General features: G+C 40.8%; 2 protein-coding genes, 1 long non-coding RNA gene and 1 gene segment (V, D, J or C); 3 read left to right on the forward strand and 1 right to left on the reverse strand.

Annotated features, from left to right (window-relative positions):
• Positions 1–34,533: 34,533 nt before the first annotated feature.
• Positions 34,534–40,655, reverse strand: LOC308685114 (uncharacterized protein). The gene is made up of 8 exons (XM_081356649.1): positions 40,556–40,655; positions 40,156–40,458; positions 39,153–39,263; positions 38,378–38,675; positions 35,634–35,739; positions 35,452–35,530; positions 35,218–35,279; positions 34,534–35,057 (listed from the first exon to the last, which is right to left on the reverse strand). Exons 3-8 carry the CDS (start codon positions 39,187–39,189, stop codon positions 34,929–34,931), a joined length of 711 nt encoding a protein of 236 aa, XP_081212775.1. The 5' UTR covers positions 39,190–39,263; positions 40,156–40,458; positions 40,556–40,655; the 3' UTR covers positions 34,534–34,928.
• On the forward strand, positions 38,502–43,361 carry LOC308685115. The gene is made up of 3 exons (XR_014029428.1): positions 38,502–41,177; positions 41,451–41,619; positions 42,020–43,361. It is a non-coding gene; the product is annotated as an uncharacterized lncRNA (long non-coding RNA).
• Positions 43,362–47,802: 4,441 nt separating this feature from the next.
• On the forward strand, positions 47,803–50,538 carry LOC308685116 (uncharacterized protein). The gene is made up of 4 exons (XM_081356650.1): positions 47,803–48,302; positions 48,405–48,591; positions 49,213–49,340; positions 49,434–50,538. Exons 1-4 carry the CDS (start codon positions 48,039–48,041, stop codon positions 49,461–49,463), a joined length of 609 nt encoding a protein of 202 aa, XP_081212776.1. The 5' UTR covers positions 47,803–48,038; the 3' UTR covers positions 49,464–50,538.
• Positions 50,539–68,536: 17,998 nt separating this feature from the next.
• Positions 68,537–70,194, forward strand: LOC308684645 (immunoglobulin lambda constant 7-like). The segment is given in 2 exons: positions 68,537–68,651; positions 69,878–70,194.
• Positions 70,195–72,089: the final 1,895 nt, after the last annotated feature.

A 72,089-nucleotide genomic window follows, 5' to 3' on the forward strand; every position in this document is an offset into this window, starting at 1 on the left:
GTTATTTGCACGGCTTCAAAGTAGTTACATTTTTTGACCGTATTGTATCAATTTGCATTATTGTTCTGTCATAGCAACCAGTCATGCAGAACTAATGAATGAACTAGTAACAGTTTGCTCTGTAACTTTACAAACTTGTAATGAAATACCTCATTTTGTAAAAATTTTCTTCTGTCGTAACATAAATTTAGCAACAGTAGAATAAGCAGGATAATAGACTTCACGCCATTAGACTATCCAAAGTTAACACACTCCGCTGGGCGTTGTGGCTGCATTACAAACATAGAATGTGTGTTAACTTTGGATGTTATAATGGCATGTTGTCCAATGTCCATTATCCCTTTTTGTTGTACCTGTTTTGTCATTCCTGTTCACCAAATGTTTTTAAATAAATAACTATTAACAATTTTCTTATTGTCTCCAGTTGATTGCAATATAGAATATGGATGATTTCTTTTAATGATGGCTAATATTAAATCAGTGATACAGTATTTAAATTGTACAGTGAGAAACTGAATTTACAGTGATTAACTGTTATCTCCTGACCGCATTCAGACGTATTTATTTTTTTCTTCTACAGTAAAACAATCAATACTGTAAATACAATTTAAATCACAGTGTTTAATTGTTTTTTTATTTTACAGTGAATACACAAAATACTGTAAATGGAAGTACAGTACCCTTACTGTAAAACGTATTCACAGAAACTTACTGGCAACAATTAGCCAGTAAGTTACTATAAAAACAACTAAAATCACAGTATTTAATTGTTTTTGATTTCACAGTGTATACATAAAATACTATAAATGGAAGTACAGTACCCTTACTGTAAAAAGTATTCACAGTAACTTACTGGCTAATTGTTGCCAGTGAGTTACTGTAAATTTTACAGTAATTTTTTTACAGTGTAATCTAGCATCTGACTACTATTTACACTTAGTGCTTAGAATTATTTTCATCTAATGCTATTTTTACTGAATGAAAATAGACACTACCATATTTCTATTAGGGTTAAATGCCCTTTCTGAAGTTGTCTTTAAATGTGTGAAGGTGTTGTGCTGTTTTTTCTTTCCTCCTGCCACATTTAAGCAGTGTCACATGATCAAGAGTGCCGTTATACTGAATATCAGCACGCCTGTGATTCTACCATAGATATGAAGAGCAGCACGACTGTGAATGTGATATTACTTTATACAACAGTTCTATAAGCAATAACTTTCTAACTTTCCTTTCATACCAAATCTGATTAGTTAGTATGTATATTATTTCCACGACCACTGATGAAAGAAACCACTGAGATCAATCCTGGAGTGAGAGAAAACACATTAAAAACAGCTGATGTTTCTGCTTCACTCCGCATCGCTCTCATACTGTGATCTGAAACACTGACAATAAAACATCCCAGTGCCATAATCAATATCAGCTCTAACTCTTATTTCATATCATATATATTACTACTGATAAATGTATATTTTTAAAGTCTTTAGAAACTTTGCATAAACACTGATATTGTGTAGTTTGTGATCCTCCATCAGCAGCTGCAGTTTCTCTCAGCTGTATCAGTGCAGTCACTGTGACGTCTGACTGACAGAGGTTCTCTTACGAGAGGTTCTCTCGTATTTGCGTAAGCTAGCTTACGCTGCGGGAAAAGTCATCTTTTCTCGAGATACTGAAGCCAAAAAATTATCCTTAATTTTTCATAATTTGTCAACGCAGTGCAGCAGGCGGCACAGCAGAGCTAGAGCAGGCAATACTGCGTGCTCATTGGCTGCCGCGCGGCAACTGCTTAAGCCTACCAGTGAGCCCCGCGTGACGTCACGCCCAATCAGGGCGCGCGCCACAGCCCGCCAGAAGGGGCGGCGTCAGAGTGTATATAAACAGGGCTCGGAGGCTTAATTCTCTGATTTCTGTCTCTTCAGCGTAGCGCTCGCATCGCTGATCTCTGAGAGAAGCCGCCGCCGTCGAGAAAGCACCGAGCCAGCTTAGGACAGCGTCTGAGGAAGCCGGTCGATCTCTCGCCGCCTTCAGCCTGCCGTGCCAGCTCAGCTATCCGGCGACATATATCCTTTCTCTGCTATGTGTGTTGTGTGTGTGTGTGTTCTTTCTCGCGACACTACTAAAAGAGCAGAGGCGTTTGTTGCAAAATGCCTCACAATTCCTTGTGCGCTCTCACCTCACCTCAGCGACAGAGACCGCCTGTGTTCTGTGCTCTCTGCCTGGGTCGTGACCGCGCAGCCGTCGCCCTTACTTCGGGCGGCGGCGAACTCTGCGAAGAACTGCCGAGGTTGACCCCGCGGGCTCAACTCGCCACGTTCGACGCTTCCGCTGTCTCTCCGTCCCGGATGCAGCAGCTGAGCGCTCGCCGGAGCCACTCCCGCGAGCCTCGCTATCTCCTTTTCCCCCACCTCCGACGCGCAGCGGCCGGCTTAGCCCGCACTGCCGTCGCCTCAGGGGATGAAGCAGACAGCGCTGCTTCATAGACAGCTGCTCACTCCCCGCTGTTCGAGCCGCGCATACGCGTCGCTCACAAGGGATGTCAAATGGACGGTCTCGGGCTATAGCTTCCTTTACGTTACAAGAAAGCTACCCCCGCGGTTGACGCACGCCCCTGCTTGCGCTCTCCCCCTCTGTTCGAGCCGTGCATACGTGCCGCTCACAAGGGATGTCACAAATGGACGGTCTCGGGCTATAGCTTCCTTTACGTTACAAGAAAGCTACCCCCCGCGGATGACGCACGCCCCTTCCTGCGCTCTCCCCCTCTGTTCGAGCCGCGCAAACGCGCCGCTCACAAGGGATGTCAGAAGTAGGCAGTCACATGCTGGTTTCCTTTACGTTATAAGAGAGCCTCCCCGCGTCTCGGTCGCGCGCGTCACTCTCCGGCCACCTCCGTTCTCACACATTTCTCAGTCCCCTCCTAGCAGGCGACTAGAAATATCTATATTGCAGTAAACGAGCCTGTTTTTATACACGCACGCCTGCAAACAAACGATGTCTCTGCATGATGACATCTTCCCGCTCTTTCTCTCTCTGTTCGAGCCGCGCAACTGCGCCGTTCTCAAGAGATATCAGAGCGGACGTTACGGGCACCGGCGAAAGAGGAAGAGTGAGTGTTGTCGTCCCGCCTGGGCCAGACTACCTCCAATTCTCGCATATTTCTCAGTCCCCTCTAAGTTCAGGCGGCTGGAAATACTAATACTGCAGTAAACGTGCCTGTTTTAATACATGCGCGCCTGCAAACAGACGCCCTAAGGAAACACGACGCTCAGTCATATGCTCGCACTAACTGAAAGTTATGTGTGCTCCTGTGGCTCAGCGGCAGAACATTAGGCTTCCACACGGTAGACCCGTGTTCGAATCCGGCTCTGGCTGCAGATAAATATTTTTTTCTGCTGGCTTCTCCGAGCTCGCGGCCAGCTTTCTTTCAACAGAAAGCGAACCTGCATCTCGCAATATCGGTTTCCTATAATGCCAATGGTGTTATAAGTGTAGAAAATGTGCCCACTCCCACGTGCTCACTGCTACACACAAACACAGTCTCCCCGGTAACGCTCACAGAGCGCACTCTCATAAAGTGGACAAACGCCGCTTGAGTACTAAGTGTAGTAAATGTGCCCACAATTCTGTGCTCACACCTACCCATTGCTCGCTCTGCCACTCAGCTACCCCGGGTTGCAGATCCTCTAAAGCTCACAAACAGCAAAAGGAGCTCAATGTCTGGCTCACGCCGGCAGTGTTATGAGTGTAGTGAATATGCCCACGTCCCAGTGTTCATGTCTACACACAAGCACGATCTCCCCTGTGTGTCCCACAGAGCACACTCACATAAAGCGTGCAGCCGCCGCTCGAGTGTTAAGTGTAGGAAATGTGCCCACGCCAATGTGTTCACCCCTACACACTGCCCGCTCTGTCTCACAAACTCAGGGTTCAGATCTCAAAAAGCCCGCTGCCATCGGCGGTGTTATAGCAAAGAATCATGTGCCCGCTCCTCAGCGCCCACACTCGCCTGTAAACACCCCCACGTTAGAGACCGTGGCTGTGAGCACCGCTCAGCCGGTCATCGCTATCAGCGAGCCCCCGCTCCCCCACACCGACAGCGCGCTCGCGCTGCAGCCGCTTCAGGTTTCCCGCCCCGCACAGAGCGACGGGCGGGACCCAGTGGCCATTCGACCCCTAGCTATGAGTGCGGATGCATGGTTAGCTATCCCGGGCGTGTCGAATTGGGTGTTGAGCACTGTAATATGGGGCTACTCGCTTTCTCGCCGTCCTCCGCGCTTCCAAGCACGCGTCGAGACGAAGGTGAATGCAGAAGCAGCCCATTTGCTTCACGCAGAGATAGCGAATCTGTTATAGAAAGGGGCAATAGAGAGAGTCCACCCTTCTTTAACCGAGGCGGGCTTTTACAGCCGTTATTTCCTCGTTCCCAAGAAGGACGGAGCGCTCAGACCTATATTAGATCTGAGATATTTGAACAAGGCTCTCATGAGCCGGCCGTTCAAGATGCTCACGACCAGACAAATCCTCGCGCATATTCGCCCGGGGGACTGGTTTATCTCTCTCGATCTGAAAGACGCATATTTTCAGATCCAGATTATACCCCGTCACAGGCCATTCTTGAGATTCGCCTTCGACGGCCAGGTATATCAATACACCGTCCTTCCGTTCGGCTTATCCCTGGCACCCCGTACATTTACGAAGTGCATGGACGCCGCGCTCGCTCCCCTGAGGTCTCAGGGGATGCGAATTTTAAATTATCTGGACGATTGGCTCATTCTAGCGCAATCGGAGGACGAGCTCGCCTCCCACAAGAAGTCGCTTCTCAGTCATCTAGAAAGCCTGGGTCTTTCGGTGAACTGGGCCAAGAGCATGCTAACCCCCAGCCAGTCAACATCCTTTCTGGGATTGGAACTGGACTCGGTGGCTATGACGGCCAGGCTGTCGACACAGCGCGCGCGCTGTATTCAACGCCTCGCCGCATCTTTTCAGAAAGGCAGGTTTTTCCCCCTGAAAACCTTTCAGAGAATGTTGGGCCATATGGCATCGGCTGCAGCAGTTCTGCAGCTCGTTTTGCTACGTATGCGCCCGCTCCAATGCTGGCTGAATTCGAGAGTGCCCCGCAGAGCGTGGGTCTCAGGCTGCGCCCGAATCAGAGTGACTCAGGGCTGCGTTGCAGCCCTGCAGCCCTGGTTGACAGCCGATTGGTACCAACGGGGAGTTACGTTGGGAGCCATCTCACACCGCAAGCTAGTCTCGACAGACGCGGCCAACATGGGTTGGGGAGCGCTTCACGAGGGCAGCCCGGTCTACCGCCATTGGTCAGACCAGGAGAAAAGCCTTCATATAAACTGTCTGGAGATGTTAGCGGTCAAGAAAGCGCTCAAACACTTCCTCCCATATCTGCACGGACACCATGTGTTAGTTCGCTCGGACAACACGTCAGTAGAGTCTTTTGTGAACCGTCAGGGCGGAACCAGATCCAGAACGCTACGCGCTCTGACAGAGCGTCTTCTGATCTGGGCTCAGGGCTCATTGCGCTCGCTGAGAGCCGCGCATGTGCCCGGTCGCCTGAACGACGGACCAGACAGGCTGTCCAGAGACAATGTTCCCCCCGGGGAATGGGCTCTATACGGCCAGACAGTGCAGATGCTATGGCGCCGCTTTGGCAGAGCAGAAGTCGACCTTTTTGCCACGAGCGAGAACGCTCAGTGCCAGAGGTTCTTCTCGAAAAGCGAGGACGCGATGGCCCAGGTTTGGCCCAGTGCCCCGCTGTATGCCTTTCCCCCGATCTCTATGCTGCCGCAGGTGATAGCGAAGATCAGGGAGACGCGCTGCGCGGTGCTCCTCATAGCCCCACGCTGGGAGAATCAGTTTTGGTTCCCAGAGCTGACAGCGCTGTCAGAAACAGCCCCGTGGCCGATCCCGGTGAGGAGAGACCTTCTCTCTCAAGCCAGAGGTTCGATTCTACATCCCCATCCAGAGCACTGGTCTCTGCATGCGTGGATAATCAACGGTTATCCGTTGGCCTGCCAGAAAGGGTAGTTAACACGATCACGCAGTCCAGAGCACCCTCGACGAGGCGGCTCTACGCGTCAAAATGGTCAGTGTTTAACACATGGTGTGCGGGTAAGAGTTTGAATGCTCAATCCTGTGACGTTCCACAGGTCCTGAACTTCCTCCAAGAGCTGCTGGACGCGGGCAGGTCCCCCTCCACGCTCAAGGTCTATGTTGCAGCGATCGCCGCGTTCGCCGACTCGGCGCGCGGCCGCGCATTTGGAAAAAATGAGCTCATTACCTGTTTTCTCCGAGGAGCCAGGAGGTTGAATCCTCCACGGCCGCCTTCGGTACCCATTTGGGATTTGTCTTTGGTCCTAGAGGCCCTGAAAGCTCATCCCTTTGAACCCCTGGACTCAGCGGAGCTGAAACACCTGACGTTCAAAACCGTTTTTCTGTTAGCCCTGGCTTCAGTTAAACGCGTGGGCGACTTACACGCGCTCTCCGTGAGTGCTACGTGTCTTGAGTTTGGACCTAATGACTCCTTAGTCATTCTCACTCCGAAGCACGGTTATGTCCCCAAGGTGTTGGGAACTCTGTTTAGAGCGCAAGTTATTTCCCTTTCGGCTATGCCGTCAGGCAGTGGGGATGACAGCAGCCTCCTTTGCCCTGTTAGGGCTCTAAGGCATTACGTCACATGCTCCGCCACCTTCAGGCTTTCGGAGCAGCTTTTTGTTTCATTTGGTGGGCGCACCAAGGGCTTCGCCGCCTCGAAACAGACTCTATCCAGATGGATAGTGGACGCTATTGCTACGGCTTATGCGTCCAAAGACCTGCAGTGCCCCCTGGGCATACGGGCTCATTCCACCAGAGGCATGGCCTCGTCGTGGGCATGGTCCAGAGGAATTTCTATTCATGACATTTGTATGGTGGCAGGCTGGGCCTCCCCCTCTACATTTGTTAGGTTTTATAACCTGGAAGTTCCTGCCCTGCAGGCTAAACTTTTATCAGTCTAGTCGGGTTATGTCCTGTCCAAGCATGCACAGGCTAATCACTCGATTTAGCTCTTCTGGTTGAGCTGCACTGGGGAATTGAGATATGTGTATATCAGACCGGCTGTGCCGCTCTTTTTTCCCTACGGGTGCTTATGAACGTGTGCTGGCCCGCTCTGCTGGCCACCTATTCTTCCCACTGCTGCTTCCCGAACCTCCGGGAATGTGATGTGGATGTAAGGCGCGCACGGCGTTGACAAGGTGGTTCCCGCAGCGTAAGCTAGCTTACGCAAATACGAGAGAACCTCTCGTAAGAGAACGATACTTGGTTACCTGCGTAACCTCGGTTCTCTCTAGAAGAGGGAACGAGTATTTGCGTTCCCTGCCGTGCTCTCGCCTCGAGCTCATGTCGCTTCATTCAACAGAAACCAGAGAATTAAGCCTCCGAGCCCTGTTTATATACACTCTGACGCCGCCCCTTCTGGCGGGCTGTGACGCGTGAGGGCGCGCGCGCCCTGATTGGGCGTGACGTCACGCGGGGCTCACTGGTAGGCTTAAGCAGTTGCCGCGCGGCAGCCAATGAGCACGCAGTATTGCCTGCTCTAGCTCTGCTGTGCCCGCCTGCTGCACTGCGTTGACAAATTATGAAAAATTAAGGATAATTTTTTGGCTTCAGTATCTCGAGAAAAGATGACTTTTCCCGCAGCGTAAGCTAGCTTACGCAAATACTCGTTCCCTCTTCTAGAGAGAACCGAGGTTACGCAAGTAACCAAGTATCGTTTTTGTACGACTCTTTATCACTGTGTGAACACATAGCTACCACTGATATAGTGTTCACTCTGACAGTAATAATCTCCTGTATCTTTAGTCTGGACTCCACTGATGGTCAGAGTAAAATCACTGCCAGATCCACTGCCACTGAATCTAGATGGAGTTCCAGTATAACGGGTTGTTGCATAATATACATATTCAAGATGGCCTACCTTTTCTACCTTTCATCCAAGATGGCAGCATGTCCGCGTTTGTGTGCAGCATGTCTCAGTTTGTCTTAATTTTATGTCAAAGATAATTTTATTTGTTTTATGTTTATCGACTTTTACCTATGGAGTTCGCCGTCTTATGTTAAGACAAGCCGGGGATTGTTTACTGACCGTGTGTGGTATTTTATCTCCACCAACGGAAGAGAAGAGCCGACCCACTGGATTAATGTATTAGGCTCTATTTCGCTAAGGAAAGTGCTTATTTCATTAACGCTTGTGGCCTTGTCCACAAACTAGCGTTTTTGAGAAATCGGTCGCTGTTTGTTGATCTGGCACTGATCCTTTTCTGTTTGTTTTGTTTTTGATTTTCTCTCGGTGCGGGACGCGGTTTGATGTTGTGTGGATCCCTCTTTCTGCTTCGTGGTGTCGGGCAGCGCTCTGTGAAAAGAGTTGGAGTACCACAAGTCTACACGTCAGCAAAGAAACCTTCATATTTTATTTTGGTTGTCGGCTCAGCTGGACTTTGAAAGGACTATGCGGTTTGTTTCATCTAATTGCGCAGCTCTGGTGGCATTTCTGGTTGTGATACTCTACCAGGGAAACATCGGCTACAGGTATGACTCAGACTTTTCGTTACATAACGATACATTCTCAACTTTAAAATGGACAAATTTGACGGGGATTGGTATATGTACAAACTTCAACGTTCTCTCGGACTGCCGTTTGAAGTCACTACTTTCAAACTTTGTGTACGAGGATTCCATAGTTTTTGCTCAAACAAATAAGGAGCCCAGCATCAACTGTTCCATTTGTTTGAATCTTTCTGTTGGAAATGTAAGTGAAACAGTAAGGCGTCGGAGTTTTATAATTCTTATGTTACTGATATCAGGAAATGTATTACCAAATCCTGGTCCTTTTAATGACACTTCCCTAACGTTCAAAGTTCCTGCTGATTTTAAATCTAGATCAGGACTAGGTTTTATTCATTTGAATGTGAGAAGCCTGCTTCCTAAGTTGGACTTGGTGCGTATCTGGGCAAAAAATACCAGTGCTGATGTTATAGTAATATCTGAAACATGGCTTAAAAAAACAGTTTCAGATAATGCCATAGACATTGATGGTTATACCGTTTATAGGACTGATAGACCAAAAAGGGGAGGGGGGGTAGCAATTTATGTTAAGGACAGTTTTGAAGTTTCTGTGTTGCTCTCTGAGTCAGTAGTTAATAAGTATGAATTATTAGCTTTAAATCTTATCGTTTCCAAGACTTTACATCTTACTGTTGTTGGTTGCTACAGACCCCCATCAGCTAGTACTGATGCCATTTCCTCTCTGATGCACTCGGTGACTTCTTTGAATTATAAGGAGCTTGTTCTCCTCGGTGATTTTAATGTAAACTGGCTACAGTCAGTATCTGATTGTTTCAAAGCAATTTGTGACTCTTTAAATCTCTTTCAGCTAGTTGAGACACCTACTAGACCCAATTCGAAGGATCACAAAAAGTCCACATTAATTGATCTTATTTTCAGTAATTTGCCTCATAAGTACTCTTTGGCCTCTGTATTTGCTAATGATGTTAGCGATCACTGCGTCGTTGCTGTAGTCAGAGATACCAAATTACCCAAGCACAAACCACGTATTATCACTAGACGATGTACACGGCACTTTAATGAACAAGCCTTTCTTTTTGATGTAGCACGCTATGATTGGGACAGGATTTTTCTTATTCCCGATGTTGAGTCTGCCTGGAATTACTTTTATAATGGATTCTTATCAATTATCAACAGGCATGCACCTTTTAAAAAATTCCGTGTTAAAGGTAGGGATAATCCCTGGTTTTCTGAAGCCCTTTCTGTTCAAATTCGTGAGCGGGATGTGGCTTGGGCAAAAGCTAGACAATCTGATGTTGGCTCCGATTGGATCCGTTTTAGGCAGCTCCGGAATAAATGTACAGTCGCTATTAGAAAAGCAAAGGCTGATTATTTTATTGAAAAAAACACTATTAATTCAAATAATCCCAAGAAATTCTGGCAGAATATAAAACTGATATCAGGTAGTAAAAACAAGTCTAGCTTCCCATCATGTATAAAAATGAATTCCACTAGCATATCAGATAAAGAACATATGCTCAATTGCTTTAATAAGCATTTTGTTGCCTCTGGGTTTCTATTTCAACCACTAAATCTTATAGGCTCTGATTCTGATTTTATTAATGCAGAAAGTCATCTAGAAAAGGAAGAGTTTAGATTTAAACAAATTAAGAGCACTGACGTTTATAAAGCACTCTGTCTGCTTGACATAAACAAATCTTCAGGTCCTGATTGTGTGGAGCCTGTGTATTTGAAACTGGCAGCAGATTATATTATACCTGCTTTAACTTATATCTTTAATCTTTCTTTAAATACTGGTGTTATTCCAGAAATTTGGAAATCAGCATTTGTTGTTCCTTTATTAAAAGGGGGGGATCCCACTATAATGAATAACTACAGACCAATCTCAAAGCTCTGCGTTTTATCAAAGATATTAGAAAGCCTTATTAGTGAACAGTTGACATGCTATTTGAACGCAAACAAAGTGTTGTCTAGTAATCAATCAGGGTTTCGCAAAAAACATAGTACTACAACGGCTATTTTGAAAGTTTTAAATGATATTGTAGGGTCAATGGATAATGGTAAATTTTGTGCCTCGCTTTTTATTGATTTATCAAAGGCCTTCGATACAGTGGATCACGGAATCTTGCTGCACAGATTGAAGGTGGTTGGTTTATCAAGTCACGTTATTCCTTGGTTTAAAAATTATCTGAGTGGAAGAACCCAGTGTGTTCAAGCCGAAGGTAAACAATCTGATTTATTAGAGATTTCCAAAGGTGTTCCCCAAGGGTCGGTGCTGGGGCCCCTTTTATTTACCATTTATATAAATAGCCTTGATTATGACATTCAGGATGCCAACTTTCATTTTTATGCCGATGATTCTGTTGTGTATAGCAGCGCTTCCTCCGGACAGCAAGCCTTGTCTAAGCTTCAGTCAGCCTTTGATATTATTCAGTTAAGGTTTCACAGTTTAAAACTTGTTCTGAATACTGATAAAACCAAGTATATGTTATTTACCAAATCAAAAAAACTTGAAAATAATTTAGTATCTCTTCAGACCTTTCAAGGTACAGTGATTGAATCAGTAAAAGAGTACAAATATCTAGGCATCATAGTTGATGATGCCCTATCTTTTAGTTCTCATATCACTCAACTGAAGAATAAGTTGAAAATCAAGCTTGGGTTTTATTTCAGGAACAAGTTTTGCTTCTCTTTTAATGTAAAAAAGAAATTAGTCTCTGCTACTTTTCTCCCTGTTCTCGATTATGGTGATGTTGTATATCAATTTGCACCTTATTATCTTCTTTCTTCCTTAGATGCCGTTTATCATGGCGCTCTAAGGTTTATATCAAATTGTAAATCTTCAACTCATCATTGCACCTTGTACCATAGAGTAGGTTGGCCTTCTTTGTCTACCAGAAGAAAAACGCACTGGTACTTAATTATTTATAAAGCCATCTTGGGGTTGTTGCCTTCTTATCTCTGTTGTTTTGTGCAGCAGAAAATTATCAAGAACTATTCTCTTCGTTCGCAAAACTTTTATACTCTTTCTGTTCCTTTTTACTCGAACTGAGTTAGGTAAGAAGTCTTTTATGTATGCAGCGCCGTTTGATTGGAATCTCCTCCAATCTAAATTAAAATTAGAAAATCTGTTGACTCTGGACCGTTTCAAATCAGTTATCCGGCAAATGGAAGTTGATCTAACATTATGCAACTGCTTTTAAGTGTTTTTTTTTTTTTTTTTCTTTTTTTTTTTTTTAATCTGTTTGTGTGATGTTTATCTGTGATGGAACTGATTGTATTGCTGCACATTTTGGCCAGGACACTCCTGTGAAAGAGATTTTTAATCTCAGAGAGCTCTTTTCTGGTTAAATAAAGGTTAAATAAAATAAAAAAATAATATATCAGGAGTTTAGGAGCTTCTCCAGGTTTCTGTGAGTACCAGTGTAACTCATCACCACCATTCACTCTACTGCTGGTTTTACAGTTTATTCTGACTTCTTCTCCTGGTTGAACTGCTGGTATTGATGGACTCTGAGTTACAGTGATCTGTCCTCTACACTCTGAAAGAAAACACAAACAAAAATGAAAATGATGTATATTTCACATTTTAAGAAAATTAATAATCATTATAAAAACTGTATTACACAAACCTTGAATAAACAGTGCAATGGTCCAGATGAAGATGTTGATTGTAATCATTGCTGTAGTTTAGTCTTGTGTGATGATGAAGAATGTGTTGTGTTCTGCTCTCAGTCATGAAGTGTTAAACTCACAGCACTATAAACACTCTCAGAGCACTGAAGCATGTGCTGACAATGCAAAGAAGTGGGCAGGATTTACAACAGCTTGTGCTGAGAACAAACTAATAAACTTTCTATAGAAGATTTTACTTTCAGAATAATGTTATTGAACCAATTAGTGATTAATTGCACATATTTATTAATTGTGAAATATTTTTGTTTATGTTTGTCAGGCTGATAAGACACTAGGTTTTGTCTGGAGAATCATGAATGTAGATCATTTTAAACATATGTCATACGCAGCAGTTTCTCTGAGTTCAGTTCTGTGCTACACCTTTACAAGCATGTTAACAATGAGAAATCAATAACTAAATAAATCAGTTTTACTATATTTAGAGTCATAATAAACAAAGTCCATTATGGTCTTTGGAATCAATGTTGACATGTTGCTATCTGGGAAATATTTTCATGATGTCTATTTTTCCCACATTTTCCACATGCATGAAGTTCATCAGGACTCATAATCAGGTCATTATATATTAAACAATGTGCATCTGAAATGTTCAGAATTATTGATTCATTTATTTGAAGCTGCAGGTTTTTAGGAAGGTTTTTAGGTGTTGAGGAAACGTCTTGGGTTACTGGATGTAACCCTGGTTCCCCGAGAGAGGGGAACGAGACGCTGCGTCGAATACAACGCTACGGGGATGCCTTCGGCATGCGCTATCTGAAGCCACTATACAACTATCCCAATCTGGATTGGTGCGCGTCATCGTGCGTCATGACGTTGCATGTGACGGTGACCCGGACGCTATATAAGGGTCACAGGAACAAGGAAATGACAGCTTCGACAAGGTTCAAAGCAGCTGTTCTCAGGGCGCCCCGAAAGTGGGGAGAAGGGACGCAGCGTCTCGTTCCCCTCTCTCGGGGAACCAGGGTTACATCCAGTAACCCGAGACGTTCCCCTTCGTTACGGGGAACTCCCGCTGCGTCGAATACAACGCTACGGGGAACGAGTACCAGCTAGCCCCCACCGAGAACAGGCGCCCCTGGTGTGAAACATCTGGCACACTCAGAGGCGCTACGCTAGGAGTTGACAGATCCCTCTAGACCAAGAATCATAATCCTTATTTGGTGTGGTAAGGGAAAGATGCCTCAGCAGCCTCAAAATTGAAATATAACCTGTATAATATAAACAGGCCCTTTTCAACTCCTAACCTGTCTAGAGGAAAACTCCCTTCTTCGGAAGCCCAAAATCAGGCTCCCTTGCACCGTCCATGCAACAGAGGATAAATACCTGAAGAATTAAAAAGCCTCCGGTCCTATATAGACCGGGGATGAGATAGAAGCTTATAATCCTCAAAACACCCTGCAGCGCTGACAGGAGTCAGGGGTAACCTGTCAGCCTGCAACGACAGGATTTATCCAAAAAGCTACAGGATTCAATGGAGGTTATGGGACGGTCCCACTTGCCCACCCTCAGAGCATACGGAGGCAGAATGCGCCATAGAGGCTCTGAACATGGATGAGAGGTCCCGGAAGGGAGTAGAAATTCCCGTACTGAAGCCAATGGGCAGTAAAGACTGGGTTCCCCTCCCTTAAACTATCCTGCATAGCCAAGAGTTCCAGAATAAATTAGAACCTAAAGGGATCTGGACCCCCTCAAGGGCCAGACCCAAAGATTCCAATCTTCAGGGCGAGGGTGAAATAAAGAGCCCGCCGCCTGAGTCAACAGATCTCCCCTAAATGGTAACTGCCATGGGGAGTCTGCCAGGAGACTGACCAGGTCAGAAAACCAAATCCGAGTCGGCCAGAACGGAGCCACAAGAATAATATCCACTCCATACCTCCTTACTCTTTCCAGAACTCCAGGGAGCAAAGACACCGGGGGAAAGGCATACAGACGTCGCCTCGGCCACGTCTGTACCATAGCATCCAAACCCAAAGGTGCAGGATGTGAAAGAGAGAACCAGAGCGGGCAATGAGAATTCTCATGAGAAGCGAATAAGTCCACCTCCACCTGGCCAAATCTCTCCCAAATAAGCTTCACCACCTCAGGGTGGAGCCTCCATTCCCCGGGCCTCGGCCCCTGCCTCGACAGGGTGTCCGCTCCCACGTTTTCAACCCCAGGTATATACATGGATCTCACAGAGAGAAATTTGTCCTTGGACCACAGTAATATATGATGGGCTAGTTTACACAGAGGTCGAGACCTCAAGCCCCCCTGATGGTTGATATAAGAGACCACTGATACATTATCAGTCCTAACCAGGACATGATGGCCTCTGAGGTCTGGGAGAAAATGCCTAAAGGCGAAAAACACTGCCATCATCTCGAGGAAATTAATATGTCGAGAAAGATGGCGGTCTTCCCAGACCCCCCGGGTGAAACGGCCCTCCATAACCGCACCCCAGCCTGTGCGGGAAGCATCTGTGGTCAGAATCTTTCTCTGACCCGAAGTCCCCAGCACCTGGCCTTGAGACAGGAACCGAACATCTTTCCAGCTGACTAGAGCACGAAGGCATCTGGACGTAACTCTAATCGTACGGAAGGGGTTACCCCTCTGGGAAAACCCCCTGGTCCTGAGCCACCACTGTAGGGCCCTCATATGGAGCAAACCGAAGGGAATTACCACTGAAGCGGCTGCCATAAGGCCCAAAACTCTTTGAAAGCGTTTTACAGTGATAGCCTGGCCTAGCCTAATCATCTTGACCTCAGTTAAGATACTCTCGATACGAGTTTGAGTCAATTGGACCCGCATGGCTTGCGAATCCCACTCTGTCCCCAGAAATGTTGTTCTTTGCTGGGGAGACAAGGAACTCTTCTTAACATTGAGCCTTAATCCCAAGCACTGAAGATGATGCAAAACAACACCTCGATGTTGAATTGCTAGGCTTTCTGATTCTGCCAGAATTAGCCAATCATCTATATAATTAAGAATGCGAATCCCCTGAAGTCTCAATGGAGCAAGGGCTGCATCCATGCATTTTGTGAATGTGCGAGGAGATAAGGCTAGGTCGAAAGGAAGAACCCTATATTGATAAGCTTTTCCCCCAAAAGCGAATCTAAGGAACTTCCTATGATAACGAATGATGGAAATATGAAAATAAGCATCCTTAAGATCTATCGTCATAAACCAGTCCTCAGATCTAATTTGTTGAACGATATTGGGTATAGTAAGCATCTTGAACTTAAATCTCCTCAGAGATCTGCGGGGACGACCTCAATCGCTTCCTTTGCTAAAAGGGAAATAATTTCATCTTCCATCACCTGGCTTTGATCAGCAGGAACCAACGTGTGCAACACCCCTTGAAAATGAGGTGGTTGAAATTTAAATTGGATCCTATAACCCTTCTTAACTATACCCAGAACCCATTTCGATATATTCGGAAGGCCTTTCCAGGCGTCTAAATAATCTGAAAGTGGAATTAATCTTTCTGGGCTAGTCTCAGGTGATAAAGTAGATTTCATAGTGACCTGAAGCAGTTTACTGGCAGGGAGCAACCGAATCTTTCTCTTTTCAGCAGACCTCGAGAGGGTCGAATGAGACAGGGTTTTTGGTAATGCCGTGATGATAGCTAAATTGTAGTCTAGCCTCAGCACTTCATCGCTGTGTGCCGTTATGTACCATGTCGTCACGTTATAACAGAGAAGTCAGCTTTCATGCATTCCCCGCTGACGCTGCGGTACGGGCTGAGTGGATACAGAAGATCCGGAGGCATGACTTCAACCCGACCAAATTTTTAAATGCATATCATTTTCAGTGTATTTCACCTGTGCGTTTCTATGCTTTCTATTACTGCATTTATTTTGTGCAAGTGAGATGAGTAAAGATTAATACGTACGTACATGACGTACGTAGTCAGATTAATGAATGAAATACAACTGTTCACGTCACGAACAGAAGATTGTATGACTACTGTTCACGAACAGAAGATTGTATTTGACTCATGCATACGCAATAACAATTATGCCTACTGTAAATAGAGTTATAACGTTAAAAGTTGTTTGCATAAAATGCACCGTGAACATTCACGTTTGCCCTGTGATAGGCTGCCTACAATTTATCTCCATAAATACTATTTTCTCTGCGCATATATTTTTTACTTACTTACATCAATTGCTCGATCAATATTATTATCACATTTTACATTTACATTTTTAACTATAGGTACCACAAACAATTTAATATGGGTAAGTTTGTGTATATTTTACACGTAATACAATACTGTATGTGCTACATAAACACCAGACAGACAATGATTTATTAAACAGATGGTCTTTACTCATCTCACTTGCACAAAATAAAAGCAGAAATAAAAAGCCATAGGTCAATTAGCATACATGTGCAGGGAAAAATAAATGTAGAAATGTGGAAATACAGAAATAAATAAATGTAGAAATGTGGAAATACAGAAATAAATAAATGTAGAAATGTGGAAATACAGAAATAAATAAATGTAGGAATAAATAAATGTAGAAATAAATACATATATAAATATATAAATAAATAAATATATAAATACATAAATATATAAATAAATGTATGAATGTATGAATACATAAATAAATACATATAGAAATGCATAAATAAATAAGTAAATACATGTAAAAATACAGAAATAGCTATTTATATTACCAAAATGTATTTATTTTCACTATTATTTCGGCATTTATTTATTTATTTCTACTTTTATTTATTTATTTATTTATTTTTCGTTCTGTCATTTTTAGTCCTTCATAAAGGGAAGGTTGGGCCTCTGAAAAAGCTGCAGAGTAATCCAAAGTACCATGCAGCCTTCAAGTGAGTATTTTTAATCAGATATCCTGTAGCATGTAATGGCAATTAATGCTTAACATAGGTATTGATACATTGTGACTTTGCAATACTATAATTATTTATGTCCTCAGAAAACTTGGAGATCAGTGGTCTGTGGAGCCAGATGTGGTGGAGGACATTGAGGCATTTACATGTGTAATGTATGGCCAGGCCCACAAAAAATCTGTGAACAACGTGCGCAGCATCATGCTGAAAAAAAAATATTGGAGAGGATGAGACTGTTGTGTATAAAAAAGGACGCTGGACAAGATATTTATGCATGCAACTCTCTTTACTTTTCGGACAATCTGGAACCAAACATTTCAGACCAAAACAGCCAAAACAGCTGCAACCTAAACATGCAGCGAGGTGTTACCAAACAAACACAGATTAATTCGTCCTGAGCGGACATAACATTTTCCCCTCTCTGGGGGGTTCAACTATGAAAAGTAGACACAAAGTCCTTCAGGTAATCGGGCCGTGCCCTGGCGCGCACTGGCCGTGGAGAACACACAGCTGAAGGTGAGGCGAACAGTGGTAGGGAGGCTGGGGAAAGGGGCAGCGACAATGATGATGGGGGCACTGGGTGTGACAACGAGGGAGTATCTTCAGGCTGTGCGGCTGCTTGTGGTATGGAGTCCTCCTGCTCCGCTCTGGGTGGCATTATGTCCCCACTGTTCTGAGTTAACATTGCAGGAGGTGCTGGCACCTTCTGAAAGCAGATGGCGTGCCAGCGGGTGCCATCAAGGAGGTATGTGGCTGGTCCCAGTCGGCGGACCACTTGCTGTGGAGTGGACCAAAATGATGCCATCTTGTTTTCCCTGTGCGGTTGGCGAGCTCTCACCCAGTCTGCCACAGCGATATCTGGGATCCTGAACTTCTTTTTCTTGTCAAATCACTGTTTCATCCGCTTCTGACAGCGGGTGACTGAGGCTTTGACTGGTGTGAATGTGTTCTGGACTGCGGTGGGGTGGAGCCTGTCCAGTGGTAGGTGTAACTCCCTACCCAGCATGAGCAAGGCTGGGGAAACCTCTGTGGTTGAATGCTGGGTAGCAGAGATGGGGGACTCGAGTCATATGACTTGACTCGAGTCAGACTTAAGTCGCAAATTTTAGGACTTGAGACTTGCTTGACAAATATTAATAAAAGACTTGATATGACTTTGACTTGATATTTATGACTTGAGACTTGACTCGGACTTGAGGTAAATGACTCGAAATAACTTGTCTTTTTAAAAATAAATATCTGTATTTGAACGCACCGCAACAATCACGTGACGCAGCAGGAACGCGCGCTGTGTGGACAAAAGCCGTAATATGCCGTGTCGAAGTGATGACGCTGAAGCGCAGGATCGTTCGCCTGCTGTGAAACGGTACGTAATGCGCAAGTTTATGATCGAATCAGAGAGAAAAAAATGCACAAGCATGGTCGCAGCTCATAAGCAAACTTAAGACGCTGCTAAGACATTACATGTCTTTACGGGTTGTGTGTGAACAATTTCTGATTCCGGGAAATCACTGGCACTGCCAGACTGGCAGTGTGAATGAACCTAAATCAAACAAACCCGGGTCAAATCTCGGGTCACTTTGTCCGTGTATTTTCCGGAATCTCTGTGTGAAAGGGGTTTTGGTCACACACCCTGACAAAGGCTCATTAGCCACAACGCATAGTTGTGCAAGTATTTGTCACCTGATTTTAAAATATTAAAGCCATGATAAAATAAAGGCTTTCTATATATTTTTAGTAATATTCGAGTGCCTTGGATTAATGATTTTTTTTATGATCTGAATAATCCCTTACATACACAGGGAAAAAATATTTTCTTGAAAATGAAAATCGGGTTAAAATATGTTAAAATATGCCATATTCCAGTTTTTCTTACCTGCATAAATCCCTTTGTACTGTATAGTTATATGCTACCAATATAGTCTGCTATCCCAGGGTTGACTTGAATGTTAAAAGAAATATAAAAAAAAATTAACTGTGATTTAATAATAATTAATAATGCATTGGTACAGTCTACCGTTCTCTGGGATTTGTTTTCATGATAATCGAATGTAAAGAGTTTTATCTCTAAAAACTGATTAGCTTATAACACTAGTATATAGGACATAGAGTAAATAAAAAGAAATCGCTAGTTAAAAGCTAAAAGATTGTAAAAACTGACACCTACACACAAAGAAAAAAAACATACAGACTTTCGAACCGAACCATGCATACACAAATAAACAAAACAAAAATTCAAACTTGCAAGCACAACCATGCACACATGCAAACAAACAATACACTCTTGTGTCAATTCAATTATTACTGTTTTTTTCTTGTTATTCTTTTGTTAAAAAGGAAAGATCTAACTTGTTAAGGATGTGTTCATGTTCCATAAAGGGGATGCCAGTTTGAAGAATGCCATTTGGTGGCATAGGAACCATTATACTTGAATTGTGAATTGTTTAATACCTTTTAATGGTCTTCTGCAATGTTTGAGGCATATTTATTTTTAATGCTTTAATGTTAGCCTAATTTCAGTTACATTTACATTTTAGGCTATGTAGTTTGACATTTTTTTTTTATTTTTTTTTTTTTATTGTAGTAACCACTCAGCTGTATGTGGAAATGCATATTTAAAAAAAAATGTTGCAAATAAAACCATAGTCCACAGCTTATGTAGTTTTAACTTATTTTAATATATAAATTCTGTGAATTCATCAAACGTTTGTATGACTTGCCAGTGACTTGTGACCCAAGCTACGACTTGACTTGACTTGCTTGACATAAAGTAGTGACTTGACTTGACTTGACTTGCTTTTCTCAAAATTGACTCGGACTTGCTTGAGACTTGAAGGTTAAGACTTGAGACTTACTTGTGACTTGCACATGTGTGACTTACTCCCACCTCTGCTGGGTAGCATGGTAGTGTAGCAGTGTTAGACGTATGGCTTGTTTAAAGGAACAGCCCTGGGAAGCGTTCCCTCCTGCCGTTTGCCTGTGGGTGATACAGGGCTATACGGATGTGTCGAATCCCCCTGTTCTCCAGTTATGAAGTAAACTCCACAGATACAAACTGTGGACCATTGTCGGTGGTAATGGTCTGTGGAAGGCCCCAGCGGGAGAAGAGAGACTTCTAGTGGTCAGTGGTCAGCTCAGACCAGTCTTTCCACTTACAAGACATGCTGGGCATTCTTTAGCAAGGGCCTCAATGTCTTTGTCTATGCCTGGCCACCACACCAGGTCACGGCATCTCTGTTTAAGTACCACTATTCCCAGGTGGCCCTCACGTGCCATGGCCAGCACACGGCCGCGAAGCGCCCCTAGAATCACAGTGCAAAACCCACGCGCCACACATGTCTCATTCCAACAAGAGAGCTCCTGCTTGACCAGAGAAAATGCTAACAGCTCCTCTGGTAATTCCCGTTGCCATCCCTGACGACTGTAGATGCAGAGCTGGTCCAGATGAAGATGTTGATTGTGTTCATTGCTGTAGTTTAGTCTTGTGTGATGATGAAGATTGTGTTGTGTTCTGCTCTCAGTCATGAAGTGTTAAACTCACAGCACTATAAACACTCTCAGAGCACTGAAGCATGTGCTGACAATGCAAAGAAGTGGGCAGGATTTACAACAGCTTGTGCTGATAACAAACTCATAAACTCTACATAGAAGGTTGTACTTTCAGAATAATGTTATTGAACCATTTAGTGATTAATTGTGAATGTTTGTCAGGCTGATAAGATTCGATCTCGGTTACTTAACTGTAACCTTGTTCCCTGAGAAAGCGGAACGAGATGCTGCGCTGCTCAGCGCATTGGGGAACGTCTTTAGTAGTGACCAGCTGTGAATATTGTGTGTAACACGTCGATAGAATTGACCCGGAGGTAATATAGCCCGCAACACGAGGCTATAAATAGATGAGCCACAGGTGCATCGTCAGGATATTTTGTCTGAAGAGCAGTCCTGGGACATCTTCAGCACGGCAAAGTAGCGCAGCATCTCGTTCCGCTTTTTCAGGGAACAAGGTTACAGTTAAGTAACCGAGATCATTCCCTTTCGAAAGCTACAATCGATGCTGCGCTGCTCAGCGCATTGGGAACGAGAATACCCACGCCGCCGTGCTTGAACATATCTGGACCCCCACGGTTGTGCAGGTGTGTTTCACAAGAACGCAAGAAGGCCTAGACATTAGCTTTTGATGTCGACTCAAGGACATGAGAGCCCGGAGTGGCATGAACATCCAAACTATAAAATCTTATGAATGTGTGCGGAGAAGACCAGCCTGCCGCATCACAAACCTGTTGTAGGGGGGCACCTCTTGCCAAAGCACTAAAAGAGGCGACCCCCCTGGTGGAGTGCGCCCTAAGACCTTTAGGCGAAGCTTGACCGCGCGCCTCATAAGCAAGAGCAATAGCATCCCTGACCCAATGAGACATGGTCTGCTTGGTGGCAGCTGCTCCTCTGTTACTACCACCATAACAGACGAAGAGTTGCTCTGACTTACGCCACTGGCTAGTGCGGTGGATGTAAGCCTGAAGAGCACGGACTGGACACAGTCTATGAGATTTCTCCTGCTCCGGCGTTGTGAACGGTGGAGGACAGAAGGCTTCTAAAATGACCGGATGTACAGCCGAAAATGGAACCTTAGGCAGGTAATCAGGATGAGGATGCAAAATCACTTTCACCATTCCTGGGGCAAAGTCTAAGCAGGGTGGCGAAATCGACAAAGCCTGCATATCCCCAATTCTTTCAAAGAAGTTATTGCCATAAGAAAAAACATCTTAGAGTCAGAAGTTTGTCAGACGCTGATTCTAGAGGTTCAAAAGGAGTCTCAACCAGACCCTCTAGGACTAAAGCTAAGTCCCATGATAGGATCTTGGTTTTATGAGAGGCCTCAGTCGCCATGAATGAAATGAACGAACAGAGGATGTCTCCCGAGTGGCACCCCGTCAACCAAGGTATGGCAAGCCAAAAGAGCGGCCACATAAACCTTGAGAGTGGTGGGGCATGTGCCTGATGATAATATTTCCTGCAGGAATTCCAGAACTAAAGCAATCTGGCAGTTGACCGGATCTGCATTATGACACACCACCTTTCAAAGACACTCCATTTGTTGACATAACTCTTAACTCTAGTGAAGGTTGCACTAGCACTGAGAATGGTCTCAACAACAACAGGCGAAAAGCCCAGTGTCCCTCAGTTGGTACCCATCAGGGGCCAAACATGAAGGTTCCAGAGGTTGGGCCTGGGATGGAATATTGTGCCCTCCGTCTGAGACAGAAGGTCCCTCCTCTCCGGAATCGTCCAAGGCGAGCCGTTGAGGAGAGATATCTCGGAGAACAAAACTCTGGCTAGAACTCCTGGGAGCAGAGAAACTGGAGGAAAACGCATACATGCATATTCTAGGCCATGTGTGCGCCATCGCATCCAGACCCAGGGGCTGGGTGATTCAGAGATAAGTAGAGGGAACATTGCGCTTTCTAATAAGAGGCAAAGACGTCCACCTCCGCTTCGTATCCAAACCTGTTTGACTACTTCTGGGTGGAGTTTCCATTCCCCTATTGGTAGTTTCTGTCTGAACAGTAAATCCGCTCCCACATTCAGGTGCCCTGAAATGTACACTGCCCTGAGTGACAGGAACTTTTCCTGGGCCCAGAGAAAGATCTGCCTCGCTATTCTTTTCAGATTGCGTGAGCACAAACCTCCCTGGTAATTTATGTAAGAGACTGCCGCTGTGCTGCACTAGGACATGACTGTCTCTCAACTGAGGGAGAAAGTATTTCAGGGCCAGAAATACAGTCATCTGTATTTTGTCAATTGAGCTGATGACCCTCCCATTTCCCTTGAGCTGGACGACCACTTAAGACCGCTCCCCAGCCCATCAGGGAGACGTCTGCCGTTAGCATTCTGCGACAGCAAGACGCACCTAAAGTGGGACCCAAAGCAAGGAACCGGGGTCTGAACCACATAGAAAGGGAACGAAGCCGCAGCGCGTAACCCTTACCATAAACATGGATTTTAGAAAGTGCACGAAGCATTCAGCGCGTGACTCACCATAAACATGGATTTTAGAAAGGACACGAAGCACTCAGCGAGTGTTCTTGCCTTTATTTGCCCTTGGGGATTGTAGTTGAAATCCCATGTTTTGAGCCACAACTAACATGGTCTCATACGCAAAAGGCCCAGAGGAATCATTGTGGACGCAGCTGCCATGAGACCTATGTAATGTCCTGACCTAGCTAGATGTTGCTTAGGGTGTTAATTGGTCCTGACACGAGCGGGAGACAATTATGCCCGATGGTGACAGAGTCCCATTTAACCCCAAACATGTTACCCTCAGGGTGGGAGAGAGTACGCCCTTGGCGTTGCCCTCAGCCCCCTAGAGATAACATGGCTAGGTCGAATGGAAGGACCCAATATTGGTAAGCTTTGCCCTTGGGAACTTGGGAACCTCCTGTGTTGTGGCAATATTCTATATGAAAATATACGTCCCTCAGATCGATCATGACAAACCAAACGTGATGTTGAATTTATGACACGATCGTCTTTACAGTTAACATCTTGAACTTGAGTGCTTTAACTGTACGGTTTAAGCCTCAAAGATCGAAGATTGGACGCAAACCCCCATCCTTTTTGGGGACCAGGAAGTATCTGCTGTAATAGCCTGACTCTCTCTCTGGAAGAGGAACATGTTCTATGGCCTCTTTGCTCAGCAGAGATTGTAGCTCTTGTGACAGTACATGCGCCAGTTCCGGTCTCACGGAAGTGAATACCACGCCGTTGAAACGCGGAGGACGATTAATAAGTTGGATTCCATCCTATTTGTACTGTACTTAATACCCAAATAGAAAAACCTGGCAGAAGTTTCCACGCTGAACAGACTCTCTGAGAGTGGTATCAACTTAACACTTCCTTTTGATTGGATGTTAGATGTTCCGTGTCCTGGATGACAGCAGAAAAGCAACAGAACATCTAATTTTTCGCTGGAAACCGCTGCTCCCCGAATCACCAGAGGTGGCGAGGAAGTACAGTGGTTTCGTGAGGGTGTCAGGTAGGAGCTGTTTGATTTACATGTCGCGTCCCGTAGGGGCACACCCCCACAGACCTGGGACAAAACAACCCTCAGGATTTTGTCTTAGGTCTATTATGCAGCTGCTGAGTACAACGAGCCGGTCCCCAGTTTTCACGAGGGGGAGCGCAACTCGTTACACTCTGCTTTTGAACCCTCCTAAAATGATGATGAGCAAAAAGAAGAGAAGAAAATGTCTCTTCAGACTGGCCCATCATCGTATAACCACACACCCCCACACCCATGATAGTCTTAATACGTCAAGGGCACAAAGATGCACGAAGAATAAGGTTTTCCCATGACCGAGTTAACGTCATGGAGATTCTCAAGGAGGGCAGTCTAGCTGTAATCCGACCATCACACAAGTCACCACCTCGAGAACCTCTCAAACGTTTTAACATAACGAGAGATGTGTTCGGAGGCAGCTTTAATTCCTCAGAATTAAATGTGGCCAGAGAACAGCCAGACAATATAATATTAAATATAATACATACATATATATATATAATTATATTATATAAATATTGTATATATAAATATAAATATCAGTTCCTCAGCAATAAACATATCCCAATCAGACAAGCAAACACGGTCTGGATAATAGGCTGTGTTTAAATCTTAATAAGATCAACCTGGTATGCCTTTAACACGGACATGGTGTACAACGCAGTACCAGCCTAACCGCTGAAAATGCATCTGATAATGTGATCCCAGGGGAGAGATAGCCCGCGAGCGTCTCTCCAAACTGAGGCAATATCATATAATCGCGTGCCCTCGCACCCGCGATAGTAGAATGGCTCGATGTCGAGGACACAAGACATAAATATTTACAATCTTTATTTATTTATAGACTGTGTTTTTATGGGACTCCTTTTGTTGTGATCAGATCAATCTGGCCACTGCACGAGCGATCGCCACGAGCGATCTCCTTTTATCATCACGGGAGAAACGCTCGGAGGCGGCAAACTCTTCATGTTTAATGTTTAACTCTTAATGTTCTCTGCCTGAGCCGAAGAAGAGCCGAAGAAGCGCCGAGGCACGCTTCGGTAGTCAGGCAAAAGGACATCGCGATCTGGAGAGAGAGCGAGCGATAGGGAAGCACCGTCTCTCGCTTCTCAGCCAGATCGCACGCGAGCCCCACAATTATGAGCGCTACCCCCTTTGAAATAAGCAAAGCGAACGCGAAGCACTTTAACTGTGAACATTCCACAGTGCTCGCAATCACCATGCTCAAATGCAAAGGGCAGCATGTTCTTTCCCCAAACAAACAAAGCAGTAAGTGTGTGTATCCAGTTCTGACATGGGATGGGAGCATGGAAGAACACAACACTGTTTTGTTGGCTCATTTCTCCTCTTTTTTTTTTAAACTCTTTGATGTACGAGAGAGAAAAAGGCTTGAGAAATGAGAAATTTTCTGCACACTGCCTGAATAAACTAACTCCTAGCAAAGATCTGTAGCAGATAAAAGGTAGAGAGAGAGTTTTGACGTTCACACATGCACAGAAATGGTCTGAAGACAAAAGACCTGACGATGCACCTGTGGCTCATCTATTTATAGCCTCGTGTTGCGGGGGCGCGCCGATGACGTCATCGACCGAGGCTATATTACCTCCGGGTCAATTCTATCGACGTGTTACACACAATATTCACAGCTGGTCACGACTAAAGACGTTCCCCAATGCGCTGAGCAGCGCTGCATCCATTGTAGCTTTCGAAAGGGAACTTTATATTGACAGTGTGGATGAAACTTTCAGTTTTCAGAGCCGCTGTAGAAATAATCTATTCACTGTCTTGCAGTTTCATTTACATCATATGAATGTTTCTGATAATTTGCTAACAAGATAAAGTGAGCAGAATTCAGTCATGTGATATCAACATGATGGACATCATAAAGAGGGACCATGAAGATATTCCTAGGCCATTGAAATGACTGGAGAATCATGAATGTACATAATTTTAAACATATGTGTCAAACGCCATAATTATTTATTTATGAGTACAGTTCTGTGCTACACCTTTATAAATAAGTATGTTAACAATGAGGACTAAACAAATACATTTTACTATATTTAAGTCAAAGTCAAAAGTCCATTATGGTCTTTGGAGTCAATGTTGACACGTTGCTCTCTGGGAAATATTTTCATGTCTATTTTTCCCACATTTTCCACATGCATGAAGTTCATCAGGACTCATAATCAGGTCATTATATATTAAACAATGTGCATCTGAAATGTTCAGAATTATTGATTCATTTATTTGAAGCTGCAGGTTTTTCTGTGAATCATGATGATTGATCTGCATATGAAGAACAGAAGCATCATTATGAGAAACTCCACAACATCATCCATGATCAAAGAGGTCAAAGGTCACCTCAGAGGTCACAGCTCATCAAATATATTTCTTTAAACAGTGTTATATCAGAAAGCATTTAGTCAAATCTGAATGAGTGAGTGTTGAGAAGAGCTGAGGATCTTCTAATATCAGTGTGTTGAAGTGTTGTTTCTCTCTCTCTGCTGGAGTGTGTGTTCACTCGAGTGGAATAGAGGTTTTTGTACGAGCGTTTCATTAGATTGTATCACTGTGGTACACATTCGGTGGAGGAACTAAACTGGTGATCAAATGTAAGTCTATTTAATTACATATTTAAAAAAAATACAATTTATATTTCAGAAAGTGTTTTACAGTGGAAACAAGAACAACATTTATTAATAATAATGATTATTAGATATTGTGGCGAAACTTTAGTTAAAGCCTTTATGTATAATGCATTTTAAAGGTATCAATAGCGTATGTTATAATGTCATGTATGTTTTCATAAATAACTGAAACCAAAGTTGAAATGTTTTATAATATTTACAAATTCCTTGTTACGTCTATAATTGGTTGTTTGCCATGAGTTTTAGTGTATTATTATTTTTATGGAGGTGTAACAATGAATATATAATATTATAACGTGTTAAAACCTTGGTTACAATTATTGGTGAGATCATACATGCATCATAATGTGTAAAACAATATATAATTAATGCATTAAAAGTACTTTTTATAATGCAATATGTGTAAAGGCTTTAAAGTGTTACTGATACTTTTGTATAATTATTTAATCTAAAACAATGAAATTATTATAAGAATAGCATTATTCCTTTCAAAAACAAAAACAAATAAATATATATTTATTATATATTTATATATATATATATATATATATATATATATATATATATATATATATATATATATATATATATATATATATATTATATATGTATTATATATATAAAAAATGAACTAAAAATCTAAACATATTTCCACACTGTGTCTCACTATGAGTTTATTCAGTTTATTACAGGTTTGTTTTTCCTTCATTTATTTCTACACTGAGTTCATATTTAGTTCATATTTTATTGTAGAAATCATACATGGAAAAAAGAGATTTGACATCAGAATGTAAATGTTGCTGCTTTCTGTAGTTCAGTCAATGATACTGAATCTCTTTTGCTCATGTTGTGCTTATAATTCAGTGTTTTGTTCATTCTGTGTGATTCAATTGTGTTTTAACTCTGTTTGAAATTGAGTTACATTTTCAGTTCAGGTGAATATCTCAAAATTTAAGATATTTATGTTCAGAGTGAATAATTGCTGGAATTAAAGCAGTCAGATCGGCCTGATAATAGATAATATGTGTTATAACTGCTGTTACACTTATTGATGAGATCATACATGCATTTTAATGTTTATAGCAGTGCATAATTAATGCATTAAACATACTTTTATAATGCAATATGTATGAAAGCTTTAAATAAAGTGTTACTGATATTGTTTTATAATGATTTATAATGCAGTGTGTGTGTGTGTGTGTGTGTGTGTGTGTGTGTGTGTGTGTGTGATCTTTCAATCTGCTGTGTTTGCTGCAACATTCAATAAAGCTTCTCAACAAGTTCACTTTGTGTCTGACAACATCATTCAACTAACAGATGAAGATGCAGGTGCTTTTCAGAAGGTTGATGTAGCAGTAAATGTCAAATAAAGCTCTTGGGGTTTGAACATGGTCTCTGGAGACAGAGCTGCTCTATTCTGAGAGGATCACAATCACTCCACCCTGACAATGCAAATGGGGTTTTCAGTCTCACTCTTTGATTGGTTACATGATCTGGACTGGAACACTTTCACTTCTGCTTTAGTGAAGCAGCGCAGACAAACTGATCATTACATTTTTTTTATGAGATAATTAACTTATATATTAAAATGGCATCATAAATCATATAAAAACATGATCATAAATCAAGAATGTAAAAGTTTCTGTGTCTCAAATGGAAAGCATCACGTCCAGACAGCAGAAGTGACTGAATGCAGTCTGTTCAGTTTGATTGACAGGATCATATATTACACCTAAAACATGATGATCATATTGAAACACTGACTTGTTCTCTTCATAAACACAATATTGATGATTGGAATGATATAGTGTTATTAGTGTGTGTGCTGTGATCAGTGTGTGTGTGATAGTGACTGCAGCTGCTCATACAACACAGTGACGTCTGACTGACAGAGGTTTTTCTACGACTCTTTATCACTGTGTGAACACTGGTTTACTGTTGATCCAGTGATAACTCTGACAGTAATAATCTCCTTCATCTTCAGTCTGTGACTGTGTGTCCGTTCTGAACATGTTTCACTGCGGGAGTCAGAATTACTGTCGCCTGTCCTGTAGAATCTAATGAACAGTGAAAAGACATTGAAACTAACACTGAATATTACAAGTAAACTAATTAATTTTTCGATTATAAGGTCTTACCCTGAAAATACATTCCTAAGATCAAGAAGAAGATGATGAATGTCATTTTAGTCTGTTAATATGATAAACAGTGTCAGTCATGAAAGTGTTAAACTCACACACTATACACACTCTTATAAGCACTGAAGCATGTGCTGACAATGCAAAGTGACTCTCTCTATTTAACCCCCAGAGGTCGGAGGTATCGCCGGCGATACCAGCTCGCTTTTTTTTTAGCAGTGTAAAAGAAACTCAAAAATACTCGGTTGACTTTGATTTTCCATAGGAGTTTCATACATCAATCGATTCTGTTAAGTGTGTATTATTTTTGTGTATACTCACAATAAAAACAAAGTGTTGTGCTTTTTGCCAAATAAAGAAAAATAAACACGAAGCGAGTTCTGCCTCCTCTCTGTCAGTGTAGTCCATTCTGAAACGCGTCCGAAAATGAACCATAACTCAGTGAATACTCAGTCAAACAGGCATTCAGACATACAGGCATGAAGCTTGAATTCTCATCTTTTAAACGAAGTAATTTTTATAAAAAACAAATATTCACAGTTTATGTAATATGTATGCAAAGAGAGAGATGTCAGTCGTTCTTATCTCAGCTAATTAAGTTTTAATGTGCTCCGCCCACGGAGAGCACGCGCTATTCAAACGCAAATGTGAGCCGATCCAAACAAACCTGTAAAACGCCCATCAGCTGGATAACACACACCGCGAGTTCACTTTCAGACTTATGTACTTTACGATGCTGTGAGGAATAATACTGTCTTGATAATAATCCTGCAAAAATTTACCTCAGAAGTTCTGGAAGTATCATTTCGAGGAGCAAACGGATCCCGCTGAGGAATTAGGTCAGTTCTGTTTGCTTTGTTCTAATCGGAATGAATGAACGCAAAGATGCGTGCTGTTGTGGAGCTACTACAGCTGGCAAAAATACTGTTTAAATATGAATCGCGTTACTATGAATGAATGAACGCAAAGATGCGTGCTGTTGTGGAGTTACTACAGCTGGCAAAAATACTGTTTTAATATGAATCGCGTTACTATGAATGAATGAACGCAAAGATGCGTGCTGTTGTGGAGCTACTACAGCTGGCAAAAATACTGTTTTAATATGAATCGCGTTACTATGAATGAATGAACGCAAAGATGCGTGCTGTTGTGGAGCTACTACAGCTGGCAAAAATACTGTTTAAATATGAATCGCGTTACTATGAATGAATGAACGCAAAGATGTGCTGTTGTGGAGTTACTACAGCTGGCAAAAATACTGTTTTAATATGAATCGCGAATACAAAGAAAGATTACACTGGAAATATTGTTACAATTATAAATGTTGTTGTAATTGTATAACCTTAAAAAAAAAAAAAATATATATATATATAAGGATAGATGTAAACAAAATCTTAAAAGGTCATTATAAGCCTTATCTTTAAATAATTTTATTATGCTTTATTAGTGACACATTTGGGAAGAGAATATATTCCAAATCTGAAAATACAGTATGAGAACAATTAACTGCACAATTACTAGAAATGTTTACCTTGGATATTGTACAATTTGCAAGCAAAATTTGTGGAAAAAACAACAAACCAGTTATATATTGTCCTTGCATTCTTGTGGCTCAGTCACACACCTGAATGAAAGGCTCATTACCTATGCAGCCTCATTATGCGGCCCCATTGACTCCATAGGTGTGAATCACGCCCACCCGCATATGGCCTTTCCAAACAAAAAGTGTTTTACAAGATTTAAATCAATGTATTGTGTTATGGGAATGATTAGGCAGGACGATTTTCACATAATTTTGAAGAAAAAATACTAGGCAACGACATCCATTAGTCAAAAGTCTTATTTACATATATTTAGAATGTGTTTTATGGCCTTATTTCAGTAACTTTAGTTTTTTGTTTTTTAAAAAACCATGCATAAACATTATTTTATCAAAAATACAAACATGTACATGCAAGTTGTTCACATATTATGGTAGCCCTGTTTGTGCTAAATAGAGTGAATTTACACCTTTGCCATTAATATGTTTATAAGCAACTGAAAAAAGCACAAATGTCAGGGCATGTCAGAACATCTCAAGGACCCCAAAAACCCCTCAGACTCCAGAGGGTTAAATCATTCAGCTGCAGTAGATCAGTCATAAACTCATTTCACAACAACTTACTCATGATGTGAATCATGCCAATCTACACTCTTAAAAAAAAGGGTTCCTCGAAGTTCTATGTAGAACCCTGGGCTTCCGGGTTACCGAACCTTTTACCAAAGAAATGGTTCTATGTAGAACCCTTGGATAGCAAATAATCTTTTTTTATTAAAATGGTTCTATAATTCGTGTTTTATGACTAAAGTGCAAACTAAAGATTACACAATAATTATAGGCCTACACAACACATTCACAAAGCTTTTTGAGTTGAGACCCCTGAGAATGACTGCTGTAGTCAAAAACAAGTGTCAGCAAATATTAATATCTAGTCAATGTATGAGTTGAGCTTTCTTTATGCACGTTTGTACATTAGCATGAAACTTATATTTCCTAATACATTATAGTTTGCGTTTTTGACAAATCATTTTGTGAAAAAAAAAAAAACTAACCAGGTGTTTTCTTTATTTTGTATATCATATTGTGATGGTTTTAATCGATCGAAGGGAACATTAAAAACAAATAATTGTAAAAATGCCCTCTGGTGGCGTAAATGCGTTGCATCATCCTTGAATTCCTATTGGTGGATTGGCAAAGTTGAATCTCGAGACAAGTGAGTTAATTTTTCAATCTGAGGAGTCCGCCATTTCTGCCCGTTCATTCCCTCGGGTAAGTTAAGTTTTTACATTTTTTAAATAATTTTACTGAAATATTTAGTATAGCAGTTAATATTTCTATTGGTTAGAGTAGCCCTTGTGTTAAATACTGACACTAGAAGCAGAACTTACCTCAGTAAAAGCACTGGTGTGAAGCACTGACGGGCTTCGTCAGCCGTCGGTTCAGAAAGCTCTGTTAAATTGATTTTGCTCTGGTTTTAAAATGAATTAAGTTACAGTCTCCCTTTATTTCCTTGTTAATGTTAATGAAATTGTCAATAACAATAAGACAACTGTGTTACAAGGAGACGAGCTTCGAGATATAAGCGTGAATTTAATTTCAATGACGCGTGCACTCGCTGTTCGTTAACGGTAAGTTAGCGATAGGCGCCAACTCAAATAAAGCTAACCGGGTGGAAGACGGAGGATGTGAATGTGTCGCAGTTTCACACATACTCAGTTTGCGGTGAGTTTTCCCAGGCCTATGTTAACAGGTGTAGAAGTTCTGAACTTTGGCCCACGAGGTCCACTTTCCTGCAGTGTTTAGCTCCAACCCAGATCAGACGAATATCTTGATTAAGTGAGCTTGTTCAGGTGTGTTTTAACAGGGTTGGAGTGAAACTCAGCAGGAAAGTGGACACTGCTTCAGTCACTGCAGCGCTCATCTATGTTTACTGTGACGCATGCGCTGGATTAAAGTGATGATAGCACATGGGTAAATTTAGCATTCAAATGTTCTAAAGCCAAAAATGTTTAGGTGTGTTTAATGCATATGTGGCAGGTGGGATACAACTAACACACACACACACACACACACACACACACACACACACACACACACACAGAGAGAGACAGTAATTCACTCTAAAAAACTGTTTGGAGTTCACAGCAAACATATAAGGGAATTTTCTTACAACAAATAAAATGCACTGCACACCAAACCTAACAACAAGGCACACACCATCACTACACTATTCACAACACACACACACACACACACAGGAAAGGAGAATCGTGCTGAAACTTACCAGTGGGAGACTAGCTCAAGCAATGAGCATCCACGGGAAGCACCCCAATCACACGTGCCGAGTACACACACACACACCTCAAAAGAAATGACCAAGCTTGGTGAACACACAGCCACTGCACACATCAAAGGACCCGCCACCGCAAGGGCACTGCTCCCACTGGCAGCTCTCAGCACCTATACAGAAGGGAGACAGGTAGAAGTGAAGCACAAAGTTGCACACACACGAGTTACAATAATCAGGGGACTAGTAAACCACCCCGATATAATACTAGAACAAACAATATGAATAAAGACTAACCATCACACAATAAGCAAACATGGACAACCAAACAAAGAAAACAATAACCCATACACAATAATAAACAAAGAAACAAAAATGCCACGCCGAGGATCAACAACTTCCCAGGTCTTCAGTCAGTGTGGACAAATCAAGAAAAGGAAAAGAATCAAACAAAATCAAGCGGAATCAAGAAAGAGCAAGAAAGAGCAAAATCAAGAAAGAGCAGCCGGGTACGACGAAGAAACCCGTAGGCAAAACATAACATGAAAAAACGTGTAAGCAAAGCAGCAGATGTTCAGCGCCGATGTAGCCAACTGGCGGCCGCACCCCTGGTTAAATGGTACTCCCTAAAATGCACAGGATGTCCATTTACAAATCCCACATTAACCATTCAACTATTACTCAGTATAGCAACATACCTATGATTAGCAGCGTTGCGTCACAGGCCCTGAGCTCTGATTGCTGATAGCAGGGCGCACACTCAGCTGGTGAAAGGGCTGCTGCCGCACCGGGGATTCTACAGCACGAAACATTCCCTATAAGCCCAAGTTATACAGTCAACGAGTGGAAAGAGAACCGAAGCTAATCATACCTGCGGTGCTATGGTAGACAGATAACCAGGCAGACGTCAGGTCGCTGGGCAGGTAAACAAGACAACAAGTCACGTACCGGTGACATCACTTGTCAAAAGAAAAGTCCCGGTTTATAAAGGGGTTTAGCCCTCGCGATTGGCTCAGAGTTACAGCCCAGAACCACTCACAGCACAGCAAATTAAGTGTCATTTAGGGAGGCATGAGCCAGACAGCTGCATCCTGCTACCTAAGCTGTGTCCCAATGTGAAGGCTGCATCCCCTGAAGGCCGTATTTGAAGGCCGATTGCGTCACGCGGCGCGATGAAGGCTGTCCCAATTCAATTCTGCATCCTTGGAAGGCCGTATACGCACAACCGGCGTAGCGTCATAGAACGTCTCTGAAAAGGTTCACGCCCACTTTTAGGGGAAAACAAACCGGTGTCGTGCCAAGGTACTTACCCCTGAAAGGAAGTGTATCCCCGGTCGCGGGAGCGCGCACGCATTCAGCAATGAAGGTGGCCGTGGATTGTTTGACCAAAGTAAATTAAACTATAACACGTAAATTATTTAAGTTATCGTTTTACTATTGTTGTTTTATCGACGAGGTTTAGCAAAGACAGCTATCACGTGGCACATCTATCTAAATAAATGCTTTTATTCTATAGGCTAACGATCGAACTTCATATTGCACTGAATTGACAATGTCATAAGTTACTGAAAAGCAAAGACGACCATACCATTTCACTCATAAAGCAAACAGCCTTTGGATATTAAATTGTTCTGAATCCCCCCTCCCCCTTCCACGGTGAATTATTATCAAAACCGTTTAATAATGCCCGCGCACATAAATAAATGGGTCATAGCCTACACAAAAAGCGAGTGTAGCTACAGATCGATGGTCTATCATCAAGTGTTTTATTTTGTGAATAATTCACATCATGTCTAATAACAGCAGTGAATATGGACACGTTTCTTGTTTCCTGACAAATGTTATAGTGGGATACAGATTTTTTCAACATGTTATAACAAGTATCCCCTCTCCATAATGCACAGATGATGGCCTATCAATGTCTCGACTTCCTGTGGCGCCTGAAGAAGAAAGCAAGGAAAAGCTCCTGCAAAATGAACATCAAACACTTCCACACACCAGAACACTTAACTTGTGGCCTTAACTTGAAGTGAGTCTCCAGTACACTTTCAGTTTTAATGTATAATAGGATACACAGAGTAGATCCTGTATCCACTTTCTTCATCGCTTGAATGTACAAAATATACAGTAAGACAATATTTTACTGTATTTTACTGGTCCTCCAGAACAGAAAGCTAAGGAGTACGAGCAGTAACAGGAAGGCCTCCTCTGTTGGTGGGCCTTGAACACACATATGGTGGAACCACCGCAGACAAATGTCACACTGAATCTGGAAAACAAATTATTTGGATTTTTGGGTAAGAGGCTGCAAATTTTCATTCTTGTGTAATTGACATATTTTTTAGCATACAGTAATTCACGTGGAGATAAAATAATAATAAAATGTTTGTTTATGACAAAACATATTTAATTTCTGAAGTTTGATTTACCCAACTCAGGTCTGTCTCAGGCCCTTCTGACCCACAGAAGTGACATATGTCAGTCAGGTCATCTTCGAAACAAAACAAAAAACGCTGAGCATGCATCTATAATTCTTCATTTTTCACACTAATACTTTTTAGGTAAGTATGGAATAATTCTGATAGCTGCATAAGATGCTTTACAGCAATTATAAGGACAATTATTTGGATTGCCAAAACATCCCCTAAAAGCTTATTACTTACCAGTCTCTAGGAGAAGAGTGACAGCCTCTTTTGTAGCAGGAAAATCTACGGTATAATTTTTCAAAAGTTCTTCTGCAAACTGAAAAAGACATTTTATGATTACATAAAAAAATTACAGAGACATAAATCTGCTGTCAGTGAATAACTTCATAATTTAAGGTAATTATAAATAGTAATTATACTTTCAGGGCAAAGACTCCACACGAGGTACTGTCCGATTGTTTGGGATGTGGGACAGTGTCACATGTCCACCTTGAGACATTGCATCCCTTGTTTCGCATGAATGCCCTGAAGAAAGAAAATAACAATATTAAAAATATTATGTTTGGCAATTTTGTCACACACACAGTAGGGGGTCAATGCCACCAGGTATGCATTTTTAAACTGTAACAAAAACAAAAGACTAATAAAATGTTCACATTTATGTGATCACATTTTGTTTTTTTGTTAGAGCTTTTCACATCTTTATAGAGCTCCTCGGTGGATAGATGATAACTTAACTTGTGGGCTGTGTAAAGAATGAAAAGCTCTAATAGTGGCTAAAATCCTGTGCTGCCAACTACTCTTTTTATATTTTAGGATTATTTTGTGGGCAGCACTCAGACGTTTTTACACCATATTTTGTAAAATTAAAACACTTTAAACACAAATGTCAAAAAAATTACTTGAATCAATGAACAGCACTAATAAAGCCCCATTATTACAGATCATTAACTAAAAAAAGTTGGTTTAGGGTTTAGTTACCCTTTAAAACTATAGACTTCAATGACCCCTGTGACCATAGTTGTCAGGGTACCCCAGAAAAACAGATGTATGTATTGACACGTTGAAGACCTTTCTCAAACAAAACATCTTTCCATATTTCATTTCTGGACGTCTGGCTAAATGAGCAATCACTGTTACTGCATTCATATCAAATACAGACATTAGAGAATACAGGAGAAGAACATTTCAGGAATCACACTGGGAACTTATAAAACAAAGTACAATCTCATAAGCCTAGAGTAATTCAACTCGTGTGATATTTAGAAGGAAAAATATTGATTAATACCTTGATTATAATCACTCATTACATATACATTGAAGCAGCAGTTTATTCCAAAATCCACCCCTTCACTTCAATAATGATCTTAATGATCTTTAATCTTTATTTAATTTATACAATTAAGTTTATATGCAGTAGAGGTCTACACAGAGCACCCGAGACCTGTCTATATTTTAAATGGTCAGCTGGGTCCGGATCGGATACCAATCTATTACTTCGGGTCCCGGGTCTGTTTAAAGGAACACGCCGACTTTTTGGGACTTTAGTTTATTCCCTGTATCCCCCAAAGTTAGTTAAGTCCATGCATAACCTTCTCATCTCTGTGCGTGCCGTAACTCTGTCTGACGCACCCACTGCTAGCCTAGCTTAGCACAAACACTGGAGGTAAATGGCTCCAGCTAGCATACTGCTCCCAATAAGTGACAAAATAATGCCAACATTTTCCTATTTACATGTTATGATTTGTATAGTCACAGCGTGTCCAAATAACAAGGTCACATGAGACACAGCCATCTTTTAACCGTATACATACTGGTAACTATATTCTCAGAAGGTGAAGCACTGCTACTTCTGCGGAGGGATTTACTCGCAGCGTCTGAGACGCCCCGTGGTGAAGAGCAGAGAGTTCCTCAGAGTTGGAGTAAATCACTCCGCAGAAGTAGCAGTGCTTCGCCTTCAGAGATATAGTTCCCAGTATGTATACATTTAATCCCAGTATATGTTCCCAGTATATGTCTTCTTTAATCTTAAAGTTTTGGTGGTCAGACTCAGCGCAGAGAGCACAGAGATGATAGCAAATAAATAATGCTAACGTCAGTGGCCATGGCACTAAACGAGCAATCGTTATTATAGTTCAAAAGGGCAAACAGTCAAAGTTAACTCGGGTCGAAATGCAAATCTGCAAAGTTGCATTTGTCATCTGTCACCGTGACATCAAGTGCACTTTTGAAGCTGAAATAATAAGTGGATTAAGCTTGGAATAACGAGAGGAATAACATGGATACAACTTTCTTGTCGGAGAACTGTAATGCATCACAGTCAGGCAGGTGCAAGGAAGGGAGACGACGACTACTAAAATTAGGTAAGACAAAAAAGTTTTATTTTTCGCAACTTGTGTGGAATATCTGACAATTGGGTCCAGTCGGGTCTGTGTCTTCCCACCGGGTTCGGGTCCAGCTTTCAAATAATAGACGGGTCCAGGTCGGGTCCGGGTAGTACATTTATGGCATTTCTCGGATCTACACGGGTCCGGTCCAGCTTTTGAAATAATAGACGGGTCCGGGTCGGTTCGGTGTAGCACATTACGGGTCTCTTCGGGTTCGGGCACGAATTTTTGGACCCGTGTAGACCTCTAATATGCAGTGTTATTTTTTAGATTTGATTACTTCATTAAATTTCTGTACCTGAACACTACAGTTAGACCTGATCAACCCGACAAGCATTGCTTATTTTATTTCTATCTTTGCTCTATTGTATTCATTTGTGCTCTTATTTTCTTTGTTTTTATTTGACAACTGACCATATGCACGTAACGTTCGTAAGAACATCCGCATAATATAAGCCAGCCGGAAAACGTCCGGTGAAATGTCACTTGTTGATGTGTCGGTATCTTCAGTGTTCTGAGGAAGCTTTAACAGCATCAATAGTGTAATACTTAGTTTATAATCAGAATATAGTCACTTATATAGTCAGACCTAGCATTAATTTAGTTATTCAAATGAATAAAAAGCCTCAATTGTCCTGTGTTTTACTGAACTTAGCACATAGCGAACTGTGCCGAGACCGTGACCCTAAAACCGTGATAAAAACCAGAACCGTGAGTAATCTGAGCCATTACACCCCTACTGTACACAACGATTACTGTAAGCACATCTAAAATACATTCCTCTTGTGAATTTCTGCTTTTTGTTTGCATTCCTTCTCTTGGTTTTATCCTTGTGTTTGCTGGATTTACGGGGTACAGGGGATGAAGAGGATTGAGATGAGGATGAGGATGATGAGACACAGGAGGACGAGGAGTCAACTTTGCAATGTTTTTTATCCTCTTCTCTTTTCCTTTTTTCCCTTTCTGTGTGAAGGTCATCTTCCGTGACCCTAACCCTAACCCCAGACTGTGATACAGCATCATCAAATTTGGATTTGCAGGAAGCTCCCATCATGTCTTCCTTTGCTGACAAGGCTGATAAGGAATACAAACCAAATCATATTAAGATTACATTTCATTTCTTCCACATTTACCAGCTTTGATGTCATTGTTAAATTAAATATTCTGCTACCTTTGTTAACGAACACCACAAGATCTAACTTTAAAACAGCAAGAACAGATAGGCCTCAGACTACAGTACACTGTGCCTTATTATGCCAGGATATGTTATAATGTAGACTTTTCCACAGTAAAAAGTTCATTAATATCACTTGTTTAACACTTGTATGAGATGAAGATTCCTATCATGCCAGTGGCTTGACATGTCAAAAGCTATTCTTAATGTGCAAGAGGTGAAAGTGTGATGACCATTTATTCAAAGCAGATTAAAAATGAGGAACATCAAACACTTTCTCATAAGAGCCAACAGTATTTGTAGTACACATTACTAAGTATAACTTATAACGGGTTGTAAGGTATTGGTCAGACTGCGACGTAGGAAATCTCTCTCACTTTCGATGTCCTTGCATTTATCCTCAAGGAACTTCATTTTAGCTTAAAAAGCATTTTCTTTCTTAATTTTTTGTAGGGAATCCTGCTGAGTTGGTGCTGTTGCTGATGCTCCTGGTGGAATATAGAAAAAACACTGTTGCACTTTAACACTCTCTCTATCTAAATAGCTATATTATATCTATATTAGTAAACTAGAACATTTACTAGCCAATGGCGATGCTATTGCCAAGGTGTGAGATAATGCATGATGCATAATTAATTCATAAGTCAAGATCACAGTAATACAGTAAAGACTCAAGTATTACTAAATCGTTTAGAAGGAATTACTAAGAAATGTATTTTTGTTTAATAACACAGAAAAACCCCCAAAAAAAGGTCAAAATTAAAGATTGTGAAAGCTTTGATTAAGGAGATCCCATTAATGCAGTAACAATACATATTAGGGGTGTGAAGAGATTTCGCGATATTAAAACATGACATTAAAACGTGATATTTCTCATTGAGGTGAAAAGCTGTCCCGTCAAACCCCTAATATTTCATCATTAATATCATGTGTTTAAATATAATGGTTTCATTATAAATATGGTGATTATCTCTATGATGGACAACCAACTTCAATTATATTAAACATCTGAATCTAGTCATGCCAACAAATGGAAACTCATTTTTAATTGCCTTTAACAAAATATGAACAAGCCTTTGACTCAAAATATGACATTTTCACCTGCATCGTGAAACACGGATGTTTAGGAAAGAGCAGCAGAATGGTTTTGTGGTTTAGGAATATCAGCACTAACTCTTATTTCATATCAAATAAATTACTATCGATAAATGCATATTTTTAAAGTCTTTAGAAACTTTGAACTAAACATTGATATTGTGTAGTTTGTGATCCTCCATCAGCAGCTGCAGTTTCTCTCAGCTGTATCAGTGCAGTCACTGTGACGTCTGACTGACAGAGGTTTTTGTACGACTCTTTATCACTGTGTGAACACATACTGACTGTTTGGATAGTGGAAACTCTGACAGTAATAATCTCCTGTATCTTCAGTCTGGACTCCACTGATGGTCAGAGTAAAATCACGTCCAGTATTTGCTGATCCACTGCCACTGAATCTAGATGGAGTTCCAGTATAAAGGCTTCTTATGTCATAAATCAGGAGTTTAGGAGCTTCTCCAGGTTTCTGCTGATACCAGTGTAACTCGTTGCTGTATATTCCTACATCTATATTACACTCTATTGTTGCTGTTTGACTCTGTTGGACAGTTTTAACTTCAGGTTGAGTCAGAGTCACTCCTCTGGATTCTGAAGAAGAGAAAAGAAAAACTATTAGTGTTTAAAACTATTATCATCATATACTTTTACAAAAACACCAAAACCAGAGTCAGTTTTTACATCTTACCTTGAATAAACAGTGCAATGGTCCAGATGAAGATGTTGATTGTGTTCATTGCTGTAGTTTAGTCTTGTGTGATGATGAAGAGTGTGTTCTGCTCTCAGTCATGAAGTGTTAAACTCACAGCACTATAAACACTCTCAGAGCACTGAAGCATGTGCTGACAATGCAAAGTGACTCTCTCTATTTAAATCATTATCCTGAAGACTGTAGATCAGTCACAAACACATTATCAAACAACTTCCTTATGTTGAGAAATGCTGAGCTATTATACACACATTTCTGAAGTCTATTGACAGAATCTTACATATTATTGATTCAGTCATTATTAATATTTACATTGCACTTATTTAAGTTATCAATAAGTAAAAAGTATGAATATTTTCGTAACTTAATATTTTCTATAATAAAATTACTTTCATTGGACTTCACCATAATTTGATTTTTCAAAGCTCATTTTAAAGTGTATATCAGACGTGTCAGACGTAAAAGACGTGACCCGCCCACGCCTGCAGCAACGGAAGAACAAGCCCGTCAAATCCTTCACTCTCGTCTGTTCCAGCTTCCAGAAGTTTATTCCAACAGGGTTTTCCACGGAGCCGGATAATTTATACTTCACGTACCTCATGTAAGTAACTCTTTGTATTGTTAAAAGTTAGATTTTACCCTAATTAACGTGTTTGTGTTGCGCAATCTGCAAAAGTATCGCTCTGTTTCCTACAAACTTTTGCGACCGCCAACTTCGAATGTGCTCTATCTCAAACAGTTTGTTAACTTGAGCTCATACTGTATAAATCTACGTGTGTGTGCGTTGAATAAGTAATGCTGTCTTTGTGTGATAGTTCAGTGTTTCAGAGGTGTTTGTAACTTCTTCAAAAGCATTGTCTTGGCTTCGACATAGTTTGGCAGTGGACTCACGGACACACAGACGCACGGACACACACGAAGCCACAGCTAGCTGAGTGATTATCGCCGGTTGGAGATTAATGTGCCACTGAAGGAAGTGTTGCCAAGTCTCCTGGTGTGGCAGAATTTAAGGAAAGATGGCCTGCCCTCTTCCAACCATTCCAGTTAAGTGACTTATCATTCAGTTTTTCCTGACACTATTCGCTTCTGAGAAATTGTGACTTGGACATGAGATAGTAGATTCACTTTTTTTTTGCTTTGCATAAAGTTCTTAAATAACAGTCAAACATTTGCTGTCTTACAGGTAATTGACACATAATTTTAAAATGTAATTTTAACCAGAGTTAATACAGCAGTTTTTGATTCTTGATTTCTGATCACTTGTTGCAGAGCTTTTGTAGTGGAGCAGAGCCTCAAAAAACAACAACCTTAAATAGAAATATAAAGTATAATGATTTTGTTACTACTGATGCAATCAGTAATGACTATGACAATAAATGGTTAATGACTATGTAAATGGTGTAATTAAAATGAGTGATGTATTCTGTTTGAACATTTCTGTAGGATCTGAAATGTCCGCAGACAGGAGTGAGCTAAGCTGTAGAGCCACCAAACATTTGCTCAACACCGGCGCTTTATAAATACAATGATTATCCTGTTTTTTACTCTCAGTGTCACTTTCATTAAAAAAGAAGTCATTAAAAACCTAAAAAAGGGTGTGTGGGAGAAAGACGTGTTTAACTTTAACAATGGGTTTATTTGTGCATTTTTTTGTTACAACAGGGTCCCGTTCGCTTCTTTTTAAATTATTTTTATGCAGATTGAATTATTTTGCCCTTTTCCCAGAAAGAGACTTTAGAATATTAAAGTATATAATATTTCCATCAAACTGAACAATTATAAGAAGACGACAGTGTCAGTGAAGAGGCTCGAGATGAAATATGAGACATCTGATGAGTGAAGAAAATAAAGAAAAATCAAAGTAAATATCAGAATATTTATGAACCATTGACAATTAAGCTGTGTGGGAAAGTATGTAAATATTATTTATTTGAGTTTGTTAAGAATGCATGAAATACTTGCTGAAAATAGCCTTGGCAAGACTAAGGATTTGGCATTTATTCCAAAAATGTGAGATGTGATGGAAATGACACTGTGGTGATGACACTGATTTGCTTCATCAGCAAAATTACATTATTGTTAATGTTCAATGAAAAGGAGATGAATGCCAGTAATTCTGTAGTCTTCTACAGAAACATTAGACTTTATTTGATGGTTTGTAACCCCAGTATATCTCCAGAAACTAGAGAAGTAGTGTATTCCAGTAACATGAAGCTCCTGTGAGGACGCTGAACATCTGCTGATGGAGCTGCTCTATTCTGAGAGGAACACAATCACCCTGATGATGCAAATATGAGTTTCTCTGTCCGACACTTTATAAGTATTCATTGATAATGATTAATTATTAGGTAAGCTTGTGTGAAAAGAGAATTTAGGTGAAAAGAAACTTTTTAATGGACTGTATATTGTGTGAAAACAGCACAAATTGTGTTAATGGACACAACCAACGGATGTTTTGCCAGTTGTGTTAGAGTTTTAAAAATGTGCCAGATTGGACAAAAGTATGTTAGCAATAGTAAAAACTGTAAAAACAATAGTAAATAATAGTAAAAACACTAACTCCACCCACCATCGTCTGGTTGAGCCAGGCAGAAGTACTAAAGACACAAGACTGACAGATATTGTGGTGTGGAGAGGAAGAACAGTGGATAAAGCTTTTGACGAGACCAACCGAAGCTTGAATGTCCTGATCTCATTCTTTTCCCTATTGCCATTGGATACCATCTTGGAGAGGTGTTCAATCTGCATACAAGTGAAAAGTTGAAATAAAGTTATATAATAAACCTATAATTGAAATTGCATTAAAGGGGACCTATTATGCAAAATTCACTTTTGCATGGTGTTTGGACATAAATGTGTGTTGGCAGTGTGTGTACACAACCACCCTATAGAGATACAAATCCACTTTTTTATTAATCCCCATAAATCATCAGCAGTGTCTCCAAACGCCCTGATTCAGCCATGGGGCTGGTGTGACATCACTAAAGCCACAGGCCCCGCCCACGAGTGTTGACAGACACTGCCGTTTTAACATAGACCCGCCCTGATCGAGTTCACAGTGAGTTGTACACATCCGCCATTGCTGCACTGACGAGAATGTCTCCCAAGCGTTGTAGGTGTTGTGTGGCTGGATGTATTAATCCACATAGCTCTATATATTTACTCCTGAAATCTGAGTTGCTGAAGACGAGGTGGAATTATTTTGTTTTTGAAGAAAATGCTCCCTCAACTCTACCAAAATTCGTTTATGTACTTTATGTCTGCTCGAATCATTTTACACTGGACAGCTTTTTGAAAGAGGCTCAGTATAAAGCAGGTTTTGTAAAAAAGTTGCTCCTGAAGAATGCAGCAGTGCCAACTGTTCGTGATCCAGCTACACATCTAGAAGTAAGTATTACGCGTTTGTTTTCCAAATTGCCTTTGAATTTGTTAGACTTATAAAGTTTGTGATAGCATGTGATCGCACCATGAGTCCAGCTATGTTGTTATTTTTGTATTGTGCTGATAGTGCAATCTTTATTTGTAAAGGACAGCACATCAGAACAGAGCAGCCAAACCAGAGATGTTGCTTGCCAGATGGACGCAAAACCGCTGACTGTTGGTACTCAGTTATCAATGAAGACGTTTCATGTTCGCTACAGGAGTTCAGGTATGTTCAGGTATGTTTATGTATTACATGATACTGCTTATACAGAGGACCTATAACTAGTCTTGTTACACAATAAGTGTCACATAACAGTAACACGAACACCTACAGTGAGTTATTGAGTTATGATTATGGAACATGCTAATCAATTAATCAGTATCTCCATATTAACTACATTAAAACATCAACTAACCATTCTGAAACCTCCTGCTGCAGTCTATATGTTGTAATTTCGTCTACAGCCTCTCCTTCACTGTCCGATTCCGGTTCATACATGTACAGCTGAACAACATTACTTGCAGTTTCAGACATTTTCATAGTATAAAAGTGTGATAGATTTGTTATTGCTGTCATGCAGTCCAAGAAGCTCCTCCCTCATCTGAAAAGTGGGGCGGGAGCAGCAGCTCATTAGCATTTAAAGGGAAACACAATAAAACGGTGCGTTTTTGCACAAGCCCAAATTTGGCAATTTTAAAATGCTATAAAAAATTATCTGTAGGGTATTTTGAGCAAAGACTTCACATACACACTCTGGGGACATCAAATAATTGTTTTACATCTTGTGAAAAGGGGCATAATAGGTCCCCTTTAATTAAACAGGCTGGCACATTGAACACAGTGATTATTAACCACCGTAGGGTTCGGGACAGATGTAGGAGTGAACTATAGGGATTGGGACAAGTACAGTCCCAATAAGACAGCATCCATTTATGACTTTAATTAATCATATGCACTAAATGTGTTGTTATGCTAGGCCTACATACTGTTTCATAAAGTACTGTTTTACAAAATAAGTAAAAAATGTTTACACCATGTATAAATAGCATCTGTAACACACACTCATGTGTGCTTAGAATTATTTTCATCTAATGCTATTTTTACTGAATGAAAATAGACATTACCACATTTATATTAGGGTTAAATGCCCTTGCTGAAGTTGTCTTTAAATGTGTGAAGGTGTTGTGCTGTTTTTTCTTTCCTCCTGCCACATTTAAGCAGTGTCACATGATCAAGAGTGCCGTTATACTGAATATCAGCACGCCTGTGATTCTACCATAGACATGAAGAGCAGCACGACTGTGAATGTGATATTACTTTATATAACAGTTCTATAAGCAATAACTTTCTAACTTTCCTTTCAGACCAAATCTGATTAGTTAGTATGTATATTATTTTCACGACCACTGATGAAAGAAACCACTGAGATCAATCCTGGAGTGAGAGAAAACACATTAAAAACAGCTGGTGTTTCTGCTTCACTCCGCATCGCTGTCATACTGTGATCTGAAACACTGACAATAAAACATCCCAGTGTCATAATCAATATCAGCACTAACTCTTATTTCATATCAAATATATTACTACTGATAAATGTATATTTTTAAAGTTTTTAGAAACTTTGAACTAAACATTGATATTGTGTAGTTTGTGATCCTCCATCAGCAGCTGCAGTTTCTCTCAGCTGTATCAGTGCAGTCACTGTGACGTCTGACTGACAGAGGTTTTTGTACGACTCTTTATCACTGTGTGAACAGCCTAGTGCTGCCTGGATAGTGAAAACTCTGACAGTAATAATCTCCTGTATCTTCAGTCTGGACTCCACTGATGGTCAGAGTAAAATCACTGCCAGATCCACTGCCACTGAATCTAGATGGAGTGTTTGACACTCTTTGGTTTGCAGACTCAATCAGGAGTTTAGGAGCTTCTCCAGGTTTCTGTGAGTACCAGGCCATACAAGTATATGAACCTGTACAGTAATCGCCCACTGCTGTGTTTGTTTTGCAGTTTATAGAGACTGATTCACCTGTTTGAACTGTTTTTACAGAAGGAGTCTGAGTCACAGTCACCTGTCCACTGAAACCTGTTAGAAATAGTGAGAGTTAGAAAAGCAGCATTCACTGGTGATGATATTATAATATTCAATTAAACATTTTCTTGAAACATTTACCTTCAATACACACACAGAGAGTCCAGATGAAGATGTTGATTGTGTTCATTGCTGTAGTTTAGTCTTGTGTGATGATGAAGAGTGTGTTCTGTTCTGCTCTCAGTCATGAAGTGTTAAACTCACAGCACTATAAACACTCTCAGAGCACTGAAGCATGTGCTGACAATGCAAAGAAGTGGGCAGGATTTACAACAGCTTGTGCTGAGAACAAACTCATAAACTCTATATAGAAGATTTTACTGTCAGAATAATGTTATTGAACCATGTAGTGATTAATTGCACATATTTATTAATTGTGAAATATTTTTGTTCATGTTTGTCAGGCTGATAAGACACTAGGTTTTGTCTGGAGAATCATGAATGTAGATCATTTTAAACATATGTCATACGCAGCAGTTTCTCTGAGTTCAGTTCTGTGCTACACCTTTACAAGCATGTTAACAATGAGAAATCAAGAACTAAATAAATCAGTTTTACTATATTTAGAGTAATAATAATAAAAAAGTCCATTATGGTCTTAGGAATCAATGTTGACATGTTGCTCTCTGGGAAATATTTTCATGATGTCTATTTTTTCCACATGCATGAAGTTCATCAGGACTCATAATCAGGTCATTATATATTAAACAATGTGCATCTGAAATGTTCAGAATTATTGATTCATTTATTTGAAGCTGCAGGTTTTTCTGTGAATCATGATGATTGATCTGCATATGAAGAACAGAAGCATCATTATGAGAAACTCCACAACATCATCCATGATCAAAGAGGTCAAAGGTCACCTCAGAGGTCACAGCTCATCAAATATATTTCTTTAAACAGTGTTATATCAGAAAGCATTTAGTCAAATCTGAATGAGTGAGTGTTGAGAAGAGCTGAGGATCTTCTAATATCAGTGTGTTGAAGTGTTGTTTCTCTCTCTCTGCTGGAGTGTGTGTTCACTCGAGTGGAATAGAGGTTTTTGTACGAGCGTTTCATTAGATTGTATCACTGTGGTACACATTCGGTGGAGGAACTAAACTGGTGATCGGTAAGTCTGTCTATTTAATCACCTAATAAAAAAATACAATTTATATTTCAGAAAGTGTTTTACAGTTGAAACAAGAACAACATTTATTAACAATAATGATTATTAGATATTGTGGTAAAACTTTACTTAAAGCCTTTATGTATAATGCATTATATATTTTCATAAATAATTGCAACCAAAGTTAAAATGTATTATAATACTTAAAAATTCCTTGTTACATCTGAAATTGTTTTTTTTATCATGAGTTTTAAAGTATTTTAATTTCTTAAGGCGTAACAATGAAGAGATAATATTAAAATGTGTTAAAACCTTAAGATCATACATGCATTATAATGTGTAAAACAATATATAATAATGTATTAAAAATACTTTTATAATGCAATATGTATAAAGGCTTTAATTAAAGTGTTACTGATATTTTTGTATAATTATTTAATCTAAAACAATGATGTTATTATAGGAAGAGCATTATTCCTTTCAACAACAATATATATATATATATATATATATATATATATATATATATATATATATATATATATATATATATATATATATATATATATAAATGAAATAAAATTCCAAACATATTTCCACACTGTGTCTCACTATGAGTTTAATCAGTTTATTACAGGTTTGTTTTTCCTTCATTTATTTCTACACTGAGTTCATATTTAGTTCATCTTTTATTGTAGAAATCATACATGGAAAAAAGAGATTTGACATCAGAATGTAAATGTTGCTCCTTTCAATTTGTACAAAGATGATTTTTTTATTGTATTTTTTTTTTAGTTTGAACTGTATATAGTATTCTTTATGCAGTGTTTAAGCTTTTAAAATGCTTTATTCATCAGGACAAGGATTGTCTGCTGAGGTGATGTCTGGTGGACCAACTGTAAGACGGGAGTTTACTCCGGAGACTGTTTTGAGTGAGGATGAATGCAAGGAAGCAATTGCATTCATGAACCATTCTGCTGATGAGGACGCAGTCAAGAAGAAGATGAAACTGACATTTGACTATCGCCGCAACATGGTTCTTGACCCTATGCAGTCAAGTGATGCATTGACAGTCTTTCCACGTTTCAAAGACGTTAAGGGCTTGGTAAGTAAAGTCTTTATAATCAAATATTTAAGGATTTTTAAAAATAAATTGCTGTTGTCTAAAAAGTCAGGGTTTATATCTAATAATAATTCCCTTTCTTAGATTGAGCAAGACTTTGTTCTGATGTTTGGAGAAGGAGTGTCAGGCAAGCTACTGGAGAAGTGGACGACTGCGTTCAAGAAAAAAGTGATTCAGCAGTGCAAAAAGCTTCCAACCACCAGTGATGTTGGAGAACTCCTGCTAGCAGCTGAATCTCCTTCTGATGACTCCGAAGAGGGTGTTAATTTTGGTAAGATGTTTAAGATTAATTTAATAATTAATTTTAGTAATATTCGTTTAACACACTGCCTCGCCAAAAAAAGAGTCGCTGTTTGGATTTAAATCGGCAAATGCTTAAAGAGTATATGATTGGATCATCATTGCAGTGATTATTATGTTTCTATCATGTTATGTTTGGGAACAGTTCTTTTAATCCTAATTGATGGAGTGTGAAGCTTTTCTGAGAGGTGCAGACATTTTTGGTCAAGATCTTGTATTGACAATGCACAGTTTGAGCCTTATGAATCTTCACATTGTCAATCCTGGAATATGAACATGATGTGTCTTCCTACATAGTTGTTTAAGAAATGAAAAGCTTCACACTCCATCAATTAGGATTAAAAGAACTGTTCCCAAACATATAACATGAAACATAATAATCACTGCAATGATGATCCAATCATAAACTCTTTAAGCATTTGCCTATTTAAATCCAAACAGCGACTTTTTTTTTTTTTTGGCCATGCAGTGTATTTTAAGGAACAATAGGGTGATGTATTTAGTCCCTATACATTTTTTTAATATTTATTCTTTTGTATCAGTTTTCATTATTGATGAAGTTTTGCTAACATAATTAATATTGTCTAAACAGTTTGGGACACTGACCTCTCTTCTATACTACTGCTGTTGCATCTGATCCCACCTTCTGCCCAAGGCCGGAAGAGACCAGGAAAGGTGTCTGCTTCTCAAGCAGAGAAACATCTTGCTGTCTTCAAGAAGGTTTGTTGTTGTTTTTTTGTTGTTGTTGTTTTTCAATCATAGTTTTCTTTTAACACATCAGTGATGGTTCTTCAATTTGCTTGGTGTTCTCAGAGTGGAACAAACATTGAGGAGCATCTTTGAAACATCACTGCTAGTGCTCAGCCCTATCTCCTGGCTGTGGGACCTCAGAAGAAATCAGTTCACCAGTACTTCATCATTCTCGATCAGCATGCCATTCCATGCAAGTCAACCTCTTCTCTTGGTGCCTTTGACGAACTGTTTAAGGCACACTTTGTTTTTGGTACCTCTTACAACACTATGCTACACAACATGTACACTTTCATTCAGACCACTGTGTACAACATAGATGTTGGCAAAGTGAAAGAGAGTCCTCGTGTTGCTGAGGTCAGAGCAAGGCTGCTTAGTTAGGTCCCTTACGTTTTTCTGCCCCCATGAAGTGTTTTGTTTGTCAAGTTGATTTAAATGATTCTAAAATGCTTCTTAGGCACTTCAGATTAGTTTATGGTTTTGTTCATGGAAAGAATCTTCGCCTTAAATGCATAGAAGCAGGTTGTGGTTCTGTGTTTGGTACTTTTTCAGGTTTTAGGAAACATCTGCATTCAAAACATGTTGAGCAAAGTGACAGTGGGCAGAATTTTCACACCACTGATAGCCATGAGACTGCCAAGGCAGATGGACAAAGTAGTGCTGAAATATTTGATCAGATTGGCAGTGCCGGAGAGGTGGCCACAACATCTGAATTGTTAACGTCAAATAAGAGGACTTTCAATATGTGTGCGTCTGCTATTGCACAACTAAAAGTTGCTGGATTAAGTCAATCTGCTATAAATGGTTTTGTTTCATCTATGGAGGAAATGGTTTCTGAGATTCATAGTCAGGCCTATTGCTGTGAAAGACGAAAATGTGCTGTTGTGTGGAACACTGATGGAAACTATATGTTTTGATGACCATTACCATGCATTTACAGTCAGACTGCATCCAGACAGAGTTTTTAAGGTAGTGAATGTAAATGAGCTGTGTTCTTTCAAACCATTTGATCTTCAGATGAAATATGGTACAACAGATTCTGCACTGCATGTAGTGCTGTATTGCCATTTAATGCAGATGTGATGTATTTTTTTCATGTATGAGTGTTTCCTGAGCCTGAATGTTGTTTTAATAAATGTTTTAATAAATGTTTTAAATGTGACATTGTAAAAGTTGTTTTCTGAAAACTTGTTTTAAGAGTTAATTTGACATTGTAGAAGAGTAACTGTTTTACTGTACTTGCACCACAAAGAGAAATACTGACACTTTTTAACCGGTTGCACCACAAATGGGTTTTAAGAATTTTACTTTTGAGTGAGAATTTTTCACTATAAAAAAATTAAATAAACTCTACATTAGTGAAATATTAACACCAAAAAGAGTTCATTTCCCCCAGTGTTAAACTGTGGTAACACTATTCAGTGTAGAGCAGTGTTGAATTTTTACTCAAAATAGAGTTAATTTTACTCTGAAAATTGAACACCATGTCTAAAGTCAATTTATCACCAATTCTGAGTGGGACCAAATACACTCGGACCAAGTGTTAAATTTAACTCTTATATGCCCGGTTTTACAGACATGGCTTAAGCCTAGTCCCAGACTAAACTGCCCACTTGAGCTGTCTTAACTCAAAGCGACTTGCACAGATATATATATTAAAATAGTCAAAGATTTAGCCTGTTCTGGATTAAACAAAGCCGATTACAAGAGGAAGGATTATAGCTAGTCTATGACTAAATTGAATCTTAAATTAATCCTTCAAAGAGGCAGGTTTAACTCCTGCTTAGTACTGTTTGTAAGGGAGCATGGAATATTTGGATGTCTTTGAATATTTGATTAGTCTTGTGTGATGATGAAGAGTGTGTTCTGTTCTGCTCTCAGTCATGAAGTGTTAAACTCACAGCACTATAAACACTCTCAGAGCACTGAAGCATGTGCTGACAATGCAAAGAAGTGGGCAGGATTTACAACAGCTTGTGCTGATAACAAACTCATAAACTCTACATAGAAGATTTTACTGTCAGAATAATGTTATTGAACCATTTAGTGATTAATTGCACATATTTATTAATTGTGAAATATTTTTGTTTATGTTTGTCAGGCTGATAAGACACTAGGTTTTGTCTGGAGAATCATGAATGTAGATCATTTTAAACATATGTCATACGCAGCAGTTTCTCTGAGTTTAGTTCTGTGCTACACCTTTACAAGCATGTTAACAATGAGAAATCAAGAACTAAATAAATCAGTTTTACTATATTTAGAGTAAAATAAAAAAAAGGTCTTTATTATGGTCTTTGGAATCAATGTTGACATGTTGCTCTCTGGGAAATATTTTCATGATGTCTATTTTTCCCACATTTTCCACATGCATGAAGTTCATCAGGACTCATAATCAGGTCATTATATATTAAACAATGTGCATCTGAAATGTTCTGAATTATTGATTCATTTATTTGAAGCTGCAGGTTTTTCTGTGAATCATGATGATTGATCTGCATATGAAGAACAGAAGCATCATTATGAGAAACTCCACAACATCATCCATGATCAAAGAGGTCAAAGGTCACCTCAGAGGTCACAGCTCATCAAATATATTTCTTTAAACAGTGTTATATCAGAAAGCATTTAGTCAAATCTGAATGAGTGAGTGTTGAGAAGAGCTGAGGATCTTCTAATATCAGTGTGTGTTGAAGTGTTGTTTCTCTCTCTCTTCTGGAGTGTGTGTTCACTATACTGATACGTCTTTCCCCCAAAGGTGAACCGGAGGAACTTCCTGTGCCGTGGAATGACCTGGATGTGGTAATAGGCATCCTTCAGGTCCACGGTGACGAACCAGTTGCCCTGTTCGAACCTGCACCAGGATAGTTTTCAACGTCAGCATCTTGAACTTCCCTTTGTAAAGGGAAAAATTCAGACGACGCAGGTCCAAATTGGGGCGCAGACCCCATCCTTGGGGACAAGGAAGTGGCGGCTGAAGAAACCGCGGTTCAAGTCTGAAGGTTTACCTGAATTTTACCTGAGGTTTAGTATACTGACACCTTTATCATTATATGCATTCCATATGTATTATCTTATTCAAATTGAAATGATTGACCATTTTAGAGGGTTCACACACAGGCCTCTGTTTGGGCTAATTCAGGGTTGTTTATGATCAAAGTTATACAACTCCAATTTAAGTTACTTCTGGGTGCAATAACTTTTACATTGAATGTCAAGTCTGTGTTTTAGCAAAAAAACGGTATGTGTCCAAAAACACGTACTGAGTAGGAGTTACATGACATTGGCTAAAACGTTTACATCTCTGGTTCACCCCAAACAAAGATAAAACCTTACAGTAATCTCACAAAATTATGTATTTCATAAGTATGTAATCATGTCAGTGCAATTTAGACAAGTCCAATGGATTCATAGACCCAGAAAACATGGAGTTAGGCACCAAGATTACTTGGCTAGGTCAAATAATGAAGGAGTTAGGACATTTTAAGGGCTTCCTGCCTATCTTGGACGCCATCTTGAAAATTACACCTTTCTAGTGGTCAAACTTTGGTAAACTTTTAGTATGTTATTAAGGACACCTACTACTACAAAAAACAGCTGAGAAACCTTTTGTTAGAATTTTTTTGGGGTTAGGTGTTTTTTTTTCTTCATATATGCAGCCGCCTAAATAGGCCACACAGAGACAACGGCCACTAGGCCACACTGAATCAAGGCCGCTGAAGGGACACGAGGCCACAACTGCCATTTTTTACATACAGGACAAGGCAACGATATCACAAAGTGACCACTGCAGATCTCAAGACTAAACTGAATGCTAAAAAGTCCATGTCTCCCAAAATGCTTAACAGCGATGGGACTAAAAAGCATGTTCACTTCTTAGAGGAGTGACTTACTCTAGTGAATCTGAAACATTTAGTTCAGAAAATGCACTATTACGGTGTTGCATGAACTGAAACAGACACACTTTCTTGGACAGTTGCACATGTAGAGTCATGTACCAGAACACATGGTGTACAAGTATTAGAGAGACGCGAAAACCCTCAAACTCCAGGAGAACGTAGCAAACATCCCTATGGTAAAGAAAGCAGGTTTTGCAGTTCCTGTCAGACAATAGGCCATACAGAGGAAAAATGCTGGTCTCTGGGAAGGGGCAGACCTCCTCCTTATATTCAGAAAAATACAAAACCACTTTCTAAGGGCAAAAATCAGCGATCTGCACATACAGGTAAAACTCTTAGTGAGTTAACGACATTGTTCATGCAAGGCCTTCAGCTTTTAACTTCACTTGCTAGTGGGTTAGCAGCCCTATAGCAACACGTTTAATAGTTAAACATACAAATTGCAATGATCCTGTTTGTATTTTCAAATTTGTAATTGTGCGTAACACATTGTGCTCATAGAACACACTTCATAGTTGTTTGTGCTACTACATGTGCACATAGGCTAATTAAGTTTATTCTTTAAAACACATGATTGCTTTACTGTAAGTGTTGTATGAAACACTTAGGTTAAAGGTTGTAGATGCTATGCATTCTAGGCCATGTATCTTGTGTAAACTGGAATAATTGTACTGGAATTGCATAACAATTTCAAGTTGCATGTGTGACTATGGTGAATTTGTTTGTCTCCTTAGTGGAAAACTCTGCTATTTCCCATATAGCTGCAGTAAAACCATTTACAGGAGCATAGAATCGCCATGTGGTCACAATGTCAATCACAATTGCATTAACCATGAAAATGCTTTCTTCACAACAGGATTGAGTAACTCTGAACTTTGCACTTTCCTCATGCTCCTTAACTGAAACATTGGTGTTGAGAGATTTTGAGGCAGATCACGCCTCATACTCACACTCTCATGCAGGCTCTGTTACAACAACAGGACCAAATGTGCATCACAATTGTAAAACCTCCTCACCTTTGGTTGGGGGATGATGAATTTACACACAGCCACTGCTAAATCAGCCACATCATCTGATCTTCACACACAGTCAAATCTGCATCTGTCTGATTCTGCCTCACAAAATATAATGCAATTTTAATTAAGTCTTTACATCTAGACTGAATTATAACTGTGAATTGCATCCGGTAATTGTTTGTTTTGTTTTTCTTTGGATTTACTTTATCACTTAAGTTATCATTTGTCTCACTACATTCAAGATGGCGCCGCATATGGCAGCCACGGTCGGATGGTGCGTCTTATGTTGTTTTGTGGTGTTTGTTAACTCAGTGTCTTGTCAAGATCTTCGGCGCTCTCTCACAAGAGAAGCACTTTTAAACATCAGGCATTCAACTCCAGTGGATTTATTCCCCATTTTCCTGCTTCCAATGGCAGAATTAGTGGGTATTCTAGCCACAGCTAGGCTCGGCTGTGTACAAGCAAGAGAACGCCGGCGTAAAAGGGGAAAGCGAGCGGGGGCTCTTGTGCGGCTACGCGGACGTGGAAAACGCCCTGTGCTACCAAGCATCTTCCTCTCGAACGTTCGTTCATTGTGCAACAAAATGGATGAGCTCCAGCTGCTGATGGTGAAAAACAGAGACTTTCTAACAGCGTCTGTCCTATGTTTCTCGGAGACTTGGCTGGGCGATCTGATTACGGATTCTTCGTTACAACCGGCTTTAGGTTGCTGAGAGCGGATCGGGTTACGGCTCTTTCTGGAAGGACGAAAGGCAGAGGTATTTGTTTTTATATTAACAGTAGCTGGTGTGTTGATATTACAGTGATTCAGCAATATTGTTCCTCAGACTTGGAATCTTTTTTTATAAACTGTAAACCTTTTTATTCGCCTCGCGAGTTTGCGTCATTCATTTTGGTTGGTGTTTATATAGCACCGAGTGCCAACGTTAATGAAGCTCAGCGCGTACTCGCTGAGCAGATACTCAGCGTGGAGCGAACTAACCCGGATTCCTTAGTTATTGTAGTAGGTGATTTTAATAAAGGTAATCTCAGTCATGATCTCCCCAAATATAGTCAATTTATTAAATGCCCTACAAGAGGAGATAACACTCTGGATCATTGCTACACTACAGTCAGTAAAGTCTACCATGCAGTCCCACGAGCAGCACTGGGTCACTCTGACCATGCCATGGTTCACCTGATTCCTGCTTACAGGCCGAAATTAAAACTCTGTAAACCTGCTGTAAAAACATCAAAACGGTGGACCAGTGAGGTCTTAGAAGTCCTGCAGGCGTGCTTGGACTCTACTGACTGGGACATGTTCAGGGCTATTACCAACAGCCTGGATGAGCATACAGAGGCAGTAACGTCGTACATCAGCTTCTGCGAAGACTGCTGTATTCCAACACGCACCAGGGTGATTTTTAATAATGATAAGCCCTGGTTCTCAAGTAAACTCAGAAGGTTGAGGGTGGAGAAAGAAGAAGCGTTTAGGAGTGGGGACAGAGTCATTTTTAGAGAGTCGAAAAACAGGTTCGAAAAAGCTGTGAAGGAGGCTAAGCGACTGTACTCAGAGAGGCTTCAACAACAGTTCTCTGCTGACGACTCGGCTTCTGTCTGGAGGGGGCTTAAACAGATTACCAACTACAAGCCCAGAGCCCCCCGCACCATTAACGACTCTCGCTTGGCCAACGACCTGAATGAGTTTTACTGTAGATTTGAAAGACAACTGGACTGTCCTGGTCTACATTCACCCTCACCAGATCCACCCCTCACCACAGTGTCGGCTCTCTCCACTCAAGAGAGTGAAGTGAATAGACTCTTTAAGAGGCAGAACCCACGGAAATCAGCTGGGCCTGACTCCATTTCTCCAGCTACTCTTAAGTACTGTGCGGACCAGCTTTCTCCTGTATTCACTACCATCTTTAACACCTCCCTGGAAACATGCCATGTACCAGTCTGTCTCAAGTCTTCCATCATCATCCCTGTGCCCAAAAAGCCAATGCCTACAGCACACAACGACTACAGACCCGTCGCACTGACCTCTGTGGTAATGAAGTCCTTCGAGCGTCTGGTGCTGGCCCATCTTAAATCAATCACTGACCCTCTCTTAGATCCTCTGCAGTTTGCCTACAGAGCAAATAGGTCTGTGGAAGACGTAGTCAACGTGGCTCTACATTTCACCCTCCAGCTCCTGGACTCTTCGGCTACTTACACAAGGATCTTGTTCGTAGACTTCAGCTCTGCTTTTAATAACATCATCCCTGCCCTGCTTCAGGATAAACTTTTACAGCTTAATGTACCGGTTTTCACCTGTAGGTGGATTACAGATTTTCTTTCTGACAGAAAGCAGTGTGTTAAGCTGGGGTCACATGTGTCGGACCTCCGTACCATCAGCACTGGCTCTCCACAGGGCTGCGTTCTCTCTCCTATGCTTTTCTCCCTATACACCAACAGCTGCACCTCCAGTCACCCGTCCGTCAAAGTCTTGAAGTTTGCGGATGATACCACCATCATTGGGCTCATCTCTAACGGGGATGAGACTGACTATAGGTGGGAAGTTGACAACATGGTGTCCTGGTGTAGCCAGAACAACTTAGAGCTAAATGCTCTAAAGACAGTGGAGATGGTTGTGGATTTTAGAAGGAACACACCCCCACTTACTTCCATCAATTTGAACGGCTCCCAAGTAACCATTGTGGAATCCTTCTGCCTCCTGGGTACTACCCTGTCCCAGAACCTTAAGTGGGAGCTGAACACCAGCATACTAGCCAAGAAAGCCCTCCAGCGTATGTATTTTCTCCGTCAACTGAAGAAATTCAATCTCACGAAGACAGTGATGGTGCACTTCTATACAGCCATCATTGAGTCCATTCTCACTTCCTCCATCACCATCTGGTATGCTGCTTGCACGGCCAAGGATAAGAGCAGGCTGCAGCGTATCATCCGCTCTGCGGAGAGGGTGATTGGTTGCAATCTGCCCTCCCTTGGGGACTTGTACTCCTCTAGGGTGCTGAGGCGTGTGAGAAAGATTGTGGCTGATCCCTCCCACCCTGGTAATTCCCTATTCCAGCTACTCCCCTCTGGCAGAAGGCTGAGGGCCGTTAGGACAAGCACCTCACGTCATAAGAACAGTTTTTTCCCTTCTGCCACTGGCCTTTTCAATAAGGCACGGATCCCTCATTGACACTGACCTTAAATGTTGCACTGACTTAAATTATAAACTTTTTGACTCAATGCTACAGTTTGCACTTGCATATTGCATCGATGCCTTAAAAGGTATTTCTTGGTGCTCCTTTGTGCTCCTATATTTTGTATTTTATGGTATATGTTGTATGTTATATGTATGCACCCTCCTGCCAAAGTAAATTCCTTGTCTGTATAAACATTCAGGGCGAATAAATGATTTCTGATTCTGATTCTGACTAAGTTAAATTTTAAAATGTATGTCAGTATTTCTCATTTTTACCTAAGTACAAAAAATTGTGTTATCATTAATGCACCCTCTGGGGTCTGAGGGGGTTTTGGGGCCCTGGAGAAGTTTTGTCATGCCTTGATATTTCTTCTTTTTTCAGTTGCTTTAAAACATATTAATGGCTAATGTCTGATTACACTGTATTCAGCACAAACAGGGCTACAATAAGCAGAGGAATCTTCTACCAGGCAGGTGAATATCCAGGTACGTATACCTTCTTACGACGCGGAGCGGGACAGGGCCTTGTGGTCGAGAGGGTCTTCCTTTGGACAGACAGGTGAGTATCCAGGTAAGTAGAGCGGGACAGGGTCTCGTGGTCAAGAGGGTCTTTCCTTGGACAGACAGGTAAGTATCCAGGTACGTCGAACCATCGACAATCGGGGCAGGGCCAGTAGGAGAGTCTTCTACCAGGCAGGTGGGTATTCAGGTAAGTACACCTTCTTAAGATGCAGAGCAGGACGGGGGGGGGGGGGGGGGGGGTTGGGAACGAGCCACGGCCCAGCGGATAACGTAAATGCTTCCAATGTGAGTCTCTTCTTCCAGCAGACATCCACCGGAGGGGCTTTGGCGGGGATTCTTCTGCGAAACAGACAAGTAAGTAACTCAAGCACGTGCGTGCTTCTCTTCAGTACAGAGACAAGAGCTTACGGCTGGGGTGTGCTTCGGTAGAGCAGACGGAAGAATGTCCAATGTGCGTCTCTCCTTCAGGCAGGCATCACATAAGGGGACATTTGCAGAGGACTTCTCTATTTAACAGACAAAGTAAGTTATACGAGCACATGCATACTTTTCCCCAGTACAGAGACAAGAGCTTACGGCTGGGGTGTGTTTCTGTGAAGCAGACGGAAGTATGTCCAATGTGTGTCTCTCCTTCAGGCAGGCATCACATAAGGGGACATTTGCAGAGGGCTTCTCTATTGAACAGACAGAGTAAGTTATACAAGTGCATTTATACTTTTTCCTCAATGCAGAGACAAGAGCTTACGGCTGGGGTGTGCTTCCGTCAAACAGACGAGGGAGTATTTCCAATGTGAGTCTCTCCTTCAAGCAGATATCACGTAAAGGGCATCAGCGGAGGAATGCTTCGGTTAAACAGACAGAGTAGGCAATGCAAGTACGTAACTGTTTCTCTTCAGTGCGGAGGCAAGGACTTACAACTGGAGTGTACTTCTAATAAGCAGACAAAAGCATGTCCAATGGGTGTCTCTCCTTCAGGCAGACATCACGTAAGGGGACATTAGCAGAGGAATTCTCTATTAAACAAGCAGAGTAAGTTATACAAGTGCATGCATGCTTTTCCTCAATGCAGAAACAAGAGCTTACGGCTGGGGTGTGCTTCTGTAAAACAGACAGGGGTATGTCCAATGTGTGTCTCTCCTTCAGGCAGACATTACATACAGAGATGTTGACGGAGGGATTCTTCTATTGAGCAGACAGAGTAAGTTATACAAGTACGTGCATTCTTTCCACACATGCAAAGATGAAATATTCACACTCCACACCTGAAGTCCCTCTTCAGTGACAGCGGATGAAAATAAGAAATGGGGAGCACACGGCGGTCAGTATATATAATCCCCACACACTGCAACCTCACTTCAAGCCAATACTGTGTGACACATCAATTCAGGCACTGCATATCCACTCTCTCTCTCAGTGCAATAAGGCCAGCACTCATCCAATAATCGATCCTTCCACTGTCATACTGAATCAGTTCTCATCGAATAGCAAGGAGATTCGGGCGCCTCTTTACTGGCACGGTGGACAAAGCTTCCTCGACACTCGCTCACACTCAGAAGAAGAGAAACAAGAGTTCAATGATAACTCAGTCCAACCACTCTCAAGTGACAATTACACTCGTGACCAATACACTTCACAACTTCATATCCAGCTCGGTGCAGGTGCATGCATTCAATAAGATCCAATATCATACTACTTATCTCCCTTCCAATGATGATGGCGTTCTCCAGTCTTCACTCAATCTCCATAACTCACTCGCTTTCCAGCCTTTGACGTCTTCAGCTCGTGTTCACGCAATCGCCTTTGCACCCTTAATACAGCCGAGCCCTCACAACACTCTTCAGATGCCTCCGCGAATCAGCAACACCACCAAAGAAACAACTTCTCTCGGGGGAGAACCACACCAACTGTTTCTTCACGTTTCTTTTATACACTCCATTTGTCTACCCGACCTCAGCGTAAATCCCCCACACCTGATGCGCATCTATCATTATCCCCGTCGTTATGGTGACCGATGCATAACCGGAACCGTCCTGGTGTTCCCATGCCGCCGTCCCGGGGGGAACACAACTCCAGCGGGACTGAGTTCCGCATCCATTTGGTCACCTTGTGACAATATCATACACCTGCGCTTAGTTTACATTTACATTTAGTAATTTAGCAGACGCTTTTGTCCAAAGCAACTTACAAATTAGGACTAAATTAAGCGAGTCATCGTGAATAGGCAAAAAAACAACGCAAGAAGTGCTCAAAATACAAAGTTCAGGCATTGTTCAGAGTAGCATAAGCCCGATAAGTGAGGATTAAAGGAAAAGGAATTTTTTTTTTTTTTTTTTTTTTTTTTATGAGGTTAAGTGCTCACGGAAGAGATGGGTTTTCAGCTGTCTTTTGAATGTTGCCAGGGATTCTGCATCCCGGATGAGGGTGGAAGATCATTCCACCAGCGGGGAACTGTGAATGAGAATGTTCTGGAAAGTGATTTTGTGGCTCTCTGTGATGGAACCACGAGACGTCGCTCATTGACCGATCGTAGGCTTCTATGTATTAGTTTATTAATTCCCCTCCACTTTTTGTTGGATATATAAAGGATGGGTTGTGGCCACTTGGCATGTGTCTTGGTATCGCCCTTGTGACGTCATCCGTGGTTGCCGCAGGTATGTGATTGTTTGGGGTGAACCCGTGCTTCTCGTGCTGTGCAAGCGGTTGATGTGAATTTCTTTCGTTGTCAGGCTTAGACTGTAAGCTGGCTTCCTCGTCTGCTGTGTGTTAGCTGCCCACGCCTCACAGGTATGAGTAGCCGTTTTTATATAACAAGAAGAAATTGACCGCAGTTGGTTATTTACAATTTGTTTTGTTTTCGGTGGCATTGATAGCATGTGTTCCTGACTGAGCTGCTGTACTGCAATATGGTGCCTGACTGCGAAGCGGTTTGTGTGCCGTGATCATCCTGCGGTATGTAGAATTATAGTTTCTGGCGTCTCTAGTTGAGAGTATGGTAAACACCCCTCAACATTCTCTACTCTCTCATACCGCAACGCTACATTAAGTCACTGAAATAAGGCCATATAACACATATAACACTAGCTGAAATTCTCCTTGGCAAGACTAAGGATTTGGCATTTATTCCAAAAATATTAAAAATAATAATTTCCATGACAGAATGCTATTAAACACAACAAAACATTTGAGATGTGATGGAAATGACACTGTGGTGATGATTTGCTTCATCAGCAAAATGACATAATTTTTTAATGTTCTATGAAAAGGAGATGAATGTCAGTAATTCTGTAGTCTTCTACAGAAACATTAGACTTTATTTGATGGTTTGTAACCCCAGTATATCTCCAGAAACTAGAGAAGTAGTGTATTCCAGTAACATGAAGCTCCTGTGAGGACGCTGAACATCTGCTGATGGAGCTGCTCTATTCTGAGAGGAACACAATCACCCTGATGATGCAAATATGAGTTTCACTGTCCGACACTTTATTATTATTCATTAATAGCTATTAATTATTGGGTAAGCTTGTGTGGAAAGAGAATTTAGGTGAAAGTAAATGTTTTAATTGACTGTATATTGTGTGAAAACAGCACAAATTGTGTTAATGGACACAACAGACGGATGTTGTGCTAATTGTGTTTAGAGTTTGAAAATGTGACAGATTGGACAAAAGTATGTTAGTAATAGTAAAAACTGTAACAGTAACTCCAGCCACCATCGTCTGGTTGAGCCAGGCAGAATTACTAAAGACACAAGATTGATTATAAAAGACAGGGAACAGTGGATAAAGCTTTTAACGAGACCGACCGAAGCTTGAATGTCCTGATCTCATTCTTTTCCCTATTGCCAGTGAATATCAGCTCTGAGAGGTGTTAATTTTACATATAAGTGCAAAGTGAAAATAAAGTTATATAATAAACCTATAATTGAAATTGCATTAATTAAACAGGCTGGCACATTGAACACAGTGATTATTAACCACCGTAGGGTTCGGGACAGATGTAGGATTGAACTATAGGGATTGGGACAAGTACAGTCCCAATAAGACAGCATCCATTTATGACTTTAATTAATCATATGCACTGAATGTGTTGTTATGCTAGGCCTACATACTGTTTCATAAAGTACTGTTTTATAAGATAATTATACAATATTTACACCATGTATAAATAGCATCTGTAACACACACTCATGTGTGTACACCAGCGGTTTTCAATAGGTGAGGCGCGCCTCCCCTGGGGGGCGCCAAAGAGCCACAAGGGAGGCGCGACACGCAAAGAAAAAATAACTGTATGCAGCTCTATTGATATCGGTAATTGTGTGTGCGAGTATTAGCTTTAAAATGCGTCGTTCTCTTGTCCCAAGTTAACAGAAGTCAGCATTAAGGGAGGATAAGGAGCCCGGGAAGTCACTGTGTGAGTAAAAAAAACAATCCGTGGTGACGGTTTTGCAATCCGTCCGCTCAGTTTATAAACAGTAGCCTACTCACGAATTCTCACAATACTCACAAACTGTTCCCTCGGTTTAACAAATCGTGCCCACGGATTAATAAACCGTAGGCTACCCACGAGTTTCTAATCCGCGCTCTCAGACTTGTAAACCGTGCCTTCAGTTTTTGCAATCTGTACCCACAAATTCATAAACCGTGCCCACGCTTTCGCAATCCGTTCCCACGGGTTTGTAAACTGTAACGTTACTCACGGATTTGTGGCTCGCCCTCATTTTAGAAGAACACCATGAAGGTAGCCTACGTTGTTAACGAATCTTATTGTATATTGTTTTATTGTGTATTAAGTGGAATACATCAAATTGTCTTAACAGGGTCTGCATGTTTAAAGTGATTCTCAATTGTAGCGGGTATGGGGTGGAATACGATTTAATATGATTACATTTTTTAATAATAATTATAATTGCGTGACGAGTTCATAATGCGGTCAATTCCCGTTCCCATTTACTTCACAATCACATATAGAGAGACGAGCGTCACGATCTGTGCACTGCCGCGTCTCGCGCTCGCCATGCCGTCAGATTCAGTATCAGTGCACTTTATGAACCATGGCGTTAACTTGAACTGCATTTCTGTCAGTGCGTGACTACAGCTCGTTAATAAACAACGTTTTTTTTATTGATCCATTTCATACAATCCGTCTTCATTTGGCAAGTGCACTTGCGCAAAATTTTTTTTTTATGTTCAACTTTTTTTTGTGTGTGTGTGTGTGTGTGTGGATGCTGCTGATAAAACAGCTTCGCTGAGAATAAAAAGAGACATGCATTTGTGTGTGTGTGTGTGTGTGTGTGTGTGTGTGTGTTTGTTTCTTTTGTAAAAGTTTCCCGGATATAACTTCCCTATTAATGCACAATTTTCCTTACAAATTATATTATCAGCATTACAATGTGAGTAAATGTAGCCGTGTAAAATGTAAAGGATGATGCCACCCATCTAGATCAATGTGCATTTACGTTTAGATTGTAACATATTTAATAGCATGGAATTACAGTGTATTTAGTGTTAGCTCACTATCTTAGCCTTTTTCAGTGCATTAGGTGAGGTAATCTGATAATATTTGTTTATCTCATTTATCAAAACACTAAAATTGGTACCGTTTTGGAGAGAAATTGGGTATTTTTTAATCTCTCTATTTAACCCATCTCATGGTGTGTGATGCTGAACTATCATATGAGTTTCTAAAGGTTTTTGAATTCTTTGCACAGTTATGAATATTGATATTTTATGTGCAACAATAGCATGCTCAGGCTCAGTGGCCTTTCGCCTAATTTTAAATGCTTTTTTTTATTTTCAAATAGCTAATATGATTTAAATGGTGATGAGTGGACTGATTTGATGCATTTTAAAAAGATGGATGATAGATATTCTTCAATCTTTCTGACAAAGAACAAAATATAATGTGAATTACAGTAAGTGCAATTTTTTTTAATTTATAAATTGTAGTGCACAGTGTTTATTATAAGGGGGTAGAATCCGCAGCTCAGTACTCACTGCGCCACTACTCATGAGTACTTTTAAATAAGCTACTTTTTTACTCTTACTCAAGTAGTTCTTTTGGACAAGTACTTTTTACTCACACTACATTTTTTGGAATGTAATGGTACTTTTACTTGAGTATGTTTTTTCAGTACTCTTTCCACCACTGCTGATTTTGTTCGATATGATGTGCATCTCCTTCAAATGTGCGCTTAAAGCCCAGACACACCGTGCCGATTTCAGCCGTCAGGTGTCGTCAGCGGTAGCTCTGGTGCCGATTGCACATGTTAAGCATGTTTTGTTGACTTGTGGCTAGGCCTACTGATGTTCAGTGATTTTAAAAGTAGCCTCAATTAGGCCTGCATGAAGTTGGAAATTATTTGCTGTTGCAAAGAATCGTTTATGAATGCACTTTTAAGAAAGTTGTGGAAATAAAATAATATTTACATTTTATCAGTTGTTATTAAAACTCATCATTGCCTAGAACACACAAAAGATGGCATTTACTGCAGAGGCGTGGGTTAGGACAGGCGGACGGAATTTTGGGGAAGGGGGGGCTCAGCTGTCCTTACCTACTCTAAGGGGAGGCTCACATTCACCCAATTTGAAAACCCCTGGTGTACACTAATCTAGCATCTGACTACTATTTACACTTAGTGCTTAGAATTATTTTCAACTAATGCTATATTTACTGAATGAAAATAGACACTACCATATTTATATTAGGGTTAAATGCCCTTGCTGGAGTTGTCTTTAAATGTGTGAAGGTGTTGTGCTGTTTTTTCTTTCCTCCTGCCACATTTAAGCAGTGTCACATGATCAAGAGTGCCGTTATACTGAATATCAGCACGCCTGTGATTCTACCATAGACATGAAGAGCAGCACGACTGTGAAGGTGATATTACTTTATATAACAGTTCTATAAGCAATAACTTTCTAACTTTCCTTTCAGACCAAATCTGATTAGTTAGTATGTATATTATTTCCACGACCACTGATGAAATAAACCACTGAGATCAATCCTGGAGTGAGAGAAAACACATTAAAAACAACTGGTGTTTCTGCTTCACTCCGCATCGCTCTCATACTGTGATCTGAAACACTGACAATAAAACATCCCAGTGCCATAATCAATATCAGCACTAACTCTTATTTCATATCAAATATATTACTACAGATAAATGTATATTTACTCAATGAATTCATTATTTTTTTAAGTCTTTAGAAACTTTGGTAAACATTGATATTGTGTAGTTTGTGATCCTCCATCAGCAGCTGCAGTTTCTCTCAGCTGTATCAGTGCAGTCACTGTGACGTCTGACTGACAGAGGTTTTTGTACGACTCTTTATCACTGTGTGAACAGCATAGTGCTGCCTGGATAGTAAAAACTCTGACAGTAATAATCTCCTGTATCTTCAGTCTGGACTCCACTGATGGTCAGAGTAAAATCACGGCCAGATCCACTGCCACTGAATCTAGATGGAGTTCCAGTATTACGGGTTGATGCTGTATATATGAGGAGTTTAGGAGCTTCTCCAGGTTTCTGTGAATACCAGGCTAAGTAATTATTACCATACACATTACTGCTGGTTTTACAGTTTATTCTGACTTCTTCTCCTGGTTGAACTGCTGTTATTGATGGACTCTGAGTTACAGTGATCTGTCCTCTACACTCTGAAAGAAAACACAAACAAACAAAAATGAAAATTATATATATGATGATATACAGTATATGATAAATATATATATATATATATATATATATATATATATATATATATATATTTCACATTTTAAGAGAACTAATAATTATTGTGAAAACTGTATTACACAAACCTTGAATAAACAGTGCAATGGTCCAGATGAAGATGTTGATTGTGTTCATTGCTGTAGTTTAGTCTTGTGTGATGATGAAGAGTGTGTTCTGTTCTGCTCTCAGTCATGAAGTGTTAAACTCACAGCACTATAAACACTCTCAGAGCACTGAAGCATGTGCTGACAATGCAAAGAAGTGGGCAGGATTTACAACAGCTTGTGCTGATAACAAACTAATATACACTAGAGTTACAGAATCATGACTTTATTTAGTATTTTTATTGTGACTCCTGAGACACTGAGGATGTGCAGATGAACGTCCATCTCTGTGTCCATATTCAGTCATGTGACCATCATCACTGCTACACTTCCACTAGATGAAGCGCCATCACTAAAGTAAGATCATGAATCATGAGTCTGTTCAGAAAGTATCAGGACTGATTGTGAATCTCTAATCAGAGTTCATGGTGTCACTCCATCTATCATGAAGCCTCATGTGTGTCTGAAATCATCAAATGGAGAAGAAACAGGCTGTTAAAGATGGAGACATATTAGAGCTTGTTCACGTTTCATGATCTTGTGTGGAGATTCATAACCAGTCCAGATACTTTTAGAACAGACCTTGAATATGAAAACATGCTTGACTGTGTAGAACATGCAAAATACCTTTTATATTTTCACTGTTGACACTTTCTATTGACTTTGGCTCTAATATTCAATAAACTCATTATTTGAAGAGATTTTCACTGAAGATTGAGCTGGAGTGTGTGTTCACTCGAGTGGAATAGAGGTTTTTGTACGAGCGTTTCATTAGATTGTATCACTGTGGTGGACTTTCGGTGGAGGAACTAAACTGGTGATCGGTAAGTCTGTCTATTTAATCACCTAATAAAAAAATTGTTTTATAGTTGAAACAAGAACAACATTTATTATTAATAATGACTATGTAGATAATAACACTTTATATTTTTTTTTCATAAATTATTGTAACCAAAGTTAAAATGCATTATATTTACAAATTCCTTGTTACATCTAGAATTGGTTGTTTGTCATGAGTTTTAATGTATTATAATTTCTAAAGGTGTAATAATGAATAGATAATATTACAATGTATTCATTAGATCATACATGCATAGACTTTTATAATGCAATATGTATGAAGGCTTTTAATAAAGTGTTACTGATATTGTTGTATAATTATTTAATCTAAAACAATGATATTATTATTAGAATTGCATTATTTCTTTTAACAAAAAGGAATTCTAAACGTATTTCCACACTGTGGCTCACTCTGCTGTGAATGTGCAGTTGTGTTGTGTCCAACCACCTAGTCGATGTAAGACTGCTGAAATCTTAAATGCAGTTTTACAGGAGTTCAAGTCCGCACTGCGTGCAATGGCTCCTCGCAATATGGATCGCCCGTCCATAATGAAGGTGAATTTGCATGACCTGTCCCGCTTTAACATCCTTGCTGGGGACCAGGGCTTCTTGTTCAGGTTACTGCAAAAGTGCATTAACCAGATAAGTGAGGGGTTCAACGTCCAGCTGATATTGACACTGTCCAAGTTTGGACAGAAAGATGGCGACCTGTTGGATTTGGGTGCATTGGTGGATCCTGAGTGTATTATGTGTGTGTCTGTGCACACTGCCTGTACGGTCCACTCAAAAGACCCAAGGATCCACATATTTTGGTCTCAGTATGGTGTGCAGGAGGTGGTGGGGAATAGAGGGAGTTTGTTCTCAGCTCTCTCTATTAAGACCAGTGCTGGTCTCGTTCCACCTCCTTTGAGGCACTGGACATCTAATGAGACACAGCAAAGTCGCATTGAACGATTGTTCAAATTTTCAGATGCTGTGAATGCTGGCATGAGTGTGGTTTGGGCAGAGCTGGCCATGCTGTTACTGTGTGATTTATATGATCGCAATGACAGAATCCCCATTGCGGCCCTGCGAAACAGTATCTGCCCGGGGACACTAAAGGGGTCCATGTCTATCCAGGGTCTAAGTGAGACCCTGGAGGCGAGGCCTCGTTTGTGTATCCCCACACATTCAGCAGGGCCAAGGATATGGTGTCTCAAGCAGGACATAATGTAAAGAGTTGCTTGATGACAGGATTGCGAGGACACTGCCTTCGCTATTTCCCAGCCTTAAAGTTTTACAGTGTGAACAATAATAAAAAAGTGTCGTGGAACTTTAAGGACTTCTGGGAAATCCACGACATTAACGAAGAACCATCCGTGGAGGCTAGGGCAGTGAGCCTGGTGGGAGACGTGTGTCTCGAATTGGAGAAAAGGGGACTTTGCTTCATCAGAAATACTGAGAAGTACATGCAGCATGGTATGCCCTGGGTGAAGGAGGTGCTTCTGAGGCTGCCAGAAGCTCTCCAGGGCCAGGACCTTATTGATGTGATGTGCTTCGTAAGCTGCATTGGGATCCTCCAGAATGGGGATTACATCAGTTTTGACAAACTGAGGGTCCTTCTGGAGGATCTTCCTCTGTCCCAAGCAAGGCTTAGGACATTACAGGTGCTGTCACAGTTTTTGTTGCCACGGATATATGGCATCAAACTCTGGTCCCTACATGAGACCATACCATATAATGTACGCGTCTCAGCTACTCGTCCACCAACAAAGAGTAGTGTGCCAGAGAGCACCGTGTCTGAGCCGGTGGCAGAGGAGGGTGCAGAGGATGACTTCAGGAGTCATGAGGAGAAGGCTTCTTCCACGTGCTCTCCCAGTGAACTGCTCCATCCGCTGGAGTAGCATGGAGCTGGCATTGGTGAATGTGAATCCAGACATTAGCCACAAAGAGGCATATGCCGAATACATGTGCCAGTGCCAGTCCCGGAGCATTGCCTTCCGCACGTTCAATGCGTTCTGCAGGAAACGGAACGTTATGATGAAGTAGTCATCCATTTATTTTTCTATTTATGTTATTTATGTTATATCTATAGGGTTACTGTTAGTTTTAGATTAGTATTTATAATAGAATTAGTGTAAAGTATAGATGTTAGTTAGTAATTAGGGTTCATTTGTAGGTTTGGTGTTGGTTAGGGTTAGGCTAAGTATTTTTATATATAAGAGAGTAGTAACTTGTTTTTGTTTTTTTACAGTGATAGCTGTGTTGGGTGTTTTTTTATGTAAGTTAGGGTTAGGTTTAATATAGTATAGCGTTAGGGGTTGTATTTTTTGTAAAAAAATAAAAAAAATGGCAAAAAAAATAAATAAAAAATAACAGTAACCCAACCTCTGACATTACACAAATCAGTGTACTGTCAGTGCCGGTCCCAAGTCCGGATAAATGGGGAGGGCTGTTGTACCATTCTAAAGGGTTAGTTCTCAGCTTTCCAATAAGTGTACTCCCATGTCGGTGGTATGTTTGGTTCATTAGATATTGACACTCGAAATTGAAACCGGAAGTGGCCATATCTCCTAACTAGAAAGACAGAATGAATCATAGGAGGGGTTAAAAGAAAGGTCCGGATGAGGCCTTTAAGATGAGACTATGTACATGTCATTCTGAGCTTTGGGGGCGGAGCTATGGGGCCTAATATATTTGTGTATCCAAAAACTATCTCGGTCTAGGAAGGATGCAACGACTCGTGATTGGTGTCATTGGAAAGGTCTCTGAGAGTGCTTTCCGACACCTCGTTTGTGTCGCTGCGACCTTCCTAGACCGAGATACATTTTTGAAACATGAATATATTTTGTCCCATATCTCCGCCCAGGAAGGGGCCAGCGACATAAACCAGGCATCATTCGAAAGGGTGACCCGGAATTGATCTTATAGCTCCGCCCAGGAAGCAGCCAGCGACATAAACTTGATACCATTCGAATGGGTTTCTTCTCACCTTTTCAAAGAGGCTACTCCCATGTGTGTGCTATGTAAGGTTTATGAAATATTGACACTCCAAATTTAAACCGGAAGTGTCTATATCTCCTAACTTGAAGGTCGCATGGAATCATGGGAGGGGTTAAAAGAAAGGTCCGGATGAGTTGCAGTTGTGTTGTGTGTGTGTGTGTGTGTGTGTGTGTGTGTGTGTGTGTGTGTGTGTGTGTGTGTGTGTGTGTGTGTGTGTGAATGTGTTGTGTTTGTCTCCTGCAGCTGGTCCCACAGTGAAGCCCTCAGTGTCTCTGCTGCCGCCCTCTTCTCTGCAGATCTCTGGAGACTCAGCCGCACTGCTCTGCCTGCTCAGCTCTTACTCTCCACAGGGGGCGCTGGTGAGCTGGACACTGGACGGGTCAGAGGTCACCGAGGGGGTTCTGACCAGCGCAGAGAGCCAGCAGGACGGCCGCTACAGCCGCAGTAGCGTCCTGACCCTCAGCAAAGCACGCTGGGAAGAGGGAGAGCTGTACGTCTGCAGAGTAACACATGATGGAGCTCCTCATGAGGTCTCGTTCCACAAGAGCTCTGAGTGCTGATGTTTCTCTCCTGAAGATGAGCCGTATCTGAGTGTCCTGTGTCAGGCAGGATTCACATGAGTCTAGTGCTGCAGCTGGAGTGATTTACAACTCAATACTGAAACTGAGTGTGTGTGTGTGATCTTTCAATCTGCTGTGTTTGCTGAAACATTCAATAAAGCTTCTCAACAAGTTCACTTTGTGTCTGACAACATCATTCAACTAACAGATGAAGATGCAGGTGCTTTTCAGAAGGTTGATGTAGCAGTAAATGTCAAATAAAGCTCTTGGGGTTTGAACATGGTCTCTGGAGACAGAGCTGCTCTATTCTGAGAGGATCACAATCACTCCACCCTGACAATGCAAATGGGGTTTTCAGTCTCACTCTTTGATTGGTTACATGATCTGGACTGGAACACTTTCACTTCTGCTTTAGTGAAGCAGCGCAGACAAACTGATCATTTATAGGAGATTAAAAAGTTTATTATATAAAAATATCATAAAAAAAGATCAAAATCAATAATCAGCCGTTCTGACACTAATTGTTTCATAATCATTACATTTATAGACAATGGTGTAAATATATTTGAAAATGTTATGAAAATCATAACTAATACATGATCACAAATGAAGAATCAGTGTGTTGTTAATAAATGTTAATATCATAGTGTATTTGTTCATTGTTCATACATGTTTATATTAAAGTGTATTTGTTAATTGTATAATAAAAACTCTTGGTTGAATGTGTGTTTCACTGCCAGTTTCTGCCCAGCCGACTCTCAGCCAGATCTGTCTTACAGTGCCTGGGCCAGACCTGGGCCATATCAGTCAATAAGAGTCGCTTTACAGGGTGTGGGCCACATCTGGGCCAGAGGAAGCTCTGTGTGTCCATGTTCAGTGTGTTGGGCCAGTTTTGGGCCGGGGACCCAGCCAGAAGTGGAGGTGGGCCAGGCAAAGTTTGCTCTCTGGCCTGCTGTTATCAACTCAAGAGTGAACCAGAATCATGTTGCTCTAGTGATGGAGAAACAAAGCTTTTAGAAACCATTGAACCGATTGATTTGCATAATGATTCACTGTATTGAAGCTCTGGAAACGCCACACGCTGGTCAGAACAGCGGAAACTCAGCATAAAAACACCTTTTACACACCAAATTGTTTTTATTTAAAGTCTAATCTATTCAATGCAATTACCAAATCATCTAATACCAGTAAATATGAAATGTCTTTATAATATGAGTTTGTTTATTAAATTGAAGGGCTTGTTTTGTTTGTTTTATGGAGAGCTTGGTAATCAGGGCTGCGTTTCCCAAAAGCATCGTAAGCCTAAGTTGATCCTAAAAACGATCATACGACTGATCTTAATATTACGGTCTGTTTCCCAAAAGCATCGTAGCTTAAGTAGCACTTGAAAATCTTCGTAGATCTACGAGTGCTCTGGAGTAATCGTACATCCCCAAGTGCATCTAAGATAAGTAAGAAGACAGATTTATGAGGACACCTGCAGGACAACCGGCAGATTACACCTTTAACTTTATTCAAATGTATGTGATTATAATATAAGGTTTTGATTGTACTTTATTTTACACTTTATTACTCTTTTTTGTTATTGGTTAAATTAATGTATAAATTAAATAATTAAAAAGGTCAGAAAACAAAACAAAAAAAATGAAATAATTTAATTTAATACTTTTGAAAATGAATTTGTTCACTCAAAATGAAATGAATGAACAAAAAAATAAATAAAAGAAATCCTTTAAATCTGCTAAAAATGGCATCTTTGTTTCGCTCTATCTCCTCTAAAAGGACATCAATTTCATCTTTTTGAAAGGTATCTTTTCGTGTGTGTTTTTTTTTTTTTTGTTGTTGTTTTGTTTTTCAGCCATTTTGTCAGTGCCTCCGCTTGTAGGTGCTTTATA

The sequence above is a fragment of the Scardinius erythrophthalmus genome (assembly GCF_964197995.2).
Source record: "Scardinius erythrophthalmus genome assembly, chromosome: 24".
Lineage (NCBI taxonomy): Eukaryota > Metazoa > Chordata > Actinopteri > Cypriniformes > Leuciscidae > Scardinius > Scardinius erythrophthalmus.

Bases quoted from the DNA above. Each gene is read 5' to 3' on its own strand.
- LOC308685114 (XM_081356649.1), bottom strand. From the start codon at position 39,189: ATGAAGTTCCTTGAGGATAAATGCAAGGACATCGAAA. The intron at 38,676-39,152 runs GTGAGAGAGATT...ATTCCTTATCAG, and splicing joins TAAATGCAAGGACATCGAAA to CCTTGTCAGCAAAGGAAGAC. The intron at 35,531-35,633 runs GTATAATTACTA...TGTCTTTTTCAG, and splicing joins GTGGAGTCTTTGCCCTGAAA to TTTGCAGAAGAACTTTTGAA.
- LOC308685116 (XM_081356650.1), top strand. From the start codon at position 48,039: ATGCTTTATTCATCAGGACAAGGATTGTCTGCTGAGGTGATGTCTGGT. The intron at 48,303-48,404 runs GTAAGTAAAGTC...TCCCTTTCTTAG, and splicing joins TCAAAGACGTTAAGGGCTTG to ATTGAGCAAGACTTTGTTCT. The intron at 49,341-49,433 runs GTTTGTTGTTGT...TGGTGTTCTCAG, and splicing joins ATCTTGCTGTCTTCAAGAAG to AGTGGAACAAACATTGAGGA.